The 72,089-nt window shown below is 42.3% G+C and overlaps 2 protein-coding genes across 5 annotated transcripts in view; both read right to left on the bottom strand.

Moving 5' to 3' along the window:
- Positions 1-10,787, bottom strand: part of arhgap32a (Rho GTPase activating protein 32a) — a 25,193-nt gene extending 14,406 nt beyond the window's left edge. For all 4 annotated transcript variants that reach the window (XM_068584939.1, XM_068584942.1, XM_068584941.1 and 1 more), the window contains exons 1-5: positions 10,661-10,787; positions 3,999-4,112; positions 2,953-3,058; positions 1,739-1,830; positions 1,408-1,492 (exon numbers count right to left, since the gene is read on the bottom strand). In XM_068584939.1, the coding sequence (XP_068441040.1) occupies positions 1,408-1,492; positions 1,739-1,830; positions 2,953-3,058; positions 3,999-4,087 (372 nt within the window). In that variant the 5' untranslated portion in view covers positions 4,088-4,112; positions 10,661-10,787. The remainder of the gene's footprint in view (positions 1-1,407; positions 1,493-1,738; positions 1,831-2,952; positions 3,059-3,998; positions 4,113-10,660) is intronic.
- A 7,161-nt stretch (positions 10,788-17,948) lies between these two features.
- Positions 17,949-67,049, bottom strand: LOC137790338 (protein turtle homolog B-like). The gene is given in 21 exon segments (XM_068584484.1): positions 17,949-18,017; positions 18,822-18,864; positions 20,414-22,027; positions 23,665-23,710; positions 23,905-24,066; positions 24,190-24,274; positions 24,610-24,836; positions 26,881-27,056; positions 28,232-28,355; positions 29,638-29,788; positions 29,909-30,028; positions 30,126-30,266; positions 31,374-31,516; positions 32,288-32,433; positions 34,004-34,060; positions 34,062-34,143; positions 38,250-38,367; positions 41,729-41,880; positions 47,449-47,595; positions 53,773-53,970; positions 66,773-67,049. Coding segments are annotated over 20 exon segments (3,996 nt in total). The 5' UTR covers positions 66,837-67,049; the 3' UTR covers positions 17,949-18,017.
- Between the last annotated feature and the right edge of the window lie 5,040 nt (positions 67,050-72,089).

The raw sequence follows: 72,089 nt of genomic DNA, 5'->3' as shown, positions 1-72,089 counted from the left end.
AAAACTAAAGCCTCCAGCCATTCGATCTGCACTGTGGGTCTACATGTGGCTCAGAAATGCTTCGGGTTAGATTAGTCAGTGTGTTACACTGTGACTTTGTTGCAGTGCAACTTTGTTGCAGTGCAACTTTGTTACAGTGCAACCTGTTGGAGAAAAATAAGTCACATGTGTATTCTTAAGGAAAATATATAGCTTAGAACCTGATATGTGCCAGATGTGAAATGGATATCAGTGTCCAGTTAGGGTCAACAGTCCGAGAGGAATGAGGAGACAGGATGTTTACTTTCATGTGACCTTTGCTCCTTTCAAAGTAGACTGTTCGGTGTCTCTATCTTGGGGTCCATCAATGACAGATGACAGAGAAGGGGGGCTTCTTTGGAGGATATAAGTTGACTATTCACAGAGTACGAGGCCAGAATCTTCTGTCTCTTCACTGGAGGAGGAAGAACGTTCTGAACCATTCAGCTGAATGTACTGTGACTCCTGTCTGTATTACAGCTCATGTGCGATTGACATGTAACCTTGTTTTATTCTTTTATATCTTATCTGAATTAAATTGTTAAAGGACTAACTTGCTCAAAGTACTGTTGATTCTCACGAGGAAACTCTTAATTTCCACCACATAACCGTGTATGACAATAACAATATCTTGAATCTTGACATGCTCACAAGGACGATGCCAACATGCTGATGTTAAGCAGGTCAAACATCTACCATGTTCACCTTCTGTGTTTGCATGCTAGCAGTTGCTAATGAGCACTAAAAATAGTACAGCTGAGGCTAATGGTCATTATTTTTTAATTCAAACTAAATGCAATTCATCTATGCATAGCTAATAGTTAGCTTAGCATAGTTCACAACTTAGCATTTACCTCCAGCTACATTTAACTGTAGCCATATATTCTTCACATCCTTTTGTTTTGTCGGAACAGGTTTTGACTTTCGAAATGAGTCATCTCTTAAAAATCCTGGATGGACTTAAATCAAACTGGTAAGTCTGGATCCAGGTTTAAAGCTCATAGTATTCTGACATTGATATACTGCACAGGATTAACAAGCTGCTGGATTCGGCTCATGGCTTCAAATGGGAATAAAATCTGCAATTGTGAAGAGACAATGAATTATGCAAAGTGGAGTAACATTTTGGACAAATGTATATGTTATAGCTCCCCTGAAAACACTAACAACTGTGATGCAACCTTTCCGGAAAACAATAAGGACAATGCAATAAAGAGTGTCCAGAAAAGAGAAACTAGGATATTGATTCGACTGCCACACCGCATTTCAAGAAGGATGCATTTCTGGAGCAATTGGACAAAATGGCCGGTGAACTTGTGCCAAAGACACCCTTACCAAACTGAGTAACTCTTGGCTGTAGAAGTCCCTTTACGTAATTTCAGGACTCACCTGTACATTGCCAAAGTCGACAGTGTCATAGTGGAAATGGGCGCATTCTGCCAACCGGGGGAAGTGACCTTTAGGAAACGTCAGCCTTAAAAAAAAAAAAAAAAAAAAAGAAATGTAAAAAAGCACAGCACAAGAGCCCCTCATCAGTATTCAACACACTGAGACGGTGATGGAGAGAAAAGCAAAAGAGGGAAGAGGTCTATGTGGGGCTGTGTGTGAGGGAACAGGGTCAGAGACCCAGCTGACAGAGCTCCTCATTTTACTGGCCTAAATAAGAGCCCAGTTTTATACAGCCCATAATAGCACCAAAGCTGTCACCGGGAGCACCTACTTCTTCACGTTCTTGACCTTCATGCTAGCCGTGCTGACGCAGGAGCGCAGGAGGGGCTCGGCTGGGAGCTCTGTGATGTCATCGCTCCTCACCTGCCCAACAGAGAACGCACACGTCGGTCAGTCACGGGGCAACAGAGAGGCGATCAAACTTAAGATTGATTATGTTGATCAGCATGAAAGTCTGTCCCGCGAAAGATGCATAAACTTAATCGCCTGGTATGAGCATAAAGTAGTATGTTATTAAGTTTGTAGTATGATGCATTATAACAATCTTATGTAAATGTTTTATTATATCTATTGGTCTTATTCTATGCAAATGCTATGCTAATATTACAAAATGCTTTGCTATATTAATCTAGTATAACTGTATGTTATGTGTTAAATCAGACCAGTCAGTCAATTGTTTTTAAGATACTTTTACATTTTCAACACATCTAGTGTTTATTTTCCTCATTATATTTGCCTAAAGTCCTGAAATGTTTTAATCATGGATCAGTGTAAAGCCTTGTGACTTCATAAGGTAAGTTTTATGATCATTATTATTTTGGGCTTATCTGAAGCTCAATTTGTCTTTGCGTATCTGAGGTCATGTCATTGTTTAAGACACGTCTGTCTCTGTGTTTGTCAATGAAGTATTGCTATCTATATTTTATTGGCGCCGTCGGGTTTACGTTGTGTTGTGTTGTGTTGTCCAGTTTTTATTGGGTGTGTTTGTTTGTGGATGTGGAGAGTGTGCAGGATGATCCATCACTTGAAAAGCTAAATGAAAACATATATGCATGATAAATAAATCAGTTGTATTTTAAGTACAATTGAAAAACTGCAATGTTTTGTCACACATCATAGCGACTTCAATTCTTAAACCAGAAGGGTTATGATGGCATCACAACATTGTCATACCACCTTTACCTCATCACTCCTCAGATACGCCACCTCCCTCTCATCCGGGAATCCACCTGTTTGACTCTCACGTCAGTGCTACAGGACTTTAGTGACATCATGTTTTGAATCACACACACACACACACACACACAACCAATGCAGGCTCATAAAGTATGAAGGGTGACATGTCCGTTTGTGTGCGTCCATGCATTTGTTTTGTACGGATGGTGAGTCAGAGTTGTGTGTGTGTGTGTGTGTGTGTGTGGGCGTGTGGGCGTGTGGGTGTGTGTGTGTGTGTGTGGGCGTGTGGGCGTGTGGGTGTGCGTGTACCATGGCAGTGGATGTCTCCTGTGGCTGTTTCTCTTCCGGAGGATTATTGTTGGTGGTTTGAGGTAAGGCATTGTCTTTGTCCAGGTCAATAGAGGGTAAGACATCTCTGCGGAAACAGACGTGCAATCACATGCAAGGATTTTAAAAACAAGAAAGGTGGCGTGACAAAAAGCTGGCTGTGGAGTCTGGGGTTTTCAAATGTGATTTGTAGGTGTTTTTTAATACACCAGGGGAAGCAAGTGAGAGCAACGGACTGAAAGCATGACGTTGCACCAGCGCGGCGCAAAAAGTAATCTTGTATTAGTGGTTTAAATCTCTAAAATTCAAAGAGAAATACATTAATGAAACAAACGCAAATAACCATCTTTTCCAAGCAGATCTTGAAGGGAACAAATCCTCTGTACAGACGAAACATGGTAGCATCTCTCTGACAACATCAGGGTCAACAGAAAGCCACGTCTTTTGTGTGCGCTCAGGAAAGCAAAGCTCGTCTATTCAAAGCTCCATAAAGGCAGTCCACCCACGAGGGAGTGCTTCACAAAACCTTCACTTGAAATGTGACTCGGTGTATTCGGGAGTGGAGGGTGAGGTTCATTCAGCGCAACTTTTATGGGCAACAAAGAGAGCAGACAGACAGACCTTGGATTTGTCACAGCGATTTTGAGCGTGAGGAAACCCGGACAGGAGACAAAGAACACGGACACACAGAGGCTGCATTCATGTGATCCAGAGTGACAACTAATTACAGACATGGAATGCAAAAACACGGGACGTACAGTGAGCTTTGGACCTAATGGAGCGCGACAACGTTTTTCTGTATCTGCCCTACTCTGAAAACAGGGTCATCATGTCTAAGCCTGGCCATTACACTTCTCCTGCTTTTATTCACCTCATTCAAAAGGCAAATACACACATTATGGTATTTTATTATTAATATATATACATACATACATACATACATACATACATACATACATACATACATACATACATACATACAATTCTCTTTCGCTTACGTGGAACACAGAAAAATAGGAGTTACTCACCCCTCAAGGACGTCACCACTTCCTGGTTGACGATGGGGTCCTGAGGCAGCATTCTCAATCACCGCGGCAACCACACATCCAGCATCCATGATGCTGCCTGACTGCAACAGCCCGCTGTAGAGACACGTGAGGGGAAGGGAAGAGAGAGCGTGAGGGCGGGCGATTAGAAGAATGTGGGAGGATGGGAAGAAGAGTCCAACGCGCCGCCAGATGAAAACCCCCTGGAGACTGCAGCGAGCGTGACTCTCAAGGCAACGACCCACAAAGCTCAGACTGTAATCTGCAATGACATCATGCTACACGGCCGGGGGAGCTGCTTCAGTGTAAACTGCATGTCAAGCTGAACATTCATAAAATGGTTTCATGAGAACATCAGCTGCTTATGAAAACATACTCATATCTTGCTCAAGGAAATGTCAAGATTGTCATAGCAGCTTCCGTACATGTCACTGAATGACGTTTGCAGGATTAGGATCATTTTGTTATATTGTTTTCTGATTAGATTAATGATGAATTAAAACTTGGGACTTTTTCCAGATAAATACATAAGTCTGCATACATACATGTGTCCATGCATGCGTACAAGTTTGTGAGTCAATTCTTAAATATTTAATCAAGGTGATTTTTTTTACTGATGCAAATGCCTCCATAGAAATGAAATAATCTCAAAATGAGAGTTGTGAGTCAAAAGCATTTGGATTTAAATATGATGACGAGGCCCCAAAAACCCAGGTTCACTGTGTCGACTGGTTTTACATAAACTGATCAGGCCCAACTGCAAATCTGCACAACTTCAATATATTATTGTTGGAAGAAAAAAAATATTCACGCTTAATCATTTACTATTTCACTGTTATATTCAGACTTTTCATCTTACAGTCTGTGTTTAGTCTTACACACAAACTCAACATGAAAGAACGTGCAGTTCCTTTGTCAACATATGACCATTTCTTACAAACCGCTCTATGGGACGAGGGGAAAGGTTCCCGATTAGGCCGAAGACGTCATGAGGGTTTCTGTTAGTGGGTCATGATGAGTATTTCAGAGGTGGTTCTTTAAATGTTCTTTGAGCAGTCTTGGATATGCAATTTGTCTTTCACCTTGTACTTCTGACTCTGCTCCTTCCTTGCAACGAATAAATGTTCCTGTTTTAATGATTTTACTCCGAGGGGTCGAGTGAATTTTTCTAACAATTATCAACTAAGGAGGCTCATGCATTATTATCTAATCTTTTGGACCCCTCCTTTAATTAATAAGTTAGATCAGGGGGGTTAAACTCATTTTAGTGAAGGAGCCACACAAGTGGGCCGGACCAGTAAAATCACAGCATAATGACGCATAAACGACGACACTACTTCTCTATGTTTAAATCATTGGTGAAGGTTTTTAGATAATAATTTCTATTTTAAGGTCTTATAACAAGTAACTTGAAACATAAGGACCCAAAATTCAGACATCAGCCTACTGCTTTGTGACACGTTTGTGACGCAGCTTTCATGACGTGATCCATGTTTCACGACTTCCAACACAATAATATCAGTGCTCACATCAATCGCAACTGTGGGTCAATGGTTTGCATGTCCGTCTTATAAGCAGAGGATCAGAGGTTTGAATCCCAGCTCTGCTAACTTTGATATTTTTCTTCTTTTGGACTGGACACCCTGGGGGGCAAGATCCGGCCCACAGGCCGTATGTTTGACCCTCCTGAGTTAGTTAATATAAGACTTGAAGCTTGAATGGTGCCCATCCATCCATCTATCCATCCATCCATCCATCCATCCATCCATCCATCCATCCATGGTTATTCATCCTGGGGAATGGATCCAGTCCCGGCTCTCATTGGTCAGCGAGCACCCCGGACATGTCGCCGGTCTGTCACAGGGCTAACACACAGATTTGCTGACCAATAAGCCTGACTTGCTTCCCACAGTCTTTGAACTGTGGGAAGAAACTGGAAGCGCCCACAGGAAGAGCGAGCGTGCTTACCAATCACAGAAAAGCTCAGCCAGCTGGCAGGTTTTCACGGCGCATTTAACTGACAAGCTTGCCATAATACCAGATCCCTTGATATACGCCAAAGGAAAACCGTCCGACCTATCACGTCGACAAAATAGGTGTCTCTAAGTTTGCCTATGTTTGTTTAACCAATGAGACGGCTAGGAGAGCCCCTATCCTCTTAATGTTACCACACTGCTGAACTACTACTCCTGTCTTTATGTACAGTAAACAAACTGAAAGACCTGATGTTCCTCTATAGTCTTCCTACAACTATTTCCACAACTTCCCACACCAAATGGGGGTGCTTAGCGTTAAACAATGAGTTCAGAGAACACGCCTCTTCTTACCTCAGAAGTGCTGGCACATCATTAAAAAAAAAAAAGCTCCCCAATCAAAAAGGTGGTTGTTTTACCTGCTCATCGACGTAGACGTGATTGAAGTACCGAATAGATTCATCAGCGCGGGCCGCTGCTGCAGTAGCAGTTTCCCACCAGCCCCTGTGGCCCGTATAGTCTCACTGAGTTGCTGTTGAATGACTTCCATAAAACCTACCGACTCAGCAGAATGTGAGCGGGCAGGAATACAGGCCGGACGGGACGCTACTCTCTCCACATCTTGGGTTGTGTCTCTTCTCTACACAACATAACCTCGCCAGAGGTGAGCCAACGTGTTACACAGACGGAAAATAATTACATTTTTGAGAAGTGACATTAAAAAAAGTATGCAGACCCCAAACAAACAAAGCGGTCCTGTGCTGCCTTCAACATAGTTGTCTTCTATATTTTAGCTATGTGATGCTAAATAGGCAGAGACTCCCTGCGGCTTCATGCATTGACCTTGCTGATTGCGAGTGTTTTCAGGTTAAGGGACATGGTGTATGTCACCTAGCAGAGGAGCTAGCTGCCTGCCTGGTAAAGAAAGTCATGGGCTATTGTTTACATCTGGAAGAGCTGAAGACGGCAGAGCGCAACACCTTAACAAGTTCTTATAGCAAGCACCACAATACATGACATGACTATTTTGGATATGCCCCAAATAGAGGGAGCTATAAAAAGACAACGCTGTGACAACTGCAATTTTCAAGAGGACACCTTGATCTGTATGTGTCACTGTCCACTGTCCACTGTCGTGCTTTATAGGTGAGACATGTAGGATCCACATAATCTCCCACACAGGTTTATTGTTAGATAATTTGAAATAAACTGCTGTAAACCAGTCTCACCCCCACGTCTCTATTAGTCATACCAAAAAGTATGATGCCAAACTAGGTCTGTATACAACAACAAAGAAGCCCTCTCTACTCGTCAAACTCACAGAGAGACATGCTCTGACGGCAGGAGACCGGAGCAGCACAGATGGATGTTGCCCTGCTATCCGATGGCCTACATGGCATTTTTTTTTAAGAAAAATAGGGCAGCCTACACAATCTTGCACACAGTTTATGAAACCAGTAGCAGCAAGCGTGTCGACATGAAGAATGGCTGCCCACATATTAGCAGCTACGAACCCGCAGCAGATGCGTCTAAGTGAGTCACAGCTACTTCTTCACATACGAGAAGACGGAGGAAGTGAAGCAAGGGATAAAGAGAAACTGCTATTTCACCTTTTTTTTGTACAGCAGACTCAACACAAACACATTACATCGGATGTATGAATATTAGAGAGGACTGTCGTCGGCCCAACCGGAGATCAAGGACGCCTCTGGGATGTTGAGTAAGATGGGCTGTAATTGACACACATAAAAAAGAAACAATGTCATAATAGACAGATTAGCAAGCTAATTAGGGCGGGCCTTTTGGTAACGTCTGATGAAGATAGGGCCGATATGTCATTATCTCTGTTGGCTGTCCTTTAATGGTTGCACAGGTGGAAATTCATGTAAAAGCTACAGGCCACAGGTTTCTCTAACTTAAACTTTTGGAAACCATGCGCGAAAATCCTCCCGTGCCCATTTTTTCCATTTTGAAACTGAACAACGTAAAAAAAAATTAAATTTTTTGGGGGGAAATCTGGCTCATATGCTGGGTGTTCAAAGTTGCGCTCAAAATATCTAAAAGTGATATTTTTTTTGCAGATATGCATTTTTTTCCCAAAACTTTGCTTAACAAATACATACACTAAACACAAGAATTGTAAATAATTTGGGGTTCCTACGACAACTCAAACTCAGGGAAAAAGAGGTCTGGAGCCAAAATTGGTTCCACAGTTTTCAACGGGTCAAAGTGTTCAATCGTATTTTAACCCGAGCAAGCAACTTGCAATGTTTTTAATGCTACAATACACTAAACAGAATATTCAAACCTGAAATAACTGAGTTTGTGGCCACTTGTTCGAAGAGGCGATACGTTGTAAACATTTGTTAGCAAAGTGCTCATTTACACATCCAGCAGTTAAAGAAACGTAATAATCTGTTTGAAGTCTTAATGGTGTTGAAATGATGACTGTATGTCCAATATTCACGTCCTCTTAGCTGCCAATGCAGATGAGCGCTGCCAGGGTGAACCCAGACAGTGAAGTTGTGGGCTGGAAAACCCAAAACAATGAGCTGAAAGACCTTATAAAGCTCCACAGAGCGGAGGGGAAGTGCAGAATCAGCTTGTAGTTCTCACAACCCCCAAATGCTTTCAATTACACCAGGCCACGTATGGAAGCCCATTTCCGCCCCGAAAAATAGAAAAAAAGTCATAATTATGACCCAAAACAAGAAAAATAATGACGACTTATTTTTCTCGTGGCGAAAGTGGGCTTCCATCGTCATGTGATCAACAGGAATTAAAATAAAAACAGCAGTAGCATCCTCAGCCTCGATTATGATGTGGATTTAAAAGAACAAAAACAAACACAGTACAAACGTCAGCTCCCTCAGAGGATGCGACCCGTGTAAAGTTGGTTTCACGCTCTCATTCTGGGATGCAACACAGGCAAAGAGAGACGCGGCGGAATAAGGCCCGCAGTTGCCATGGTAACCTGCCTCTCGTCCCAGCCATCGTGACTTGAAGCTTCTCCAGAATGGGGATGAGTTAGCACGAGGAGGCAAAATGAAGCCTACAAGCAACCGTGGAGGCACAAGCTTTAACACATCATCGTCATCTTCATCATCATCGTCACCATCAGACAACCTGCCTTAAGCAATGACATCATCGCTCGCTCCAGTCTTGCAGGAATCAGACAGCTGGTGTGCTGCTGCTCTCTCAGTTAGCCACAACGCAGGACATTTTGGTTTTTAATTCAACCGTCTTCCTTGGAGCTTTGTTACTCATGTCACTTTTTTCGGGAGGAGGATGAAGAGGAGGAGGAGGAGGAGGAGGAGTCATATGATCCGATAATCTTCTTGAAATCTAGAGTGAGATTAACTTTAGTTCATCTCACACTGAGCGGTGTCATGGTTCAATCATCGCGCTGCAACCATCAGCGTCCCAGATGAAGGCTCAAGAGCGATTAGGTTAGAGGCAACAAAGACTATTATATTAAATATTTAATCAACAAGTCCATCCATCACCTCAGCCTAACAGTGCAAGTCTTCTCTGTTTAAGCTCACCAGTGCTTCCTCTTTAACAGACTACTGACAGTAAAAAAATAAAGAGCGAGAGGACATTTTGGCTTGCTTATGCAAGTATTTGTAAGACAAACTCCCACGTTGTAATCACAGACACCTTTAATGCAATACAACACATCCCTGCACCAATTTCTAAGCTTTTAGAAGCTCATGTTCAACCATGTGCTCGTACAGTTTGAGGCTGTGAATGCATCGCAGGATTTTATTGCATAATATCATAAAATACCAAACTATATGTTGTCCCTGCACGCGCCTACACACATACTGAACACCCATGACAATATATTGAATATGATGTCATTAAATAGCTTGTTTGATTGCAAAAACGCTCCAAAAACAAGTATAACTCATTTTACTGTCACACGTGACAAAGAAAAGCAGCAAACCATAAAAAGAATGTATGTTTTAAGAATGACTGACATCAGCACTCTGTCAATCCCGATCAGCTAATTACTTCAGCTCAATATAAAATAACACAACACACAAATACGTTTGTGTGCTGTGGTTAAATTCCTCTGTAGATTATTATTATTATCTATAAAAATGGTACAACTATTTCTGGAGTACAAAGAATGGCCTTGTTTAGTCTGACAAACATTGCAAAAAATATTCAGGGATATTTGCTTGGACAATTATTGAAATTGATATCCAGTAGTCGCAGATTGATTTTTCTTTGCTACTAAATCATATGAATAGATTATTTTGGGTGCAGACTTCACGGTCGGGCTCCAACATGTTAACTATTTACTTTAATGATTAATAATTACCAAACATAGACCTATTATGCTCTCTCTCTTTCTCTCTCCCTCTCTCTCTCTCACACACACGCACGCACGCAACATAGAAACACAGCAATGTGGGGAAAGTTAACCACCGGTGTACTCTGACCTGTTGGGCCTGACCGATCACCGGTCAGCCTCGTGCAGCAAGGACACACGTAAGCTACACTCTATCTCATACACACTCCCACACAAACACACACACGCACGCACACGCACACACACACACACACACACGATCCTTTTTTTTTTTTAAATCAACTTAATGTTGATTGTCTCCTCGATAGCAGCAGCCTGCATGGCGGTGAGGTCGCTGTGCATCCGCCTACCTGTGCCCGCGCACGCCGCTCCTCCGCGCCGCCTCCTCCTCTATGCCGCACAGCGCCGCTGAGCTTCTCGACGAGGGAACATGTTGTCAGCATCGCACTGCAGACGCGCTTCCCCCCCCCCCGCCGACCCCCCCTCGCGGCCGACAATCTGAGGTCGACGTTATGTCAGGATGCAAGCTGCGGTGCTCGGGCGTGACATCGCTGGGGCAGTGTGGGAGTCGCTCGCGGGGAGCCGCGGCCGCGCTGCTGTGCTGTGCTGTGCTGTGCGACTGGGCTGACTGCTGTTGAATCCGATTCTGCGCTCGCCACCGGGAGCGCGCGCCACTGGTCTCGTGCCCGCGCCTCGGATATTTTAGCCTCAGGGGTTCCCAGACCTTTTCCAATGTCAAGCACCTGCATGTAAAGCAGCCGGGAGAGCACATGCGCGAAGCCCACCACCCCCTCGTTGTGATCATATTCAACCAGCCCGAAGAGCCCCATCTGGCAGGTCGTGTGCTGTTAGGTAATGAATTACATAACCATGGTGTAGGTGGGGTGGTAATATTGAGAGGAGTGGAACCTTGTGTGCAAATCTCTTCCTCCTAATACATCGTCTTTTAGTGGACGTCCACTGAAGGAGGTAATGGGAGAGTTAGCTTTTCCCCACTGGGATCCCTCGAGCTTGTGCTGACATTGTTGGGCCCTTTTTAATGAAAAAGATTTTTAATTAGGCCCAGTCATCGCCAACGCATGTCTTTTGCAAACACCAAACATCATCGGTTGCAGCTTCACAAAGTTCAATTCTACAGATGTATGCAGCCTTTGTGAAACGAGGCTGTTTGTGTGTTTGACCAGTGGATCAACTGCACTTCTCAGGTGTGTGCAGATGGCTGCTCATGTTTGTTTCAGCCAGCAGAGGGAATTTGAACCAAAGCACAAAGGTCATTCTGACCGACCTCATCCTCTTTCAAGTTATTTGTTCTCCTTGTTCGGGCTCTGCATGCGTACACACACTTCATTCCTTCACCTTTGGGTGGAGACGGCAGAGCAGGGGTCAAAATATGAATCATTGAACAACAAGTAAACTCAACCTTTGCTCTTTGCTTTGCTCTAAATTAAGACGCATTTGTCACATTTAAGACTAAATTCAAAGGATCGTTGTGATTTTTTTGGAGTAAAAACAGAGTTTGAAAACTAGCACTTCTCACTATCTCACGGGCTGACGTTAGTGTGTCCCATAATAACCCCACCCACACAGAAACGCCATCTCTCTGCACAACACCTACACCCTGTGTCCTGCATATGAACTACACCTTCCACAGAGAGGATCAGAGGAGCTTCAAGAAAACAACGGCAACAAGAAAAAATGAAATCTCTTTTGATTTTTTTATTATATCAAAATACAAAAATTTTGAGAGGAAAATTTCGTATGGGACTAAGCATTTGAAATGATATGGTTACATGAGTACAACACTGCTTTCATATTCTCATAGACATGCCATATACAGGAGCGTAGATCACGTGCCAGGCCCGTGTCTGCGTCACGGTGAGCCGCCAGGAGTGAGCCTGTGCAGTTTTCCCTAGAAAGGCTTTTGATGGCGACTGTCCCGACGGATCCAGGCCAGTTCCTCACAGGCCAGGATGCTTTTACATTAAAGTTCGTTCAGGTTTCTGTTTACTCAATAAAGCAACGAGATCCATGGCAGTTGAACATGAAGAGTGAGTAAGACGTGATCTCAGACGATACAGAATTCACTGGACAGCAGTGGCAAACGAGAGAGAAAGTAATACAAATATTATACATAAGGCTTTGGTACAGCACCATACAGTATGAGTTAATTGCTTACAAAAAGGTAAGTGAAGCGTAACACCTGATGCAGTGACAGAACAGAATGACAAGTCTGAAAATTGACAGGAAAAAAAAACACACCAGGTTATCACTTTAAAACAGAGTAAAAAGTTTAAAAAAAAAAAAATGTTTTGAAATATTTACATATGAACATTGTAAACAAATTAAAGAACACTATGGAGACAAATCATGTAGAAAAAACAACATATGGTACAGAATGTAAACATGTGATGTACAGCACAGAGTTCAGTGGATGAAAATGAAAGGAAATGTAGTAAATTTTCTTCCTTTTTAAGCACTACTTGGTTTGCTTGAGTATGAGCATTAGCTAAAAACAGTCAACGATGTAGTGCTTATTGTAGCCTACGATAATAATACATTCTAGTTTCTCAGTGCTGGTACACATGAAAAAACAGAGAACATAGAAAATACTACATATTTCTATTTTCCGTCCAAAAACAACCAGCTCGGATGTCCATGAATGATTGCTAAATAGGCATTTTTCTTTCTTTTTTTTTTGTTTGTATTGTCACTACATGCAAGATTAATACAATAAAAAATCAAATCAGTTCTAAGTATCATCCTACCAGCACCTACTGATGCGTTAAAAGCTGTAATCAGAAAAATTGAAAAAAAAAAATCAAATCAAATCAAAATGTAACTAACAGTACGTCCAAAGCAGCCCTCTTAAACACTGTACATGTTTCTGTTGAATATGCAAAAAAGAGCCCCGGAAGACGACATCCATTCGTTCAAACTCACGGAGAGGATGCATGAGCGTTCGTGATACCTTCCTACCAGGAGAATCAGCAATAAATACAAATGTGGTCTGATGACTACTCATGGCCAGACTGTACAGTACTTGGAGGAATCACACCGTCGAAACGGTGGTGAGATGACATGAGACGGTCGCGCCCCTGCAATAGTGTGCTTGAAAAATAGTGGCGTTAACCAAAGATGGTAGACCTACAGGAAGTGTGTAGAAAAATTCCCCTCGTGACCTGACGATGCTCTTAGATTCCCTCCCACGCGTCTTGTGTACTAATCTAAACCAGGTTATGTTTCTCCTTTTAGGCTGGGTTAATATTCTTAATATCATCACACATATGCTTTAGAGAGGGTACCTTGGAAGCACAGACAGACATTGCAAACACACTATAGAAAACAGGTCATCTTGAGTTCATTTTGAAGGTCACAAGTCTCTATTATTTGAGGTTATACTATTTTTCCAGTATTTTCTATCACTGTCATCACACCATGATACTGTTATGATAAGGACCTCTAGTGTCTACCGGAGCGAGTTGCTCAAACACACCGGGCCGAAAGAGTTGCTCATGGGAACAGAAAACAAAAGAAAATCTTTAGACCTCTATTCTACAGCACCACAAAGTTAAACATAGCACCAAGTCGTAATGTTGAAAGCAACTATGCCCTAACACACTGTTCTTTATCAAACTAATGTAAACACAACTTCCTCCACAGCACGAATTGTATACTGACTATAGCATGTCTGTGACTCATAGAAAAAGTTTCCTTCAGTGTATTTGCTTTGGACACCTGAAGGCGAACGATCTGGAGCGAATCTACATGTGTGCTCATGAGCGGGCAAAATACAGTATTACTTTGTTCCAGGAATATTATTATAGAGGGCAACACACTTCTGCTTCTAAAGCTTTTTCCAATGGGCATTCACGTACTATACATCAGAGAAAATACTACTTAACTTGTGCAGCCAGCGGGCTATGGCAATAATACATATTGTACGGTAATATTAAGGTTTCTTTTCTTTTCAGATAAAATAACGTCTGCTAAAGTATGACAAATGAGGCACCTTAAAATGTTTTAGAAACATTATCCACTTAAAACCGTACTGTAAGCAAATACTTTTATATATAATCTAATTTATTTTTCCTCGGGATCCTCACCCGTCTTTTTACACATCCTCATACAAGAACGTCTTCCTGTAAAACATGGTTGGATTTATCTTTACAAATACAATACATACCATGTACAGTACATAACAAATATAGATTATTTTTTTTAACTCGTATTTTACATGAAACCATGTTTCTACAGTAGAATATGCACTTTGACGCTCTCACTTTCAGGCAATCATCACTCTCTCACTTGTCAAAAGAGATTTCAGTAAGCAGACATTGAGTCGATTCATTCATTTGGATATTTGCCGAAGAAACCTTTGATTTGTTAGAAGCAGATGGAAACGTATCTGATTTGTCTTTGAGTGATTGAATTAGCATTAGCAGAAAAGGGGAGTCGGTGACTTTTGGGAGCTCGGCTCAGAACCTGCGCCGGTTTCCTTGTTACCGCATACAGGGATAGAAGTTAAAGAATTTGGACTTAATGTGCCAACTGGTCAGCGCACCAATCGCAGCCGCACTATAAACAACGTAAGGGGTCATTCAATGTACTGCGACATCGGGACATTCATTTCCTGTACAGCAAAACATACATTCATTATCGGTTAGTGTCGAAAAAATTAACAAACATACAGAGAAGTAGCTAGCACGTAATATACAGTTGTTAAAGATAAACAGTCAGGGTGGCCGTTGGTTGGATATGTCCCATCGCTTGTGGATAGCTTTATGAAGCATTCTCCTCGAACATCTGTTGTTAAACATTAACATCTTTACTCTACTGGTTTCTTCGTTCCGCATGAAGACTCATGCATAGTACTTCTGTACTTTTCCACTGAAGTGATATTCATTGGATTTATTTGCCTTTTTTTTTTTTTAAATCTGAACTTCTCTATTTCTTTGTCTGTATGGGTATTCTGGTTCTGTTGTAATACTTGGATGTACACAGTTGTCGCAAGTAGCAATTTCAAATATAAATGAAAATAAAAACAAGAGTAATGCATCCTCTGTATAGCATTTTCTCTCTTGTGTCCTTGGCAGAGAAAGTAAAAACACATAATATTGGAGTCCTCCTGACCCGACCAGCCAGGAGAGACAAATATGAGAAGGCGAAGAAAAAGGCAGTTTATGTTCGTAAAAACAAGAGAGAAAAAGGCAAAAAAAGGCACCTCGAGACGTGCCACGTTTCACAAATGATTCCTTAATAATGAAATACATACAACAGTACACTTCACAATTCATCACCCTGTTTTTCTAACTCTACACGCTCGACCTCTGGTGATCGTGGAAGTCCCAAATGATTTTGGGAGCGCTCATAAAGGATCTTAATCTTGATTCGGTGCTATAATGAGAAGCGTAAACACACTCAGCCGTCAAGGTCTACAATTAAGACAGTTCTCTAATGGTTGGCATTGGATCGTAGGTGAAAAAATAAACACAAAATGCCAGCTACTACTGGGAGTAAAAAGCTTCTTAAATCAGATAAAGGCAGGCCATATTATCCGTTTGAATGAGTGCGGAGTGATAAAAACCTTTTTGTTCATACGTTTTATGTGTAAAAAGGTCAAGTACGTACAATATACCACAAGAACTACAGCAACTCTGCGTTTACTCTGAGGTATATTTTGTGGTAGAACCCTGTGTTTAATTACTGACACTATTTGTATTGTAGGAAAGGTAGACTCATGTCCATGTCCGAGGACGCACCAGGCTTCACAGTACACTATATCACTGAAAAACCTAAAGATATGGACCCCTCAATGACCAGTGAGTGAAAAATCTTTAACGTGTTGTTACATACTCAACCAACACATTATTATTACTTCAGGAGGAAGCTTAATTCCCTTGTTTTTACTATTTATGTACATTATATATTTTCAGAGCATTTTCAAGTGAAATTCTTCCGCGACAAGAAGGGTGGTGGACGACTCAGAAAAGCCATTGTTCTTGTCTTGAAATATGATTTCCAACCCCCAGAGGATTCAGGAGGATGTTTCCCGCTCCCCCAAAAACGCCGATGCACTTTTGGAGATTCGGAGAAGATGCATTAGCTGGAGACCAAGGTGGAGAAGGGAGGGGCTGAGGTGGGATCAGTATAGTCAAGTCCAATGGCTTGGTGTGCCCGCGGGTCAACGGAGAGTCCCATAATTCGGGCCCTCTGCGTCTGCACTGGCCAGTATGCCTGTCTGGTCCTCCTCGGACTGCCTGCGGTGCAGTAAGGAGGTCAAATAGATATAGGGGTTCTTCTTGTTTTGCCTTTTCCTCTTTGTGTGGAGATCCTGTCCCTCTTGGGGTGTCTGAGATTGCTGCTGGGTCTGAGAGGGACACGCACCTGAAAAGGGGAGGCAGAGAGAGCAGCACAGGAGTAACACACCGCCCCACATATTTTAAGATCGATCGCTTATCCGACAGTCAGACGAACCTGTTCTCCTTCCGGAGGTCGTGTTGTTATTGTTGTTGGCAGCCACTCCCTTGGCTTTTGTAATACAGTGGTGTAGCAGTGCTGGTAAGCTCTCAGACCCGGCAGGATCACTAGACGCACCTAAAGGCTCCCTGAGAAGAAGAGAGACAGCACAGCATAGGTTGCTCTGCATTAATCCGACCGTCGTGTTTGGTCCCGCCTCAGACGTGAAAAGACAGAATGTCAGTTTGCATTTTCAGTATTGTACTGTGTGATGTAATGAGCTTCATGGACTTCTACTGAGAGCCCTTTCACTAAGATGATGAGTTTCTACTTTCTATCTGCAGTGATGGATGATTAAAAAAAAAAAGTTAGACTCAAAGGAAACAGGAAGTGAGAGAAAGAAAGAATAGTTGACATAAAGTGGATTTGGTGAAATTATTTAGCTTTTTTTTAGTTTCTTCTGAAACAGTCATTACGTTAAAGACCCAGTGCAGGATTTGTAGTAAACTATACGATGGAGGGTAAAGTGTGAGATAAAAGTACAATTTTAGGTCCCATGATTGTAATTCAAAATCAGGGCATTTTGTAGGAAACGTTTCAGGTTAACACAATTATTTCAATTACTGTGCTCACTTAAGTTTGCATCTTTAAATAGTGACTGCTTCAGAAATGCTCTTTGCTGTATAAAACTCATCAAATGAAAATAATTTGTGGTCCTTCCCGTAACAATTAAATCTTGGATTGTCCTTTAAATGTCTCCCAATACCACTATTCCCACTGAGCAGACAGTAGAGCATTTCTCTAACAGTTAAATAAGTGTTTGTTTGTTTTTTACGATGAAGTGTGTGTTTTATAACTGAAGATAAACGTTTTAAACCCTGAATAACTATTTTCATTTCATGAGTAATACATGCTAAGTGTAATGACAAAGAATCAATGTATATAATTAAAGGTAAAGTAGTTTCGTTGTCATAGTATGCAGTTTTACCTCATACCGAATACTCGGTTTTGTTGTCCATCTCTCATAGAAAGATGCAATAAAATCAAATTGAATCAACCTCACAAACTCTGAACATTTAAGTTCTTGAGCCTCACTGTTGGCTCAACATCTCTTCCTTTGAAATAACGGAGTATAAACAGCTTCAAAACTTGACTCAATGTTGCATTAAGTCAAGTTGTTGTGCCAAACATGTAATGTTTCAAAAGGCATAGGAACACAAAGCTTTAGAGACGCTTGTCCATCACTTGTCGCTGTGGAGAGAGAGATTGAGAGCCGTTAGCAGAGAGGGGGAGGAGGCAAATGTAAGAAACAGTCCCGGACAGATAGAGAATATTTCCATCGTCACATGAACTGTGTGCAAATGCCACAGTGTGTTAAATAGAGTACATTTCCATAGACATGAACACTGTACAGCACACTTTCATAAACATGAACACTGCGTACAGAGGCTTCACCATGCTGACGGGAGGAGATGGCAGGAAGAGGGAATGGCCGTTAAAGAACAAGTCACATGACAGGAAGAGGAAATGGCCATTAAAAAACAGTCACATGACAGAAAAAACGAAAGCACTAAGGACAACAAATGTGACGAAGAATTTAGTTTGAGAATCGTTGTTATTTGTTGGGTCGTAGAGAGAAGTTTAGAGAATGCATGCATGGCATTTTGCACATGAAACAAAACTTTAAAGGGGAATACTCCAGTCTATCATTCATGTGCGTCCTCTATTGATTCAAGGCTTTTTTTTTTTTTTGAGCAGGGAAACATGTCTGTATTCAAAAGACAATCCAAAGACAAAAATGCTTCCTCCACGGTCCAAAACTGCTCCTCGTGCTTGCTCACAAGCCTAATGACTGCGGCCTACGCCACAGCAGGCGTACTGTGCCTGGGGACAGTATTGACAAATGTGTCCTGCGGTCATTATTACCATTAGTTATACTTCACTTGAATCCAGCACAGAGGCACAACCCAAAGCAATTCCCCTTTAAAGGAGAGAGTGATTAGAGCCCCTCCCCCTGCTGACCCCTCCCCTCTCAGACATGGGTCCGACCCTTACCTATTGCGGCGTAGGGGACCGGGTCACAACGCTGCCCAGATAGCTGAGATCAATCAAAAACAAATCACATAAGACCCTTACCCTCTATAAAGCAGCAGCCCTATAAGCTACCTTCCCTTTAAGGCCAGTGATGGTGCAGGAGCGAGTCTCTGCTGCTGCAAGGCTTTAGCTACTGTATGTTGTAGCTCGTAGGGGCGTGAGGTGGGTGTGAGGGGGCGCAGGAATGTGTGCAGTAGAGAAATAACTGCAGGGGCGTAAAAGTATATGAGTCTCAGCTTAGTTTTTTTTATCTAGGTGTAGGATTGTGAATCCTCCTGCGTAATGTCTGACTGTCAATCTGTGTACGGGGGAACTGATCCATCAGATTATTGCAGGAAATAATCCCTCCTTTCTTTGTGAGTTTTTAACCTGATACAGTTGGTACCAATTTCTAATAAGACACACTTTATAAAGGCTTTTTTAATGGTTAATAAATCACTCACATGATAAGTTATAAGCTTTAATTTCTACCCGTACATCCTCCTCCAGCATGACACTTGATTTGTCTTCTAATTGTTTTATATATTTTCTTATATTCATCAGATTGTCCTTTGATCCTCTGCAGAGCATTCATACTAAAATGTATTTATCAACAATTAACAATGCAGAGAAGTAACGAAGTTATCAATATTCAATATTGATAACTTAGCATTTTGAATCCAGGACTTTTAAGTATTTCTACACTGCGGTACTGTTACTTTGAATCATTTACAACTGCAGACTTGAATGATTGATTTATCAAAATGTTTTACTTTTGTGCAGATGACTATTTCTGTCTGTTCATTGCTTGGTGAGAAATTCCTGGGACTTTATTAAATAATGATTAATGATGATTCGGCAGATCTGTTGGATTCTTTCCTTTTTCATTAATCATGTCTTTATGAATACACAGTCAATTAACTATTACTACATATATTAGTTGCAGCATATATATGCTTAATAAAGAGTAGATTGTCAGAAAGTGGTACCTTTGTTTTCTATAAAATAGAGTGTACTAGCAATTATGTAAATGTTCATCAAATACACAGTTAATAGTTCATGTTGGGCATGAAAACAACTTTTGCTTGTGATGCACACTAATTTACGTCACATAACTTAAACATTTGTTTGTAACTTTCATAGTTCTTTTAATAATTGATCTGATTAATTGATTGAAACAGTAAACTTGTGGGTTTCTTTATCCTGAAGCTAAATGTTGCTCAAGTCATTATTTTAACTTCAATTTGTATTGGGATGAATATTTTATTGGGATAAAATATGAGCTATATCGTGATGAAGACAATAATACATCATCTTAAAATCAAATTGAGTTTTCACATGCTATCAAGTTTAGTTAAATGTCATTTTTATGAACTGATACAGTGTGTGCTAAATGCAAATACATGCCTTCTGCATATTAAAGTACAATATGCGTCAGAATTTGTCCTAAATGGAAACATCAATGTATAACTGAGGGTAAAATTTTAGGATATTTGGAATAGGGAGCAGACGAGGAGAAGAATCTCCCCTTTAAATAAATATGTGACTATTCTCTACTGGAATGGATCACCTACCCTGAGGCTGATATCTGGAGCTGAGAGGGCTCTGAGGGTAGCATCTCCTCCTCTGTCCTTCTCTGGGATGGCCTCTGCCCGAAAACATCCCTGCACTCCAGAGGGGGAGAGGGGGACTGGGAGGGGTAACTGGCTGCAGTGGAGGCATAGGACATGTGGGCGTGGTAACTGGGGCTGGGTTGCCTGCCGCCCTGGCTCTGAGTGGGAGAGGCGGACAGGGAGGACCGCCGGGAGAAACTGACCGAGGGCTGCATGGTGATTTCGTGCATCTCCAGAGACCGAGAGGTGCGGAGGATGCTGGGGCGCGGAGGGGGCCGCACTAGAATATCCGGGGAACCCGGCTGGGTGCTAAGGGGGCTTTGGGAGAGCGGAGAGAGGCGAGAGGGCTGGAGCACTAGCGGGGGGAGGCTGGGTTCCGCCCGGCGCCGCGCCCTCGGACTGAGCCAGGACTGAGGGCTACTACTGGGGGCTGTGCTTGGGCTCCCTGCACGGGCTGCCGGGTCAGGGTAAGGCAACACTGGTACGCCCACACCGTGGGCCGTGTGTCTGAGCTGGCCGAGACTCTGGGCCTGTTGCATAGCTAAACGCCTAACTGGAGGCCCCATGGACCTGTCTCTGCCTGGGGGAGCCATAGGGACCTCCAGCTGCAGGAGTCCGGGGCATGTTGGATCCTTTAGGGAAGGGAGGTGCAGGCGACTGGGGGGGAGAGAGTGAGGAGGGTATGGGGGCGGATCGGGGAGATCCTGCAGGGGATGTAAGGGATGGTGAGGTGGGTATATGAATCGTGGACCCTCTAGACCCAGGAAGGGTAACTCATGAGGCTGCCAGCTTTCAGGAGAGCGAGGAGGGCTGTGTGAGTGAGACAGAGAATGGCCCGAGGCAGTGTACTGATGGTGCTCCATCTCTCCGCTCTCCTCGGGGATGGAGGGGTAACCAAAGGGCCCCTCGGCGGTGCCTGGTGGGGAGGACAGAGCGGAGCTACGCGGGCTGATGTCAGGCATGTAGAATGGTGGTGGAATCCCTGATTCAATGCGGCTGCCTAGGTACCCATAAAATGGGCCCTGGGGAAAGCCCCTGTAGCGGGAGGCCGGGGCCTGCCCTGAGGCGTGAAGTGCACTGCCCTCTGCAAAGCTCATACCTTCCATGGCCCTGTGGAGGCGGGGGCTGTAGTTGGGGGGCTGCGTTGACTCCAGGCTGGAGGACGTTGGGGAGAGCTGGGGCCGCAGCGTGGGCATGATTGGCGGCAGAGGCCCGGGGTCAAAATCATTCTCCTCATCCGATTGCTGGAACTCGGGGTACATGTCAGACTCTTCCGCGAAGGGGAAGCCATGGATGCGGCGGGGCGGCGGGCTCTCCATGATGAAGCGGCCGTCGGGGCCGCGGCTTATCAGCTCAATGGGCGTGGTGACCTCTGCCTCATACTTGGACACGCTGTACTTCTTGCTGGCTATGGCACGCTTGGTTTTCTTGTAGAAGGAGAGCTCTTTGTCTCGTTCTCTCAGAGGACTCGGCAGCTTCCTGACATAGAGGCCTGGGCCGTGGGAACCGTCTGAAGAAAGAGAGCGGGGCCGAGATGGCGGAGAGCTCTCTGGACTTATCTTCCCCGATGACAACCTAATGAAAGAAACGCAGACACGAGTTACTCGCTTAGTTTGACGAAACCCAAATGGAACGTGTGTGACTTAAAAAAACAAACAAAAATAAAACGGATTCTGTAAACCAAGAGGCATGATTGTGTGTTCATTCTTCAGCTGAACAGATGACACAACACAAAGCCGAAGCACTCCATCAAGACTGCCATAATGACCTGCATTATGATAATGATGTTCATGGTGGCGGCAGCATTCTGATAGGACAGCGTCTAATGAACCAAGCCGGGATGACAGGATGAGAGGAGAACCAACAACGCAACCATGAGAACCGTTTCACAGATCTATTGAATCTACTACTTGAACAGACGTGAGACCAATGTCCATATGCTGCACCAAATTGTGATGTGAGGGAAGCGGATGATATCTAACCAGGCCTCATTTGCCCACACCAGGAGCAGCATAGTCAACACTTACTGGGTTCAGTGAATGCATCAGGTAGACATACATCATTACGAGTGCATATACACAGTACTTAACTGTACATGCAGCTGAGCTAATGCATTTTAAAATTCTTGTATGGTGCATGGAAGTCTGTGCATGCAAATAGACCAATGGTAGGCCTCACTACAACAACTTGTCATTGTCAGTTGATCATTTCTATGCAATGCATTAACCATGCAGCCGAGCCAGTGCAGTGCAGCACACTCTGTATTTTAGTGCAGGCAGGCACTCACAGGGGGCTGGCGGGCGGGGGCAAGAAACTGCTCCTGGCAGGCTCGTCCCAGCAGGGCTCTACCCCTGGCAAGGGGGTGAGAGGAGGCCTGCGTTGAGAGACAAACGACATGGGCCTGGTTCAGACTTGACTATGCCACTTGCAGGAAGGACTACGTGCGAGCTCCCTGACCTGCCTGGACCATTTCATAAAGCATAAACAAAGGTATCTGATGCTGACGGTTTACCTAAAGTCTCAGGCAACAACAAACATTTATTCCGGAATGGGATTCACACAGATTATTGTCACAAATGAGCGTCTTTTGAGATTGAATGCAGTCATACACGTACACAAGATTTACAGACAGACAGACAAATACACACATGTAGCGGATACTGTACATTAAATGTGCAGCTAAACAAAAGATTGGCATTATTACACACTTGGAATCATGCAGAAAGCAGACAGCGTTTGAGGTTAAAGAACACAGATGGATCAAAAATCAATAGACATACTGCAGCTTGGGCACTCTGGGTAATGTGCTTAAAATGCTGACTCGGCTGCTTTGAATTTTCTTTAATCTGCCCATAATCCGCTAGAGGCTGCTACTGTACATGTTCTTGCACACCCTTCAAGGAGCTCGAAAATAGAAACCCATTCTGTTTTTAATCATCCACCTGCGCTTTGAACGTCTTAGCAAATGTACCATCTCTTTGCCCTGTTAAGTCTCATCCGAATGCACAGGAGGAAGCATGCTGTGTGTGATAATCAGCGCTACTAACAAGACTTTACAAAATATTCTGTATTTCCAGTTGTGTTACTGTAAAAACGAATGCCTTCTCACTGCATGCACGGGAAGGGAGATCATGTGAAGGGTGCATTAGAAGATGCACAGTAGTCGCCCCCTCTGGCAGACTGCAGACCGCTCCGGCATCGACTTTACTTACGGTGACTCAATGCTTTTCCTGAAGTGTGTCACCGACAAGGGAGGATCTGAGAGGACAAAGACATTTAAATTTAGCGTTTCCTCTGGCTTCTGCTCGCAGTATTCAACAGACTCAGGGATGGATTATGAGACAACAGGACCACAGGAGCAAGACTTATTCCATTGACTTTCTAAAAGGAAACATACAGTAATCAATCCACGGTCAGACATGAAATTATGACACGTTTCATATAACACCGACCTGGTTTACGCTTGATTTTGCGGCGGTGTTGCTTATTGACGAAGCAAGCAGCTAGAGTGCTGAACAGGACCGCCGCTGCCAGGAAACAGATCGTCGCCACGACCCCCGCCACCACGGGCCGCGCCAGCCCCTCATCAGGCAACTCTGCAGGGGGGAAGGGATCTGATGGGGCAAACAAGTGGGTGAAGGGGAGATGTTACACACACAAAACTCACATAAATATCCCTTACAGGTGCAAGCAGCTCCGTGTGTAGTTTCTAATGTGTGTTTTTTTTTTAAACTGACCCGTGCTGGACACTCCCACTACGTTGCTGCTCTCACTGATCAGGTCATCCATGACAGCCATCACTCGAAATTCGTACCAGGACTCCTGTGGGAGAGACACGGCAGATTTGAAAAAATGCACCCATTTATCATAATGATATATATGATAGTTTTTCTATTTGTTATTACTTGCATCCAGATAAGAACATTATAATTTGCAGATCTTATTTTAGTTATCCAACTAGCACACACAAACTTTTTTTGTAATTTCCTCTTATAATGGTTATTAAAATGCACTAAAATACAAAAAAGGCACAATATATTTATGTTTAGAAATGGAATATTGATTGAAAGTGATGTCTTTTTTTTATGATGCTTGGTTTTGATCGTTAACAAGTCGATGTAAATGTAACGTATCGACGACACGTGTCCGTAACTGACCTGAACCAGGTCTCTGGCTATGAGCTCGGTCTCAGTGGATGGGATTAGGTCATCCAGAACCTCCCACCTCTCCCCGAGGCGGAACTCCATGATGTATCGGTCGATGCGTGAGGAGTGGTTAGCTGGAGGGAGCCATGTGAGGAGGACACCGTGCTGCGTGCGGTTGGCTGTGAGGCACCGTGGTGGAGTAAGAAGCACCAGTGGTTCTGGAGTACCCAGAGGAGAGCCTGTGGATGGATGGATGGATGGATGGATGGATGGATGGATACTTTATTAATCCCCAAGGGGAAATTTCTTGTCAGAGTAGCACCCAACACTTTACAGACACCAAATGGAATAAATTAAATAAACCTAACACACAAAATAAAATAAAAGAACAGGGATGAGAGATATATCCAAAATAATAATGATATATCTATATGTTCACACAATATAATACCAATAACTGTGCAGTGTGTGTATTAAGGACATTCAATTAAATGAAATGTAAACGGAGTGTTCAAAATGTGCAAAATATGTAAAATATATACACACAATAAAATACAAATAACTGTGCAGTGTGTATTTAAGGAAAACAATTGAACACACACTGCACAGCTATTTGTACATCCAGAGCGAGAGTGTAAGTGTAAACAAATGTTGATTTGGAGCTAAAACATCGGCCTCGAAATGTTTTTGTGATGAACCAGTTTGCGATATTAGACTACGTAGGTCGTGAAAAAATATGGTACAAACTCAAAACAGGCTTTTTGTCTGCTGCCATGCATCTACTGTATTAGCTTCTATCTGAGTGTGTGAACTAGGTCATCATTTTTCAAGCCTCATTTAGCCTTTGTTGAATGAAGGTACGCTTTCCAACGCAGCGAGGAGCAGAATCCGGGTTTACTGTCAGGAACAAAGCCAGTATTGTGATGACGTTACTGTCATCAAGTCTTTGAGGGTCAAACACAGAGGGTGGTTCAAACTAATGCAGCTTCATACTTGAGTTATTCACAGTTCAGGGTTGGATTGGTAAATAGAAAAGCCTGACTCAGCAGAGCTACGTGAGTTTGTAAAACCGTGGTGTTTCTCTCTTAATAGTCGGATGTGTGCGTACCTTTATTCAACACTAGCACTTAAAATCCAGCACTGCATCTTTCTTCCATCATGTCTTTTCTCCTATTTTTTTTTTTTTTACTGCTATTGATTTTAAATTGCATACACATTTAATTCAGTTTGAGTTCAGGCAGCAGCACACAAAGACTGGATACTGTGGCAGCATGCAATTGAGGCACGAGTTGGATTTTAAGAAAAAAAGAAGTAAAAAAAAAAGACGTAAATCTGCTTAAAAATTGCCTTCAAAACATGAATTTCTGAACAGCAGCTACATCCTCCAACCAACAGCTCATTAATACAGATTTTTCACATCAAACACATTGACTTGTCTAACAGGTGGAACCAACAACCTGTATAATAACTCACACCATCAGTCCCGTCATTAGTTACACCTCTGACTTTACTGCTTTGCAAATTAAATATGCTTACTCTGTACATTACATTATCACGTACATTACCGGTACTCAGGGCATTAAAACATATCCTCTACTTAAGGAATCTCAGGCCGCCCCAGCTCCTTGCATGTGCACCATTTCTTTGTTTTTTTTTAAGTACAGGACATGTTATTGTTTTTCCGAATCATACAATCTTGTTTGTTTAATCATAGCATCATGAATATTGTTTCATGGTTGGGGGTTTCTTCTTAGGTTTGGTCTTGCATTTATAGACTAGATTAAATCAATCTACTTCATCTGCATGCTTTTATGAAAGCCCATTTTCGCCACAAAAAAAATTAAAAGAAAACTTCATTTATAACAAAATCAAAATTATGAGATTAAAAGTCCTAATTATGAGATAATATGTCGAAATTATGGGATTTTCTTTTTTTTGGGAGGTGGGGGCGGAAATGAGCTTCCATAGTTGATGAAAATGGTTATTGGGCTTTACATAATCATAACATGTGCATGTTTACCACATGGAGCTCTGTGCTTTACTGTCTTACTTTTGACTGATGTTCTAATTCTCATATTTTTAGGAGAACTCCAAACATGGCAAAGTAAAATGTAAATGAAATGATCATTGTTATATATATTCTCATCAACGTGAACATCACTAGATGCCTGTGCGGTGACATTTTTAAAATAGTAATAATAGTGTCTCGGTGCAATTCTGTAGATTTATTCTGGAGTGAAAAAGCAGCAGAAGTGGATGGAGCAACCTTTGAATCAGACCCACCTGCAGTGTTGACTGTCACAACTTCGCTGAATGGGCCCGTGCCCAGTTTGTTTTGTGCCAGCACACTGAACTGGTACTCTGTCCCGGGCTCCAGCCCTGGCACCACCAGCCAGGTCTGAGCACCAGAGACTGGCATCGAATGCCAGTCGTGAGGACCGAAGTCTGTTCTCTTTGACCTGAGAAATGAGACAGAGAAACAAGGACATGATGGATGATCTATTTCATAAACAATGTAATAACTGACACAAGACAGTATTGGCCAGTTGGTGAAAGCACCAAAAAGATTTCAATTGATTTTCTTTTTTTTTTACTTTTATCATGTCTTCATTTGTAGTTATGTTCTAAAAAAGCTTTGCTGCCGATTATACATTTGTGTATGTATTTCTTTTGTGCACTACCTTACTGCTTACATTTGTTCTCTCTTATAAAGAGCTTTGAAGCACTTTGAATTGTACTGATTAAGTCAGCTCAAACTGCCAGAACCATAACCAGAAATGCAATGCCTTTAAATGCATACCAATCTTTATCTTTCAACACTGATTATGAAAGTTTTAACTGACTTTTGTGTGTAAGCATGGACAGACCAAATCAAATTATTGTCTCTATTGAGATAGAAATGTGCACAACATGTCTAATAACCATGTGAAATAGATAGAATTGATCAAACAACTTTCAATGCAACCGGTCTTCCCATTGAAAGGGAAGATATTGTTCTTTTTGGAGGTTTGCCTGAATTAGCGTTACAAAAAATAACTGAATTCCGAGCGGATAATGATTTTTATGACAAGACTATAATTATTCACCGGGGAAATAAGGCCACTTTAGCAAGAAAATGAAACCTAGTTATTTGGTGCATTCGACCTCATTAGAGCTGTTACATTCGGTCAGTGTTTATCACTGTTATTGTATTGTGTTACATCAACAATACTTTACTCCACTTGGCTACATTGTGTTTGGCTCTACAAGGTAATTACAGGGATTTGAAATAAATGCAGTTGTAATAAAAAGTACAATATTTGCCTGGGTATAAAGTTGCAAAAAAACAGACACACAGTACCCAAGTAAAGTACCTGCTACTGAAGTTCTATCAAGTGCATGTACCTCATGTACTTCATGTGAGTGAGTGAGATGTTACTTTCTCAATACGCACCATGAATAATGCAACATGCACATTGACATTTTTTTCTAACACCCTGAGAAAGACGCTGTCGAAACACAATTCTGCTTCGCATTGAATTTCGGACATATTTTATCATCACTAGTCAAACTATGGGCTCATAACCTCCAGCTCGTGTTTCCACATCTGCAGACTGCTGCCATTGATTTGAAGTTAAATAGGAGGAGCACTCACACTGGACCATACCACACAGAGAACGTCTGTTCGAAGCCGCCGTCGTATCCTGGTTCCCAGGACACATTAGCAGTGGTTATTGAGGGCAATACATGGATACTACCAGGAGCATGTGGGCTGGTGCCTGGGGAGACCGAGACACAGAGTATTAGACATCTAACTGCTGACAATTGGCATGTATCACTTGCAGTAACTATGGATATCATTTTAACACAGGGTGCTATTGCACTTTATTCACACAACTGGTCTTTTAACGTCGATCCTGATTGAATTCAATATAATGCACGTCAAGTTAATCGAGGAGCCTTTTGTTGCTGAAGCACATTAGCAAAAACTCTTGCTGTGATAATGCGATGCCGGCCGAGGTGGTGACCAGTGTGAGGTCAAGTTCAAGAGCGGCAGTGTCGTCTGCAGTGTCGTCTGCAGCGCCGCGCATTCCACCCACGTAACAGCTGTGCCACGTGGCCTGAAGCCAGTGACTTCTGCCTGCGATGAAAGAAGACCCGAGCACGTTCTGAGGGGCACAGCTGTCTGCCACACCTGTCGGCTGAGAGCCGGTGGCACGTAAGTATAGGATGGAGCTGCCTCTATCGCATCTGAAACCTATACTAAATAATATATCCATCTTTCTAGCCTGCAGGTGTCAAATGTTCTATACTTAACATAGGGCTTTTTCGGTACGAGTATTTATTTTCAGAAAGGTCTGGACTAGTGTCTGAAAGAGAAAAATGAACAAAATCAAATAAATATGTCTTCAGGGAAGAGCGGTTGTGTGTATATTTAGTGCAAAGAATGCAGCACAAACAGAACACACAGAAACTGTTGTGGCTCTCAAGTATATTCTACATGATTAATTCCCACCATGACTACCTCTGAACCTTGCAATTTTCACAATGGGTAATAGAGGAAACTTTCCGCAATGCTCAGTTTAAGGGCTTGCTGCACCGAAACGTTTATACACACAGATGATTTCGAGTGAATAACAATGCAATCTGTGTGCATCGGGACCTTCGCGGCCCGGTTTGAACGTCATAACCCTGCCTCCCTTTGTCGACACTTCAGTCAATTTATCCCAGAGTGAAAAGATGTCCTTGGTCCATTGACTCAACGGACAAAGACTGTAGTGAGGGTGTTTTAGCAGATGGCTGGATACCACACTGTGCTTACAGATTCAGGAATTTTGAATTAACAGTATAAAGCTACTGCAGATAAGATCTAACGGAATTTGAATGATGCCCAAGGGGAGATTGGACAGAGGTGTGTGAGGGATGAGGGTCTTATCGTGCAAAAACACTCAATACACACGCGGCAAAGTGTGATCACAATGAACTCAAAACCACTTTGACAGGTCAGTCGGTTGAGGAAATTGAGCGAACTCTGGTGAGCTGAGTGCAGATTGTTTGTACCGATGACTAGGATACGCGTGCTGGCAGTGATGCTCGTGACCACATTGGTGGCGACACACTCCCATTCTCCGTGGTCCTCCTTGCTGAGAGACAGAAACTGTAAGCTGCCACTGGGTAGGATGTTGTGCTTACTCTTGCTTGGCTTCCCCACCTTCAATAGACACGGAAATTACAGCGACACGGTTAAGTGGAAACAAACAATTTCAGCTCATACAAACAAGAGCGCAGCAGACGATTTACGAGTTGGTTACGGTGTGTGTTTCTACTGAACCTTTCTCCAGGTGATGGCTGGTATGTCGGGGTCTCCAGAAGCAGCACAGGGGATAACGAGCTCTCTCCCAGCCTCCTGACGATACTCCCCCCCAGGTCTCACGTTAAAGTAAGGGGGATCCTACAGGAAACACACAAGCACCCGGCCCGTCACAAGGACGTCTTGGCACAGCAGCGTATGCTTAAACTTGCAGCGGATACGAGCAGCAGCGATGTACCTTTAGCACCAAATTGGCAGGGGAGGACATGCCCATGGTACCCAGGGCGTTGTAAGGCACGCAGGTGTAGGTGCCCAGGGAGTCTTCTGTGGCCTCTGCCACCCGGATACTTCCATCCGGCATCAGGCTCCAACCAGGGTACTGCAACACAAGGTCCCATCTGAAATGCTTGATGTCAGGTCGCTTCATTTTCTTTTTACTGAAGTTGATGCTTATGTAATGAAGCCTTCAACAGCAGCGCGGCGTGTTGTGTGAACTCAACGACAGTAGATTAGATAGTAGATATAAAGAGTGACTCATAGAACGCTCTGTGCAGATACTTTATCGACTGGGCACTTTAAAACAGTTTGAAAATGACACAAACCTGATAATAGTTGCAAGTCATGTTGTATATTCAGGATGCCAAAGTGTTCGCTGAGCGACTCAGAAGCTCTTTTGTCCCGGAAGCAGTTCCATTTTTTATTGAACACCCTTAGTTGTGTTTTTTATATTCAGATGTAGCCTCTTTCTCTGTCGGTTATGTGTCTTGTTGTCTTGTTTCATATGGGATTTTCCGCTGTTTGTTCTTTTAATGTGTTTTTTGTCTGTTGTGCATCTGTGTGAGTATGTTGTTGTCTGTGATGACAAATGAGTTTCCCCACTGAGGATTAATAAAGTTTTCTATCTATCTATCTATCTATCTATCTATCTATCTATCTATCTATCTATCTATCTATCTATCTATCTATCTATCTATCTATCTATCTATCTATCAATCAATCTATCTATCTATCTATCTATCATATAATGTAGTAAATAAGTCTTTATTAACATATCTGTCAACAAGTGGCACTTATGACAGTACAATAATGCAGTTGTAATAATAAAACATGTCTTCATAGATGAAGTACAATACTGTCCATTAACAAGCTCTCATATTGTTATTCAAACCCTTCATTAAATGTTTTAAAAACTGCTATGAATGTTAATGCGACTTGAATGTTCATAATCCTACCAACTGAAACTTCTCCTGTGTAGGAGAACTAAAATAAACATGAATCTGGAGCCAGTGTTCGGTCTGTCCTGTCTGGGCTACTGAAACAACATGAAGAGGACCCGCTCTGTATTTACGTGTAAAAACACAAGGATTACTAATATTACATTCCATGTCAGCCAATAGATTCCTCTAAATCCTACATACAGACGGCAACTTAAGTGTAAAAATATCCCAGTTAGTGTGCAGGACTGAACGCCGGCCTGAGCACTGACCTTCTCCACTCTGAGGGGATAGCCGTCTTTCTCCCACTTCACTGATGTCACAGGTGGGTTGGCGTCCACCGGGCAGCGGATGATGCCTGGCAGTTTGCGGGGGACATAGATGATCGGGGGCATGTTGATCACTCGGGCCGGATCTGGAGGAAAGAACGGGAGGATCCGCGTCAGGGATGCTCGACAGTTTTACTTGATGTAATCCAAAAAATGGACATTTGGTGTTTAAGATCAGGGCCTGGATTTACTAATCATCTCTCTCTCTCTCTCTCTCTCTCTCTCTCTCTCTCTCTCTCTCTCTCTCTCTCTCTCTCTCTTTTGTAGTGTAGCACAGTTATCAATGTGCACCAGAAACTTGGTAGCAAACTAACTCAATACGCAAGGGCTCGACAATGAGAACGTCAGATGGATAGGAACGGCGTTTCTCTCTCTCTCTCTCTCTCTCTCTCTCTCTCTCTCTCTCTCTCTCTCTCTCTCTCTCTCTCTCTCTCTCTCTCTCTCTTTCATCGGTCAGTGCTACTGAAACCAGGAAGGTTTCATTTTTCCAGGAGCTAGATTCAAAAAGAGACGAGGAAAAATGGAGTCTGAGGACGAGCCACGTCTCCGTCTTCGTGCACAGGAACGAGACTGGAGTCGGAACAGATACAAATGGTGTCAATATGACCCACTGAGAATATAAAAAAATGGTGAAAGGGGCTCGGTCAAAACCAACTGTGTGGCGCTCTGTCACACAGTCTGACCTTGAAATGCAAGAAGGTTACTTTGCATTACACATTACAGCGGTCGAGCAGCGCTGCCGAATAGCACAGCAGCCTCCATGCTGCTGCTGCTGTTCCCTTCTCCTCCTCGCTCAGCCTGCCAAACCGTCTGCCCGCCCCTCCCCCCATCCACTTTGTTGCCACGGTAACACTCACACTGAACAGTCAGGTAGGCCGACGCCGAGGGCGAGATGCCAAGACTGTTGCTCGGGCTGCAGGTGTATTTCCCAGCATCCTCCGGCTTGACCCGGAAGATGATGAGGGTGCCGTCGATGAGAATGCGTACTCGAAGCTTCAGATCACTGCAAGAAGACACACACACACACACACACACACACACACACACACGTTTTGGCACGCACTGTGTTACAGACAGAGAACAACACACATCTCATTTTCGTTGCTGAGTTACATTGAGGTGCCATAAGAGGGCAGCAGAGAGTCAAACAGCGTCCGGCTCTGAGGAGGAACACAAAGTACAGAGCAAGAAATTCAAATAAATCTTCTCATTACCATAATAGCCAAATGGAACATGCACAGACTTTTTCATTTTCCCCCATAACACGATCTGAAATTGATGATAAAGCACATATTCTGTTTTTTTTAACGGAGCTGCAATTTCATCATGCAACAGAATTGGAGCTCAAACTGAATGTCATGAAATAAAAGTGTACAACTTTTTATTAAGACCCCCTTTTATTAAGAAAAGGTTTATGCTTTACAGATCAGTCACAGGCCATTCATAAAACTATTGATATTTTAAGTCTTTTGATAGTTTGAACCATATAAATGGATAACAGTTCATTCATAAGCAACTTCTTAACTTATTTATTAATGGTTTACTGCAATAATAACAAATATATGTTACGACTTGGAAACTCAACTTATGTTCCTATGAATGGCTTAATAATTGATGTGTAAAGTGTTAGTTAATTATATATATATATATATATATATATATATATATATATATATATATATATATATATATATATATATATATATATATATATATATATATGTATATATATATATAACATTGACCATTAATAAAGTTAGCAGTCACAACATAAAATAAGAGCTAAATTTAGCCATATGGAGGAGCGTATTATTGTATATGCATATATAAAAAATGAATTATTGTTATTATTAATATAAGATATAGATTTTATTCTCTTATGTTTATTTCCATTACTTTGGAAATGTCATTTTCCTCTTGTTCAGCCGTCTCTCTGCTTGTCAACTTCTTAAACTATATCCTATAGTTATATCTTATAAACTTTCTTATGTAAACTTTCTTATGTTATCCATCCTGCAAAAATGTTTTTAAAAATCAAGCTTGACGCCACAAAGCTGTTTAAATGTAGATGGGACACATCAGTGCCCTTCCTCTGTGGAAGTCCTTTAGACACTTGTTTTCACTGCCACTCAAACTCCCGTTCGCTTGTTCCTCCTTCCCACTTGTTCAGTCTGTCACTTCTTCTTCTGTGAAACCCTCTCAGACTCTGAAGCCCGGCTCCGGGGAGCCGCGGAGGTTCTGGCTCCGCTTCAGAGCCCGTGATGACACGAGGCCTGAGTCATGTGATATTGTCATCAGAGCACACTAACTCGCCTGGCGCTGTCCAGACAGACCCCACCGCGGCCCCAGAGGACAAGACACCGGCCCCCACACACACACACACACACACACTCAAAGTACAGCACAGGGACACACAATGTCACTTTCACGTCGTTAAAGCTTTGGGATGAATGCAAATGTGGTGGCGGTTTAAATGTCCCAATGAGCAAGAGGCCATTAAGTCTTAACTTAATGCTTCACTGAGATGTTTCCCTGCAGTTACAGCACAGAGCAGAACTTGATCATAACTTTACTTCTTGAAGTAGACGTTATCCTCTTCCCAGAACCAGGTGTAGGTCAGGTTGCCAGGAAGCCTCTGCTTGGCAGGTGAAGAGGGCATTCTGGGATATGTTTACTGTGACGTTTTCTGGTGGAGAGACGATGTATGGAGGCCCTAGGAGAAGCAGAAACAAGTGTTTTAGTTGTTGTTGTTGTCGTCGATTGGTTTAATCATTGAAAGCTGCAATAACAGATTATTTTTTATGGACTATGATGCATATTTAAACAAAAAGCGCCATTAGCAAACATTCAGATTCTTGTTTCTGGTCACATACTGAATAAAAATCCAATATTCACTCTACTCTATGAACTCCTGAAGGAAATATCTATCTGTTTAGCTTCTACATGCTCCTCTAAGTTCACCAGCTTGTTGCTAACTGACTCTGTCTGCCGTTTGAGTGATGAGCAGTTAGCGTGCAGTTAGTTAGCTCAAGCTTTTACCGTGGATAGACCCTTGCTTATTCCACCCCGGTCTGTACATCTTTTCCTCGTGTTCAAGTAGCTGTATGAACCCCAAATAAGTTACTAATACTTGTGTTATTTCGTATCTTTTTAAAAAAAAAAAATGTATATAATTATTTTATTTTTTAATTTTTATAACATATTCTATAACATCCAGCATGATTCTGAGCAACATTTGCTAAAAATCCGTTCTTGAGCGGTCCCCAAGTTTTCCATGGGTCAGGGCCTTAACAACATCCCAAATACTAATAACACACCTTTTTGGAAAGGTTAGGACCTGAGGAATCTGAATCCGCAACAATAAGCACTGCAAAACGAAGCTTTGACATTTTGGGAAGTTGTTTAAGTAAAAAAATAATATGTCGTTCGGTTCAAAAATAGAAAAGTTACTTGTTCTATGAGAAAACATTGTTGGATTTTTGGCGCTGTGGCTTTAAATCAGGAGCTTCTGCTGGTGCTCTACGACCCGGATGCAGAAACATCCGTCCCTTCAGGGAAGCCTCTGCCTTCAAAATAGTCCACCGGGTGAAAAAAAGAAGAAACTGCAGCTGTTTAGTGACTTTACAGGTACTAACCTGAGGTTCTTAAGGACATGGGGTTATTTTGTAAGATCCCAACAAGCCTCAAGGTTACGTGGATGTGTTTGTAAGTGAAATCTGACTTTGTTAAGGGGAACTTATCATGAGTTTAGTGAAACGTTACAGTAGCTGCAGCAAGTTAGGTAAGTACTTAAATTGAACTTTTTACTTAATTTTTTTAAAACATAGTTATATTCTCACAAGGGTTACAGTATTGTAGCTCTTGTTGCGGAGAAAATTAAGTTTTAACACTTAATTACATTTTTTTTTAAAAGAGACTCAAGTTAGGTGACTCATAAGGGAGCTTTTACCGTAAATAGATCTTTGCTCGCCCCCAAATAAACATTAATGAGAGCAGTGACAGTGAACCAAAGCAATAAAATGTTGGGCCATGAAACTAAAACAATGGCAGAAAGATGCAAAAAGAGACATGATCCGTAAAACGATCGATATATCTGCTGTTGTTCTGTAACTGAAGTATCACCCTGGATTTACCTCGACACTGACTGTACTTTCATTTAACTGCAATAATCATGTCACTCAATACTTGATGGAATAACACGTTATTGTATTGACGGTTGAGTAGACTTTTAGAGGGAGAACCAGTACCATTAAATCCCGATGAGTCATATGCAGCCCTACTCTGTTTACACTTTGGGAGTGTGGACATTTTCTCCAAGAACAGATTGAGAAAGAGGACACTGTATGTAATATTTACAATACATCACCAGAGTCTGATGTTAAATACCGTCAGCAAGCAGTGTTGCAGTGTTGGGGCTTATGCATGTCTCACATTGTAACCTTTTCATCCCCCGAGGTGCTCCAAGTTTGCTCATAACTCTCAATAAAACAGCAGAAGCCATGAAAGGTAAGCTGTCTTTTATGAGTGGGCCCAGATACAAGCCTCCTGGTTGTGTTCCTCAGCGTGTGCACAGCTTTAATGCATCAGGTGGGTGCACTGACGACACTGTGCGGGTGTCTCACATAACAATTAAAAACAGATCACGGCAGTGAGAATCATGACTCCTCAGATATCTGCTAGTTATTGCTCTGAGTTTTAATCATACCCCGCATTTTATCCCTCATTGCTTTTCAACCCGAATATTCAACTCAATTGAACTCAACTTCAGGGACTACGTTTTGTTTTGGGAGTTTCATACCCTGAAAAGGGTTAGCTAAGGTGAAATATGACAAAACGTATATATATATATATATATATATATATATATATATATATATATATATATATATATATATATATATATATATATATATCCAGATACTGCCTGGCTGAAAAGAAAAGAAAAAGTCGCCACTTGGATGTAACTACTACTGCTTACTGTACGAGCCTTGCTATGATCTGGGGTTGCTGCAGTTGCTCAGGTCTAGGTTCAGTAACGATCTGGTTCAGCAATGACCAGGTTACTTATTTCTGATGTCTACTTGTGTTATTTTAAATGTCTACTCGTTATGTGTCAATAGTTGTTTTAAATGTTTGTCTTTGCCATGGGAGCAGCTTAAACTGTTTTTCGTTGTCTTTTGACAATGACGATAAAGTATTCAATTCAATCAAGTTATTCCATCAGTGGATTGTTTCTTCCATGACGGCACGGGCATAATCCAAGATGACAATGCCAGGATTCATCGGGCTCAGATGGTTGAACCATCAGGATTTTTTTTTTTGTGAAAGAGTGGTTCAGGGAGCATGAGGCATCATGTTCACACATGGAGTCCAGACCTGAACCCCAGTGAGAATCTTTAGGATGTGCTGGAGAAGCTTTGCGCACCGGTCAGACTCTTCCATCATCAAAACAAGATGTTGGTGAGAAATTAATGCAACATTGGATGGAAATAAATCTTGTGACATTGCAGAAGCTTTTTGAAACAATACCACAGCGAATGCTGCAGTAATCAAAGCTAAAGGCGGTCCAACAAAATATTAGTGTGTGACCTTTTTTTTGGTGGCGACTTTTTTTTTTGGCCAGGCAGTGTATATACAGTGAGAAGTCTAAAACATGTTGTGTATAATAGTTTTACTGCTGTTCTATTTTATTCAATTGTTTTTTTCTTAGATACTTCTATTTTTTTCATCACAACATAATTTCGGAATCATCAGGGTTTTTTTGTAGGAATAATAAGACTTGGCTTTAGAATTGTTTCCTTATTGGTTGTAACACTCATTACATCATACAACACATTTCTCATTGATTTACAACATTGACTACTTTGGTCCAATAAAGCAATACAAAGTATGTGAAGACAGTTTACAACTGTATCATATCATCTATGAGACGAGGTTTGATCACGTCTCAACACAATGAAGTAACGTTTCAGGTGCAGTGCTCTTGTGTGATCTGCTTTATATTGTGAGGTTTTGATACAATGAAGGCCTCCAGTGTGTTGTGGTTTAAAGGACGGGTATCGCAGTATCAGCTGCTCTACTGGAGACCTGTATACTTAATGTAGTTGCATCACACGCACCGCTGGTTACACTATCCACCGGATTACAACACAAGGATTTTTTTAATGCGTGTTTGCGGTGAATGTGCGCTTGCATTTACTATATTTAATCGAGGAGAGTAATTCCCTTGCTCTGTTTTGAACCTACAGAAGTCAAGCATGAAAATAGACCTTATGCTAAGTCGACCATAAAAGCGAGACGCCCAGCTGCTTGTTAAAGACACACTGTGAACTCGCTGCTGCATCGGGGGACTGCGAGAGAGTACTGGAGGCCGGTATCACCAGCATCTATCCACCCTGTGTCTAGCAGAGAGCCTAGTTAATGGACCGGAGACAGACAGTTGACGCTCTCACGGACAGATCCTGCTGTACACACATGGGGGTGTACAAGAGCACACACACACACACACATGGACACACGAGCCCCAGACTGAGTTATTGACTCATACAGACTCAGAAGTTATGTTACATACATCAGTACACAAGAGAGTTGCATGCACAGCTTTCAAATGGTAGTACAGTAAATGCCTTCAAGTATAAATAATAAAACTACTTTCGTGATGCAAACGCAATATATATGGCCTCAGGTAGAAACGAGGAAACATGTTTGCTCATTAACAATTCTAGCGATCCGGGCAAATACATTAGTCGACAACACGTTATTTATTTATTAAATGTAATGTAGGCCTCGCTGAGTGTGATTCATGCGCGGGTACAGTACCTTGAACCAGCAAACGGGTAGTGTGGAGCACCTCTCCCTGGTCACTGTAGGCTCGGCATGTGTACGCCCCTCTGTCATCCCGAGTGATGCCGAGGATGGTTAGACTGCCGTCATGCACCTGTGATTACATGGTGGTACAAAAGGTTTAAAATAATGTGACGAACAGCAAGTATTAGGCTGTCAGATACAGAGACGGTGGACATATACGGGCTAATCCAAGACCCCCCCAACTCTTCAAGTAAGTTCATGGTGAGAGTCCACTCCAAAGAAAATACATCAAACACTTTAAAAGTCATGAATGTGCCATCTTTAATTTACTCCTGCATGTTGTAACCTTGGGAAATGTCCAACTCCATGTTGCTGTGTGTCCCTGTGTGCAGCCTCTGATGAGAAGCAATAAGTGGTGAAGAAACACATTAACCAAACCTAATAGAAAAAAAACAACCTTATAAATTATGCAACAGGTTGCGAGAGGCTCTGTCCATTCAAGTCACACACAGCTGTAGTCTATCCATTCATGCAGCTGAGGGGGGAATCTGCTACGCCTGCAGAATCTTTCCTATTCATCTGTCTTTCAAATGTTTTATGGCCCAGAGATGCTGCGAGCGGATCAACGCGACAAACATTTAACTTGTGTCAGTCTGTTGGCAAACCGTAGCATCGCCATCACAAGATAACACTTTGTTCGTCACTGCTGTGTAACACGCAACGCGTGTGGCATGCCGGGCGCTACGGGTGTTAACCAAACACTGGTGTGTTGGGAAGCGTCGGTTTAAGACTCGGAAAAGAGAAGAAAAAAATTATTCAAATTGTCTATTTTAATGTGATTACTGTCTGGCTGATTTGGCAATGTTGAACCATCATAACAGTAACTCTGACTGAGCTTGACTTTCCTTTGACTCTTTTACGCATTTCATAAATGTGGGGTTGTAAAGGTAAACTGTAAAAGGTGTGTTCCAGAAGAAGGTGAAAGACCCACCAGAAAAGGAACAATGTATGTTGATCACAAGGTAACAACAAGCAGTTTGCTTACTAGCAAACATTTTCTCAATAAGCAACCTGCACTGTTACCGACAATGTGTGTGATGTGCCATGTGGTACTTATATTTTTGTTTGTTCTGCGTCCGACTGTCAGGCTAATTCTTGAGGTCAAAGAGCCCAAAAAAGCACAATAATGATCTTTCGCTGTTGAAGAAAAATAATTTCCAATTCTGTGTCTGGTTCAGATGAGTTTTATTCACTGCGCAGTGCAGACAGAAGTTCACAACTAAACTGGAGAATTTTCTCCTGGACCCCGCTTTTTTTGTTGCTAGTTTGTGGTAAAATCCCACGGCGGCAGGCAAATTGAGCCCACAGTTCTACATTGTTGGACATTCCCAGGCGTAACTGTATAAAGAGGCACATCTTTTGTGCAAATTTGACCACTTGAGTGTTTGTACAGTACATGTTGAGTTGCCGCAAACATTGAACGTACCAAGTGTACATACGTTAGCTGTAAGCCAGCTAGCAGTTCTTTGTTATTCCCTCTCCAGTCACAACTTCTCATCAGGCTGCGAGCCCCGGACAGATTACGTAAAAACAGCACTTTCCCATTCACTTTGTGCGGTCAGGCATCCTTCCAAATTCCCCATGCCTTCCACAGTTACACTTCTTATTTTTTCATCCCGTGATTTTATCTTGCACTGAATCGATCAAAATCAAATCATCACGCTGCTACAGTACAGACAGCATGTGCAGCAGTGATTGCAGCAGACCTCCACAGACAGGACACTTAACCGGAGCTGATGATATGCAACGGCCGTGAGCCCACTCCAATACGCTCTCTGCCCAGATGTACTCGATTCAAGGTGAAGGGGACAAGATTAAAGAAAAGGTGAGGCTTGAGATGAAGGTTGTGTCACGCTTCACCGACACATCCGTAGAGACAGCAGGAGGGTTGCTGTTGTTTTTCTGCTCGCTTGTCATTTGAGTGCACTTTGGGGAAGAGTCTTATAATCCACCCGAGGTCTCTATCCTCTCCTGCACTTCTGTTTTGTTTAGTGTCTTTGTTTTGGGGCCCTTTTCTGTCCCCGCAAATAAATAAAGCAATAAAGTAAAAGGTGAAAGAGGAGGAGGAGAAGGACTCCTCCTCCTCCTCTCTGCCTGTTGCATTCCTGCCTTTCTCCATGACGTCTCCATGGATCCGATCATGTGGGTGAGCAAATTTACCCTGACAGGCATAAACACACTCGCTCGTAAAGGAGATTTCCCGAGTTTGAGAACATAAACTCTGAGCAGCCAAATGTAGACGACAGCTGATAAGTGCTCTGCTTTGTATGTCTTCTTAGTGTATAACGGGGGAACTGGTGAAGTGTGGCATTAGGCTCTCACTAGCTATTTTAATTTTACGGGTAACATTCATATTAGGACTAATGTAATATTGATGCAGGAAAAGGAGATTAATAATGCATCAATCAGGTTGTCTCATCATTTAGTGAGAGGATTGTGTTAAAAAGAGGCGACTGTTGGGGAGAGCAAAAGAGAAAATGCTCGAGTAAGGAGGACGAGGCCCTTAACAGACACTCCTCTCCGCTCCTGACACTTCCTGTATCACACAGGCGGCCGTGAAGCAGCAGACTGCAACATCAGTGTCATATGAGACTGTGAAGGCATGCAGAAAAAACAAAGGAGGCCTCCACCTTTCAAAAAGTTTCCGAGTCCAATTCCAAGCCGTGTGACAAACGCCCTTCAATGCTCTTGTCCCTGTTATACACATTCAACAACATGTTTGTTGCACCTCCGCACCTTTTATTCATGATGCGATGACTCATCGTCCTCTGACGCTTTTGGTGTTTCTGAGTCACCTGTATTGAAGCGCTGTGTTAAGTGTCTTTGATTCTGTGCGACTCAGGCCACCTGATGTTTATTGTTGATGCTTTATGCAGTTTGAGGCATTTTGCTTCCATTAAAACCGCATTGAGGCCGGGCCAGAAATATCATGTCACGACATCAGACTCTGCTTTTGGGAGTTTTAGCCACAGGAATAACAAACCATGCATCACCAACCAACAAAGAGGCTCTCTTGAATGTAAAGTGCAATCTTAACATTGTTGACATGATTCAAAGTGTAGTTGTACAGCAAGGAGAGCCTGACTGACAGCCCCGCTGCAGTCCTTCACCTTCATCTGTCAAAGGTTCAAACTCTTGGCAACAGAAAAATATATAGAAAGCAGTATGTTGCATGTGATCGAGAATGTCTGTGTCTCCTGCAAAATATCATGAACTAAAGCCTCTGCAATCACAAACTTCAAACCCTGAGGCATTTATTGAGGTTTCATCGCAAAGCAACGGGAAACAGAACAAGCTGATATGAGTGAATGAGACATAGTCCATAACATACTTCCAGTACAGATGGACACAGCGACTGACACCATCTGTGCACAAACCCTGCATCTATATGTGTGCTAATAATAATGCTCATTACTCATCATTATTCTTACTGAATATTTTGCGTTGGTTGCAAGCTCCTCCCCCTCCCTCAGCCAGCTGATTGTTGGTTTTGGATTGCCCTGGGCCGAGCAGCTAAGCAGAGTGCTTCCCCCTTCTTTCGCCTCCACATACTGAGGCGGCGTCGCTGTAAATGAAGGCGGGGCTGTGGAGAGAGTGAGAGCAGGAATCATTAGAAAAGTAACAACAATACAACAAGAATCTTGAGAAGTTCAGTGTCTTGTCTGGTGTTGCCATTAGAGACAGTTTTTCTGGACCTTTGCGTATATTATCCATACTCGTAGCTCCATGGATGGCCGTGAAATGTCTCAACAACTATTGAATGGATCGCTATGAAACTATGAACAGGCACGCCGTACACCGTTAGCGCCTGTTTTATAACGAGAGGATGAATGCCGATGACTTTGAACCCACTGAAAACTGTGGAACCTCTTAACCTCTTTTTCTTCTGTGTTTGAGTTGTCGTAGGAACCCCAAATTAATTACAATACTTGTTGTATTTGTTCAGCAAAGTCTTGGGAAAAAAATGTATATCTGCAAAAAAATCACTTTTTAAAGATAGTTTGATCATAACTACGAACATTCAGCATGATATGAGCCAAATTCCCCAAAATGCCTCCTGGAGCGTTAATAAGACACCTTTATGGAAAGATTAGGACCTAAAGAATCAGAATCTGCAACAGAAATCACAATAAAACAAAGTCTTGGCCTGTTAGGAAGGAGTTTCAGTCAAAAAACTGTCATTGGGTTCAAAAATGAAAGAATTACATATGTTATGCCAAAAGATTGACTGAATGGGGCATGCTGGGACTTAAAATGGGAGCGGGAGGATTTTAATGCACGGATTCTGAAAGGTTAAGATTCATTGACGGACAGCTTCATCAGGTCTTTATTGTGCAGAATAGTTTCTGACCAAATGCCTCCAAACCAGTGACTTTCCCTAACAGTGTAGTTTTCTCCGCTTGCTGCTCTCAGTATTTTCACCACAACATTTTGATTAGAAATAGTGGCAGAGTGTTTAGTTAAAGAGGGGAAAAAAAGGCGTCGCTATACAAGTGGGTCACCGCTTCCCGCTGGGATTGCTGCCGCGCCTCGAACTGCACACGAGCACCTGGCATGGAGCGAACAAATTGTCCAATTAGCACGTTTAGACATCTGCGCGTCCATACTGCCCTCTCACTCTCTAACACTCATTACATTGGATGGCGCAGTAGATTAATGGAGATAAAATGCACGACCGGTTTATGGATCGCTCGCTTGTGGAGTTGACGAGTCAACAGCAACAATAAACGGATCACGATGCATCGGTACAGTTGTCAACGGGCGGAATGGTTCACCACCGGTTTGTGCTTTTACCTGGAGACACTTCGTTCATTCTCATTGGACCGATCCGTATGATGCAACTAGTGCACTTTTAGACACATTTACTAAAACAACTTTATCAGTTACTTTCAATTTAAAATTGTATCTAAAAACCTTTGATACGCTTATAAACTACACTGCACTGCACAGATTTAACAAGTGGTTCCCCACCTTTTTTGGCTCATGACCACTTGCTGAGTCGGGGATTCTCGTCACATTTCAGATGTCTTTGAAGTTGTTCGCAAGAAGAGATTGTCTACTCTAAACCATGAATACCTTAGAGATGAGGGATATTTCTTCAATGTTCAAGTTTGTTTCTAAAATATTTACGACTAATTGTCCTGTTTGTTTTATTTGAGAGGCGTACATGGAGGTGACAGCAGCAGGTATGCTGGTCAACCGTCAACCTGGGAGTTTACACCATCAGCTGCAGCGCGTCACAGAGGAAGCGTGACCGTGGCTCTGAAACCTGGAAGTTGCTCTGCAAAAAAAGTATCCCATTCTTTCCCTACTTACTGCAACTCTCGATCCTCTAGACACATTAAAAGATACTCAGACCTCCTGCACTGCTCTTGTTTGTCGACTACACAGCACATCAGCACGTAGCCCGGGTGCTACGGTTAAGACACAGAGCCGGGACGTTTTTTAAAGGCTTGAATTAGCAAGTTATTCCTTTACAAACTCAAAAGTGCCTCTGTCATTCACATGCTTGGTCTTTCTTTTCTTGTTTCTTGCTTTTACGAGAATGCGAGTAGTACATATGTTGTATTTGTGTCATATCCTAAGCCTCAAACGTGTATTTCATTGTAACCTGTTGCAGAGAGAAAGAAGAGGCGTTCCTCTCTCTCTTTTAATCAATAAAGTATTAACCTATTTTTAGGTGCATCTCTGCAACCACTGGGGCTTTTTGAATAATTTGGGTTATAATAAAAGGCTACACACGTGAGATTTTGTTCCGACGTGTAAATACCTGTCTGTATGTTATTGGTTAAGAAGATGAAGGTGAAATGAAGATGACGGAAAAATCATGTGATTAATCGGTTAAATCTTTTAAACTTGACTTTTGCCCTAATATATAGATATATATAGATTAGGGCTGGGCTGACCCGTCTCAGCAATTTTGGGACAAATGTCCATAAGTCTGCGTCTTTGGGGCCCACGTGGGCCTGAGGGTGATTGTTCACATGGGCTCCATTCGTAGCCACAACGGGCCCATTAGTGACTGACAAGGGCCGACACACACATGAGGGACACGTGAAGCTGCTGGGCAAATGAGGTCCAAACGGCTCCTAAATGCCAGTCCATCACTAACACAATGACACAGCGGCAGGGGCTAAGTTTTATTATGTTTGAGTGTAGATGGTTCACTTTAAATAATGTTTAGAGGCTGGTGTATTTCCCATTCCTGGAAAGCTCACTGATGCTTGAAAGAGAAGGGAAGGACAGGCCGAGAGACAAGAGCAGGGAGAGGAGAGGAGGGAGTGCAGAGAATGGAGAGTGGCCGTAGTGTCTTTTTCGGGCACAAGGCCTTGCCATCTGACACCTGCCACTGAGTGGGCACGAATTCCCTGTCCGCTTGGCAGGAAGTTAAGGCCAGCAGACAGGAACTCAAAGGAGGAGTGTATGCTAATACCAACAGCCAAAGGAAATGGGTGCCTTTAGTGTCTGTGTGGAGGCCAGACAAAAATGGCACCTGCTTCCCTCACAGGCGCCCTTTTAGAGGAAAACAGGAGCATAAAGTCTTCATATGATTTCCCTTATTTGTTATCCACACTCTGGAACAAATGCTGCTTTTGGTGTTCCCATGAATGTCTTGTTCAAGTTAAAACACATACCAGTTAAACACATCTCCCCTAAGACATATATACGTGTGTGTCGTGCATCTTTACAGTTAGACACATTACACACACAAGGTCATGTAAAATGTCAACACTGAATATGACAAATATAATATAAGATGACATTCAGGGATATTATTAGTTCTGCTACAAGCCAGAGAGCTCAGTTCCTGTTGAAAGGCCTGACAGGAGGAGAGAGCAGCAGAAGAGGGAGGGAGCAGTGGAAGTTAAGAGTGAATACTGATGAGGAAAGCTACAGAGATGCAGTATGCCTACACAACAAGACATTGATGCACACACACACACACACAAACACACACAAGTTCCCAAACTCCAACATCACCAGAGTTTGCAGGTCACAGCAGAGTACGACCTATAAACTCTTCAACTACAGCGATCGTACACGACGAGACGCTCTCTTGTCGACGTTGATGTCACGCGCTGCACACAGACACAATATACAGCGTGCATGTCAAACACACAGACGCGCACAAAAGAAAACATTATGTTGTGCGTCGATAATAACAATTTATATACACGTCAGCGTTTTTCATTCCAAAGTGATTATGCCGTGCAGCGGACCTTATAAATGGTTCTTTATGCAGTATTTCACAGACAGCGCGTTGTAATCATTATTTAAATACCAGAATTGCATCCGGTGTAAAACATATGCATGATCAAATCGAATATGCATGAGTTTCACCCGGCGCCAAAAATATACATGTGAATGAGTCTGACGGTCTCTCTCTCGGGGAACGCAGAGGATTACAGCTGTCTGAAGTTAGAGACCTGTTCAGCTTTAACTCAAAAAAATCTCCACTTTTGGTTTGATCTGTTCTGTTTAGGAAATATTCATATATAATTTGCTGCGTTGACTTGGTTACGGCTCCTGCAAAACATATGAAGCTTAATATAATATCTGTTCGTCACGTGAAACAGATACAGTTTACAAAAAATGAAACACAAAGTAGTCTCTGGTGCTTTGCAACAACGTGGAGACACACCTCACAGAGGGTTCTCTGAGCCACCGGGGCGTTCCTGGGAAATGCAAAGGTGCAGATTTTTCTTTCCACCTGGTCATCAGTTTGATAGCTCTCAGACGATCACAGACGATCCCTGCCGGAACCGTCTTGAACAGGCCGCAATCAATTGTCTTCTAAACTCGCATCCCATTTTTTACACCAGGACTTTTTGAAAAGGAGCCTCAGGAATGATCTTTAACAGTGGCTAATGGTCATTTGTTCAAATGTGACTGTGACCAGCAGATAACTGGACCAGTGAGGCAAGAACCAGGGTGACTTGTAGGGCTGCAAATAACTCAGAGTTTAAAAAATAGAAAAAGTGAAAGTAAAAACACCAAAGACGAGGGGCGTGTTAGGATTCATGTCGCCAGAGTATGCACTTTTAAACTTGAGTCTTTCTCTTTTGTGTCTCTGTGTCGCCCACAGGGGAGTATTATTTGAAACATCTGTCAATTTTAAAATCTAAAGCAGAGGAGGGTCAAATAATAAAATGAATGCATTTTCATATGTCTATAAAATGCTCTGAAAATACTGAAAATGGCCATCGGATTTTCCACAATGAATGAATAGAGTTTGAAACATATTGTATGTTAAAAAAAACTAAACATCATTACCAACTCAACCTGAAAACTACATTTCAATACATTAAAATGTACAATATTGACCTTGAGAGGACTCTGGCCAAACTTTCCTCTATAATACTAGGTTATTGTATTTTTCTTTTTGTACGGAGCTTAAAGAGATGGATCTGTCAACTTACTTGTACTTATCTTTTACTTATCCGTTAACAATGTGTTACCTAGAGACGACAGTTTGTAGAAGAAGACCAGAGTTACCAATCTGGAAAGCAAAACAAGGAATTGCTGTCGACCAGAGCAGCAGCACAACTGATTTTAGCCACTTAAAAGAATCAAAATAAGTTGATTTTTAGAATATTTCTGCAGTGGAACTGACGCCGCTACATCTGCCTTTGCTCTACTCAAAGCCACCGTTGACAAAAGCAGTAGTTTCACCTCACAGAATATGGGAGTTGCTCGTGTACTGATCAGTTACCTGTTTGAGTTCATGTGTGATCCTATGAAGGGTTCATAGTGACAAAAGAAAAAGCTTTTGTCCAAGAAGCCTTGTGGTTTAGAAGAGATTAGAAATAATGGCTTTCGCGGTTATTCATCGTAAAAGGCTGCCTGACGAGAAGGTAAAGAGGTAAAAGTATCCAAGATTTAGCGAACACACAATTTTCTCAGGAGGCAAACATACATGTTGCTGCTGCCTCCATCCCCAACGGCATGTTGCTTAGTGCCTTGGCCCATGCTCTTGTCTGCTTCTTCAAGCTGGGCCGTGACGCAGACAATCTACTGTGGGTGCATACTGACTGTGGATAAGTACCTCATTCATCCCCACTTAAAAAATGTATATGACGCAGGTTTCCCATTTCTTTCCCCTTCACGCCCACAAAAACACATGCTCTCAAGATGTGAGCAGGTGACTCACCATTGACCGTGAGGTGCACCCAGCTGCCGTTGTGGAAGGTGTCGTACTGTTGCTCCAGCATCAGGACCCGGCACTCATACCAGCCTTGGTCATCGGAGCGCACTGGGTCAATCTGGAGGGAAGCCTTACCGTGCAGAGAGGCTCTACCTGGAGACAGAGGAGGAGACAAAAAAAAACACAGCTTAATTTGTCTTTTTCTACTTTTTGAAAGCACCTGCATGCGGTTTTTCCAGCGATGGCCGTCTTCTTCATTTAAACTCCCACCTAGTAGCTTCGCTGGTCACCACGGAGATCCATCATAGTCGCTGGATGTTAAGTGCTTCACGTCAACCTTTTTTTTGCTTCTTGCAGCATGAAGAAAAACCGATTCATGATGCACTGGCTTTGCATCAAAAGTATAGCCACCAAGCTATGGTGTAAAATAATGCTATTGTTTGTCTTTTAAAGAGATTAAAACAACAAATAACATATAGTATTGAGTATTGAATGTCATTAGGATTAGGTGCAACATTTTATGAATCTCTGCTTTTCCCATTTACATTTTCTTTACAGCGGCTCCATAAATTAAGACTTTGAACTACTACTTATAAAAATTAACATATGCTCAAGCCTATTTGAATGCACAAAGTCGAGTGTGACAAACCAATTTGTTCTCATTCCTATTAAGGGGGTGCGGTGGTCTGGAGTCTGTCCAAGCACTGCAAGGCAGGAAAACACCGTGGACAGGTCGCCAGCCTCTCGTAGAGATAACAGACAACACAAACACTGTACTTCATACCTATTGGGAAATATAGAGCCTACAAATCGGCTGGATTTCAGTTTTTAGGGACTGAACAAGGAAAGACAAAACGGATGTGAAGACCATGCATACCACCAAAACTCTACGTATTATTGCCATAATAATTCTGTTTGTAGATTTGAAATTACTTTGACATTTAAGGAAATGTTTTTTTGCTAAGATTTAGTATAGAAGATCCATACTCGCATGTCTACAATAAGGATATAGCGACAACCAGGAGATGGTTAGCTCGACATAAAAGTTGGAAACAAGGGGAAACAGCAGGCCTCTCTGTCCAAATAAATCAAAATATGATGTAAGCTTAGCAGAACCTGGAGGGGAAGCAGTTGCCCTGGATGAAATAACCAGTTTGTTGGTTTAATCTGTATTAAACTAACTACTAAAATGACATGTTTTTGTTTTCTGGGGGATTATGTGCAGGATTTAGTCTTCACTTTTCTGTAACAAGATAGAAATATTAATTAGTGAGCATGCTAGATATTTCCAACCTGGAAGCAGGGGGAAATCTTCTGGCTGTATAGCGTCATATCCAACGTGCAGACATGAGAGCGATATTGATCTTTTCATTTATTTCTCGGCAAGAACGAATAAGCATATTCCTCAAAATGTTTGAACTGTAACAGATTAAACTTCACATTATTAAACCATAATTGTGGGCTTGGAAGAAAAAAAAAGCGCAGCTACATTCCAGTATTGGAATTCATGCATGAAACTACCTAGGAGCCATACCTTCAGCGGAATTAAAATAAAGTATTTGATGTCACTGTGGGAAAAGACCAGCCTTCCACCTCAAAGAAATCATCTATTTCTCATAAAACTTCTCCATCCCCGGCACTTTTTTTTTTTTTTCTTCCAGGGCTGAGGATAAATTGGAGTTCTAAAAAAGAGGAAATCACAAGGGATGAGAGAAGTTGAGGAAACCAGGCATGGGGAAATCTTCAGCTGCTAAGCTGTCTGTCTTCAAGCCTCCAGCACGCTGCTCACATGGCCGCCTCTGACAGCCCAACAGACTGAAACACTCGCTTCTGCTGGCTGACGAGTGTTCGGAGATGGATCGTTTTCCCGAACTTTGATGTGTAGATGTTCTGTAAGCACTGTTACATCAAACTGTCAGGCAAATATATTGATGTGGAGGGTGTCTCTCCCGTTAATGTATATGAACGCAATAGAGAGATACCCCGACCCAGGGATGGCTGCTGATGTTGGCGGTGGCGTGAAGGGTGGGGATCAACCTCCCATTTGACAAAGAGTGAGAGGGTGTTGCTTATAGGTCTGCGGCAGTGTAGGGGAATCTACATATATGATTTATAAACCAATAAATATTTGCATAATGATTATATATATAGGTATATACATATTAAAGCGAAAGTTTGTAATGTTTTTGAAGTCATATACACAGTCCAATTAGAAACTTGAGGAGTTGGAGTTGTGAGACGAACGGTTTGCTCCACAAGGAGCCAAATTACGGGCTCATTTCAAACCAACGACATCTAAATTACTGTAGAGCCTCTTTTGCTCAACACATACAATGTACCTGCACGCCGCCACAGCCGCTCAAACGTGATTGGTCAATATTACGAAGACAACACATGGAAAGCAGAACACTTCTGACACCAACATCTTGTCTCATTGCCTACAGATACAAGTATATAGATATGAGTAGACATATGAAGCTACAGCCAGAACATAGCTACCTAATAAGCGTATTTATTTTGGGGTAGCAAACCGACAAAGCTTTTTTTCTAGTTTGGAAGCAGAAAATCGATGCAACAAAGAGGGAAGACAGAAGAGTCTACAGTCTGTAGAAAAGGTAACCTGTCTTTAAAAAGTCTATTTTTGCCTGGGCATTGAAGTGCTGAGTGTGTGTGTGTGTGTGTAGGGGAGCGGGGGGGGGGTGAAGGGTGGGGATCAACCTCAGCTCCCATTTGTCAAAGAGTGCGAGGGCGCTGCTGGAGACAGAGTTAACAGCACTGTATCCACGTCGGGGACGGCCCCCTGGGCACGCTGCAACACAGCACAGCGTTCTGTCTGCTGTGGAAACAGATGAGCTGAAACCTTGTTTAGATCACATCACAAGCTTTGTCAGATAGGAAAGCTTTGGAGAGGAAACACTAAAGATCTGAACAGACAACGTTGGCAGTTTAAGTCCAAACGAGCTCCGATTAAAAGGAGGAAGATATACAACTTGGTAAAGTTAATTTAGCACTTTCATAAATACAGTTAATTATGCACACCTGTAAGTCTTATTTTTTCATCCTTTGTTATTAAAGTCTTTACCAACCTAATGTACCTTTTTACAAAGCTGACATCTCAGCAAAACAGATCCCTGCTCACTCATTCCTGTACATTACATTAGAGTACTCTGGTGTCACCCATCATCACAAGAAAACCTCTCATTATTCCAACATGGGAACATGCATCATTCTAAGATGGTGAACACATAGCTAGCCTTGTGGTCCCAACACATCAACAGCCTTTGTATTTCATCTTGTGAAGTATTATTAGCAGTTTGTGGTCTAAAGTATCTTTTTAATCAGCTAAACTGCGTGAATTACAATAAATATCAGATTTCTTTTAGATACTGTGGAGTGATTGAGTGTTATTTTCAATATCTCTGACGTAGAATTAGAACTAAAGGCTATTTTTTTCACCTATATATATATATATATATATATATATATATATATATATATATATATATATATATATATATATATAGGTGATCATGAGGGCCATTAAAGTACATCAATTTCTTTGTCTATGAAATCCAGCCCTCTGTAGATTGAAACTTGTATTTCCATCAAAAGATGTGACATCCTTTCTTTCATATATATATATATATATATATATATATATATATATATCCAGACCAACTGATTGACCCGTTGATGGATTTAATGTCACTAAAAGTGATGTGATAATATTTGGATTTGTACAAACTGTAGGTGCAGCATTGATGGACAGTCTAGTCTATTGTGATAGCAACTGTGTGATAATATCACATTTAGTCTATTCACCAGTTTGATTCAGTGATAACGATCCATGGGAAGAGCCCAGATGAGCTGAGACTTCACAGACCCAATGAGCATCTCATCAGCTGTTGTCCGGCGTCATGATCACGCCGTTCGAGGGATTGCATGTCAACAACGACAAACTATAATCTATGAATTAAGACTGGCCATATTCATGTTGCATCTGTTCCCTGGTAATTCCTCAGCAGCGGACGTGACGCCACATGGCAGAGGCCAACTAGAGCGTGAGTGAACGACGCTAAGCGCGATGCTGTTTTAACCGTGGAAACCGTGAGCGAAAATCCTCATGCGCACATTTTAAGTCCCAGCATGCCCCATTCCACCGGTGGATCATACCCGGCTGCCGGTCAGGAGGCTAAAGTAAACAATATAGCGACTGCAGGTTCTACAGCAGCCACTACAAAACCAAAACAAAGAGGGTTTCCCCGACAGTGAGTCACTGCCATTAGTCTTCTTTGTAGTAATGACCCTGCTTGAAAAAGCCCACGGGGAATTACAATGAAGTTAAAACTATTCACACCCTTTTAACTGGAAAAAAAAACCCCAGAAGAATCTGTTGTGTCTCCATATAGGACACTTAAACTATAAGGATAGCTATTAGCAGGTCAGGCAGGGGTTTTGTTCTTGCTAAAGAGGTGGGAACAGGAAGTGATCTTTCTGACCCCGTTTTGACAGCTCGCCATCTCGTCACAAACGCTGAAGCATCATCAGAGGAGCCGATATCCTGCTGCAAGTAGTCTGGGTGAAGGCGAAGCCAGGAGGAGATGTTTAAGTCACCCTTATTCTAAAGTTATAGAGAAATAAAAGGGATTGATTGTTGTGACAAATCTAAAAAGAATTACCACTGATGCAGATCCCATGAGCTCTTTCAGCTTTGTAGCATCTTTCAGTTCATCGTTATGGTTTTATGAGTTCAGGCTCACCAATCTCATAACAACGCTTTTGACAATAACAGGCAGCGCTTTTCAACGTAAAAACTCAATGTAGAGAAACACTGTTGGTACCGAGCTGGTGAATTAATGGAGCGTTCAGCAGCTGAAGAGTCTAATATGTGTTGGTTGAGACCAAAGACAGAGCTAAAAGGTAGTGAATAATGGAATATTGGATTTTTGTTGAAACAGTTTTAGGGAATTTTCCTTTTGGAGGCTGCTCTTGATGGTGCATTTGAATGATATTGTATTTATACGAACATGTTCCTAATATTTTATGCACCCCATGTATATCAATGAGGGTAGGCTGACTATATCATGTTATCCGTATTCTGACGCTCAATCCATAGCATTTTTTTCAATTAAATGCCAGTGATTTGTTAGCCTGATGAATACAAAGATGTTCATGCTTTATTATATACCGCTGTTCAATAAATAACTTCCTACCCCACTGTATAGACTCTACACTATATGCTCTGTGCTGCATTGTCATTTGAGTGTGTAGGTAAGAATACATCTACAATGCAGTTGTAAATTGCTGAGACAGTTATTTCTCACTATGCACTCAGAGGCAGCAGACGGCCCATGCACAGCCCCAAACGCCAAGGCCTCAGTGAACTGCACTATGCCTTATACTTTAAAGTCCAAACAGCTGGAAAACAGACTGAATCACACTGGAAGTGCAGGACACTCTTCTCAATGCAATAGGATTGGGAGGTGCATGTAAACAGCTCATTTAGCCTGTTATATATTTAACTGGTTGTCAGAAGTTTCTCAGCCAGAAACTTATAATTAGGTCTGCGGCAGTGTAGGGACATCTACATATATGATGCAAAATCAAAGACATATTTGCATAATGATTATATATTAAAGCGAAAGTTTGTAATGTTTTTGAAGTCATATACACAGTCCAATTAGAAACTTGAGCAGTTGGAGTTGTGAGACGAACGGTTTGCTCCACAAGGAGCCAAATTACGGGCTCATTTCAAACCAATGGCATCTAAATTATTGTGGAGCCTCTTTTGCTCAACACATACAATGTACCTGCACGCCGCCACAGCCGCTCAAACGTGATTGGTCAATATTACTATGACAACACATGGAAAGCAGAACACTTCTGACACCAACATCTTGTCTCATTGCCTACAGATACAAGTATATAGATATGAGTAGACATATGAAGCTACGGCCAGAACATAGCTACCTAATAAGCTTATTTTCCAAAATGTGAAACTATTCAATCCAAGGAGTTGTTATTGTCTTTAACATTTTGATAACATAGAGTTCAAGAGGTCACGCTGTCCTATCTTTGTTGATCAGAGCATACAGTTTGACTCTCGTTCTCAACTTTGTATCTGCTGCATTGTCAACGCGATCAAGTCCCGTGGATTTACTCTGCTGAGCAACTAGACGGCCCTTTTATCCTGATTTATTCCATCCAAATGCTCATTAACTCAAAGGCTTTAAACTAGATGAGCTCGATAAAACTTCTCACAGTGTCTCTGTTGATGTGGCGAAAGATAAAGCAAAGAAATCCAGGTCTGAAAGAACACAGACGTCTTACCAGTGTACTCTGGATCCACATGAGGAGGGTAGAAGCGGAAGTTGATAAAGAAGGGAATAGGCACTCCAAACTTGAACCACTCCACCACATAGGGGGGCTGCTGGCCGTCCAGGGGAGGGGACACGTCACACCCCAGGATCACGCTCTCACCGGCGCGCGCCGTCACAAACCGGGGCTCCTCTCTCACTCCGTGGGCACCTGAGAGGTAGATGCAGAAGCGGCGTTTACCACAAACAATGTTTGACGACGTTTAGCTCAACGGCGCTGGAGTTTGACATGCAAGACGCAAAATGGCCGCGGAGCAGACAAGTCTCAGTGCATCCAAGATTCATTTTACAGCAATAAGCGGGCGTCAATTATAGCCAATCACGTAAAGTACTGCACACAATGGAGTAAAACAACATGCAGCCGTGTCCTGCACAGAGTTTCTGAATGGTCACAATGCACGTGGGTAATTCCTATTGTCATCTGTCACCTGCATCTGTTGCTGAGTGCTCTGTGGCTGTGCCATACTGTACCATAAATGAGCTGCCAAAGGGGTTCCATTGATCATAGCTGGCTGCTGCTCAGATAAGCTTTACTATGAGCACCGCCAGGCCCTGGCGTTTAGCCACGAAAGTCCAGGCACGCCGCCGAGCGATGACCTATCAGATGACTGAAAGGTCGGCATACCTGGCTCAGCAGAACGCTCACTCTGGGAATGGATTTTCTCCAGCTGCCACCCCCGCTTTCATTGAACCGGCTGTATCTCCACCGTCAGAGCGAGCATGACTACCCGCCCTCGCCCAGGGGGGGAAATCACTTCAGGGATCAGGAGACATGCTGACGTATCACTCCGGAGAGACAGCAGCTGAATAACTTAACGCTCTCATTAGCAGCGTCATTTGCATTAGCGGGGCTAATTTTTTTTCACAAGGAGAGCAAATATGTTGGGACTCTGAGGTATTAGGGGCTCCGGCATCACTGGTGTTGCTGTGACGCGTCCCTGCGCTGCGGTTCGCCACAGTCAGCATAGAATGAAATGGAAATGTTGATCTGTGCCTTTTCAGCTGTGCATATGTTCATTTAGTTCTCCTGTCTGAAAACATGAAGCTTGGACTCCCCCCTACAGGCCTTATGCATCACTTAGTGATTGTGTTTACCAGTTTAATCTGCATTATCCTGTGACGGAGTTAATCCACTTTATTTGTTTCAGCCAGCACTGATTCTGGACTGAAACTGGGCAGATTGAACCACAATTACACTTTCACTTTTTTTTTTAAAGTGGAGATGTGATCTGCCTGTTATTGGCCTCTCATCTCGTGGAATCTGTTACTGTTGTACCCATCTGTTGAGAAGGGAAACAACAGCTATGCTATGCTATGCTATGCTACCCTGAGCTCTAAAGAGCGGCAAAAACCAAATGAGACGCATGTTTGTGACTCAATGAACAGCAATTGAACATTTAGAGCTCTGTCAGACCAACACGAGGGTGCAAAAATCAGCGCGAGCCTGAAAACTAACCTGAAACAGATGTAATGCCCAATAAAATACAATGTAAATGTCACGAGTGAGACTTCAGACTTCTGATTGGGGAGCTGATTGACAACCACAAGCCGCAGATGCTGCTTATCACAGAAAGAACCAAAACTTCATGTACTAAGTTGGAGCATCTGAATTATGCCGGTAATAAAAAAAAAGCAGCATTTTTCATGAAGATGAAACTGTTGGTTGGTGTTAGATGAAGCGGGGGGGGGGGAAGCGTGTCGACATGCGTGACGTTTGGCGAGACTGAACGAGAGGAGAGTTGATCGTTGCAGAGATCTTCTTTGGGACGACCCTCCGCCCTGCAACCTGAACGACACGTGACCTTTAATGCACTTCAGAGAAAACCTGTCCCATCCAGTTATGTGTGAAAACATAATCAGAAATTTGCTAAACTAATCCTTTCAGGCTTGTCAAAATCCTGGAATTCACACCTGAGCACGCTCCACTGCAGCCGCATTTATAACACCTTTAAAAACGATTACAATAATCACTTTCAACACCCCATGCAGGGCCACCGCTCAGACATACGTTCCGAATTGTCTCGATGAACGCTCTTTAGTGAATTATAGGTCAGTGAGCTCCGGCAATGCTGCACTGCAATCAGAAACAACTGTTTCAGGGATTTTCAGGAAACAAAGACGCGTGGTCCTCCAATGTGTGGTTAATAACACATTCTAGGGAGACTTTGAATGTCTTTTGTCTTTACTTATGGGCCCTGCTCCATGGCTTCCAGAACAAAACAGAGATGCAGATCCCTTCCATAATGAAACACACTGGTCACATTGTTTGGTTTGAGTAAGTAGAGTCACTTGACATGAAGCCCGGGCTCAAACCCATGTGGCACAACTGCGCATGCTGCTGCTGCTGCTGCTGCTGACGTCTATTGTTTTCGCAGCAGACTGCAGTTCAGGTTTCAGATTCAGAGGTTTCTCTGGCTGGCATTATTTTTGGATCCCAGTGGCGGTGGGAGCACGTCTCGGACAGAGGACAGACTTTAAAGACTTGAGATAATATATTGGAGGTGCTAATAATTTTCCAAGTCCTTTATGGGATCCTCATGACGTGACAATCAGCAGAGGTTTGGTCACCGCTCTTGTCTTTTTCATTTCCTTAATGGAGACTCGGTGACCCGATCAAGTTTATGGGGCTTATTCAGGAGGAAATATTGACGCTCTCACTGACACATGAATGCGATGCAAGCGCCCATGTTTAAGGACTTCCAAACAAACAGCACTGTAGATATAAAGGGATCAATACAGTTAAGAGATGATGGCAATTCATGATTGCTTTGGCTCTGTAAATGTCAACTGATGCTGAAGCCCTCCGTAAACACACACACATGCGCTCACACACACACACACACACACACACACACACACACACACACACACACACACACACACACACACACACACACAGGTAAAATCTGTTGAGTAAGATCTGCATCAATCAGAGAGCTAATAAATCCAGGAGACCAATATGTGTTATGTATCCATACTTGGCATAGTGGATTTACTGCTATGATCAAATTCCTGAAGGATAACAATTCAGTCAGCTGTCACATAAATCCTGTGTGGCAGGAAGCGCATGTACAAAAGCAACATACATCCCTCAATTGTTTAATAGGTTAAACGGGCAGTATAACAGTTTGATTAATAAGTTATTATTTTCTTGACTAACCATTTGGTCTAATTCTTGTCTATATATATATATATATATATATATATATATATATATATATATATATATATATATATATATATATATATATATATATATATATATAAATATATATATATATATATATTTAATGGTTTGATTCTGCAAACTGTCTTTTAACTTTGATTTTCTTGAGCTATATATATATATATATATATATTGTTTTTATTGTGTTTTGCATATAACTAAGCCAACAGCCAGCAAGATACCATAAATTCAGGAAGAGAGAACAACAAAGAAAGTCCAACAATATTGAAGCAACTTCAGCATTTCTCTCAATTGAAATCAGACATCAGAATAAATACTAATTGAATCATCTGTCTCAACTTATTGTCAAGGCTTTTGAGACAAAGTTCACAAAGTTAAGAGTTATACATTTTAGGGTTTGGTCATGAGGCATTTCATGAAACCTTAACTCTCTTGAGTCATCGTCATTTGTACAAAAGAAAATAGGACTGATTTCCACTCAGATCACACGACTCACATAGATTCTCCTCCTGAATATTCCTGAAGGGATCAACTTCGATGGTGAGTACTTTCTTATCACACCTTGCTCTCTAAAAAATTGTGTTTTGCTTTGATTCTTTTGCAACAACATAATAAGCTCTAGTGAGAGCTTTGCTTTTACAACAGCTTACTTATCCCCGAGTTTTTTTTCTTCATGAGATACATAAGAAATATTAGCAAAGCACACAGGTGAACAAAAACATTAACTCGGTGAAAACCGTGGAACCAATTTTGGCTCCAGACCTCTTTTTCCCTGTGTTTGAGTCATCGTAGGAACCCCAAATTCCAATTCTTGTGTTTATTGTATGTATCTGTTCAGCAAAGTCTCGGGGAAAGAAATGTATATCTGCAAAAAAAAAAATCACTTTTAAAAGATATTTTGATCGTAACTATGAACATCCAGCATGATGTGAGCCAGATTCTCTAAAAATGCCTCCTGGAGCATCAATAAGACACTTTTTGAAAAGATTAGGACCTAAAGAATCAGAATCTGCAACAACGAACAGAGACTTGACTTGTGACGAAGGAGTTTCAGTCAAAAAAACGGTGTAAAAAAAAAGACATATTTTATGCCAAAAGATTGTCTGAATGGGGCATGATGGGACTTAAAATGGACGCAGGAAGGTTTTGGCGCACGGTTTCCAAAAGGTTGAGAGCCGAGGTAAGCAGTCGGAGCTAAACGTCGACTGATCCACACGCTGTGACGTAACTACATCGACTGTTCGAGGTCAATCAACAGCTGCACATGAATCATCGCAGCAAAACAGCGGAGGGGCAAGCGGGTTAAAGCCAAGAGATTTCATTTGGAGCGCTTTTCAAGTGGCGCCGCACTGTCATTTCAGTGATGATCACAAATTTGTACAGTAAACAGACTCTCAGGGGCATTTTGGGGGGGGGCAACAAGCAGAGAGCAGATCCTGCGAAATGTTTTGACGGTAATGACGTGCAATAACACACTGGACAATATTGTGGAAATATGAAAATTGAGGAGAGTTCAAGACGATTTTAGAAAAGCAGTGCTTGAATTCTCTGGTCGACGATGTTTTTTTGTTGTTGTTTTTTTACTCCGGCCAACTGTAATTTAGCCTGTGCTCTGATTGAGTGTGCGCACGCGAGAGTGCGTCGCTCGCTGCAGTCGGAGCTGCTGTGAAGGACCCATCAAGCTGCGTGTGTGTGCCTTCAGTGATGAGGACGTGAGGGCTGCACACCGGACAGAGCTCCCGATGTGGAGGATGTAATGGAATATAGACTGGACGGAGGCTGGAGAGACTCTCAAGGACGTGCAGCCACCGGGCTGGACGGGCCACTGACAGGGCGGTAATTGAATGCCAGCCTGCATGTGCTGAAGGTCACATCAGAGAATGGCCTGTGTGTGTGTGTGTGTGTGTGTGTGTGTGGTGCTGAGGATATGCCTGTTTGCAGTATTGGAAGAACTTTTCAGATCCTTTACTTCACTTGTTTTTGTTTAAGTTTAATTAACAGAATCAATCAACACCACACAAAGAAAATACTTTGAATACAGTTCTGCATTGAAAACATTCAACGTTGATTTAAAGCATCCAGTAGTAGTAAATGCATTCTTTATTTAAGGAACTGATCGCTGTCAGTGTTTTACTTTGACACATTATGAGCGCTGGAGGGATGACACGTGTTGTTTGATCGCACTGGTTTTCTCAACAAAAGGCCGATGGGATTTTTTTTTATGATTGCATTTTGGATAATTGCAGAAAAGAAGCTCTTTGGCAAAAAAACATTCATGATACTGCCACGTTTTGTCCAGCAAGATCATCTTCACAAATGAACACCACTTGCACCATGCAATCAACTCCAAAAACACAATACAAAACACTGTTGACTTCAAGGGAAACACAAGTGATCCCTTATATCAGAGTTTAGGAACAAATTCCTGCAGAACCCAAATGACTTCCGGGCAAAATGTTATTTTTGTAAATGACATTACCCACTGGATACCAACAGGGTATATTCCGGTATTCGGAAAACAACCTCAGTGTTTCTACTTCTACTTTTGTACGCGGACAATCCGAGATGGATTTCCTCTCTTCTTCATTCTTTAGCTCTCCATCATGACAAAGTTCCCCCTTCACACAAGCAATGCTCTGTCAGGGATGCAAAGGATGTGCTGACACCTGCTCAAGCACACAGCGAGGAGCGACGTGTGAAATGGGCTTGACTTGCCAAACACACAAAAGGGCGAACCAACATCGCTGGGCACTGCACCGCCAGAGGTGCACACAATGGAGCATCTTTGGCAGCAGCTGTAAGTCCCATAAACTCTCCAGTCACTTTTTAGAGGAGATATAATGAGTAATATAAAGAATGACACATGGAGACGTGTAGCTGCAGACAGCTCTTATTAGTGCTGTTTGTGTCTACGTGCAGCTGGTTATGAGATTGCGTTTATTCAGCATCACTAAATGACGTGTGAAAGTGTGAATGAAAAGATTGAAAGCAACGCAGAGCTCCTATTCTCCGTGTACGCGGCTCAGATCTCCACAGCTCCACATGTCTCCCAATCAACGTATCCACTTCCATTTAATTCCCATTTTGCCCTTTCCCTCTCTCTCACGCTCACTTCCTCTTTCTGTGGCTCTCACACAAACACTCGAGCTGCAGTTCAGAGCCACAGAAGTGCGCTCAGTGGAAACTCAACACTTATGGCTGGAAAGAAGTGCTTCTCAGCAGATGCATGTATGTATTTCCCCCCAAAAGATGCACGACACGACCTATGCAGCGTTCCTTTCAGAGGCATTAAATGTGTTCGTGATTGAAGATGGAGTCTGTCGAGCAAGTGCAACGTCATTTTTAAGAATAGAACTAGCATGAACATTATAAATACTGTAATATATCGGTTTATTGTGATTTGGACGTTTTTTTTGTTGTTTTTTTGCAACATGAAGGATCTCTGTATGTAACTACTCATTATGTTGAATTGGTTTGAACAAGTGTATTGTTTGGTCTATTTCATTCATGTTTAAGCACTTTGTTACATATTTGAAAGAAACACACTTTCTAAAAATAATGTGGATGAAGATAAAAATCAAAATACCAGTCAAAAAAATGTTATTTCCCTTTCAATAATCAATACACACTTCTACACAATTATTACATTATTAATTAACATAATACTGTATAAATGTTGGTCTCATTGACTATTGTTTTTTTTTCTCCAGGTTTAAATCATTAGAATTCCCTCTTAAGTCATTTGTAATTTATTGGTTGACTGGCTGATTAAACGCAGGTCTACATATTATGTTTTTCCAGCTGCATGATAAGACAGATATGCTAGAACTGGACCTGCAGTGACATCAACACAATGATCATATTTGACTGCTATTCTCATACATGCTCTCAGAGAGATGATCATGTAGCGGCTGGCAGAGCGGTCCATCCCACCAGAACCACATGATCCGGAAAAAAAAAAAAAACTGGCTTTCCCAGAATGCTGCAGGCTTTGTTTAAAACGAGACTCCGCTGGGACCGGACTGGCTGAGGGAGGAGGGGGAGGGGCAGCGCTGGCACATGCCCAGTACGGAGCGTCTGCCATCCACAGCTTGAGCACAGGCCCTTTCCTAAGCTCATCATGCTGTACTCTTATGATTGGGAGCGAAAAAGTACAGCTTGGAAAAAATATGAAGAAGAGATTTGTTGGGAACAGTTTGGACCAGGAGGAAATCATTTCAGAAGGGGAAATATGTTAACCACACATACTTATGGTTAACAATACAGGATGTTGTTTTAAAAAAATACTTTAACTGTTACCTTGAACCTTGAATACAAAGATGATACTTTCTATTCATGAAATTACACATAGCAAGGTATAAAGTAGTTTGAATTGGCTCCAACCCGACCAATTGAAACAGCAATGTAAAATGTATTTAATGTCAAAATGTCAAGGATGTTGTTCCACACAATGACTAGCTTTAGTCAAAGAGCTTTTTTTTTGCTCTCTTTAATGGAAAAAAATCCTCCTTCAGACAAGCAATGCACTTTTACTTGAGTATTTCTAAACTGAGGTATTACTACATTTACTTAGCTGAAGGAGGGTAACACAATGCTGATTAAACCAGGACCCGCTGATGAAAGTATCACAATATTCAAATATTTGCAGTATTACAAACTGGGTGTCTGTGGCAAAATTACTGGCAAAACATACGCAGTATTATATTATAGTTTTTCTCCATTGTACAAAGACTTAAGAAATGGAGAAAAAAAAGCACATTATGGATTTTCGAATGCAGTTTACACAACAAAATATTTACAATCAACCAGAAGTGAAATCTTAAGGATTGCCACTTTACGTAAAGGGTAAGAAAGCTTCCTCCGTTACTGCAATGTGTCCCAGCCTTGTTACTATATTACTGCTATGTACTATAGCAGTAATGTCAGCTGCAGGGTACTCAGCAGTTTGACTTTTTATTCTGCTGCATGTGTTTTCATGAACTCTCGTTCTATAAATGTACCGTCGAACCTCATCTACAATCTAAAAAAGAATATAAAGTTGCAACACATCAAATGAAATGAATACCAACTGCATAATTCAAGTGTTATTTTTGCTTGTATTCATTGATATATGTATTATATAAGTATTGATTGCTTTTTATAGAACTGACCCTGTGGCACTGTGGCATTTAGTGCCCGTCACCAACCACACTAGAGACACTGCAGAGCCTGCGAGAGCGCTCAGAGTTCAAGTGTTCAAGTGGCCTTTGATTATTATAGATGTTGAGAGCCAAACAACTTGACAGGAACTGGAAAATGTCTTTTATTGACATGTATTGTTAAGAAAAATAAACTTTAGATTGTTCTATTTGGTTTTGTATGTTACATTGAGGCAGTTTCAGTTTCATTTGGATTAAGATTTTTTAAACAAGTACAGAAAAGCAGTCGCAACGTTAAACATCCCTTAATTGCACTGAGACCGGCAAATTAGAACACTGCTGTCAAAACATTTCCTCAACCATCTCATGGAAAGCAGCCTCACACAACGTCCCAGACTGCTGCCACATGCAGACAGCACGTGAAGACAGCCCCGACGACCTGAACCGCAATCTAGAGGAGAAGAGCTTTCAGGCACGGCATCGGCGCTACTGGGAGACCTTCAGGTACGCGAGTGGCAGTTCCGACACCTCTGTCTGCGTCTGTATCATGCTGTCTTTGAACGAGTGCGCCTTCAGAAGAAACCCAGCGACAAGAACAAGTGTGCCAAGCCACAGCTCACGAGGGAGCTCCTGTAAGAACATCAAGGAGCTGGGCTCACGAGAAGGGAATTACAGATGAATACCATATGGCCAAAAGCCAGTTCAACAAATGCTTAAAACACATCAAGTCCCAGCTCAGGACCTGAGAGGAGAGCCAGTCTGCCGTCAGTGACTCGGGCTGAAAATAGTTCAACTATAACACTCCCAGACACTTGCCAACGACATGTAATTGCCTCTGCATTGCCACCAGCATCCCTCCTGCATCACTTTAGATAGATAGATAGATAGATAGATAGATAGGTAGATAGATAGATAGATAGATAGATAGATAGATAGATAGATAGATAGATAGATAGATAGATAGATAGATAGATAGATAGATAGATAACTGTATTAACTCATAGACAACAACAGACTCATACAGACAACAACAGACGAGGTTCACAGTGCACAACAGACAAAAAGCACATGGCAAGAATGAACAGCAGAAAATGCCATATGCAACAAGACAACAAGACACATAACAAACATAGAAAGATGCTACATTTGAATCTAAGAACCAAAACTAAAGGTGTTCATTAAAAAATGGATTGGTTGGTTGTCAAGTCCTCGTGGACTTTTTTGAACTAACTGAATATGTGAAGTTGTACGAATACTTTAATCAAATGTAATATTCCTTAAATGTATATTTGAATGCAACAGCAAATCCACCGGCTAATGCAACAGCTCGCTAGCAAAGCTGAAGACTTCAAACACTTGCCAAGAAGAAGAAAACCACCAAATTCATGATATTGTTGACGCGGTGAAGGTGAAGCTGATGAACCACGTAAAACCGGGCCGTGCTTAAAAACCCCGACAAGGTAGATTTGAAATGATGACACGCAATCCAGAAAAGCCAGTTTTAGGTCCATGAATTGGAAGGCACATCAGACACCACAGCACTGCACTGCTATTTATATTACTGTGAGGAAGGTTTTATCGACCCTTGACAATGTTTTACCTTTTTAAATAATCATTCAGGAATGTGTGGCTGTTGGTATTTGATAGGATGAGGCAACACCTATCCAGTGGGACTTTTATTATGAAGGGATGTTGTCTCTAAGACCATTGCCAAACTTTGTTTTTTTGCAGACGGTAGCAATCACAGCCAAATATGGCGTTTCCTTCATGTGCAAATCGGCATTTTTGCCAAGAATGCGCAAGCAGCAAAACAATAGAGAGCGTCTGAGTTTCAGCCATTTTTTTTTTATTTCTTCCAGGCATCAGCCTCCCTTACGTCTGATGGAAAGTCACACTTCAGTGATTGTGTGTTGCGCTCCAAATGCTGCCAAAACGCAGGTGACCTACACTCAACGCCGTGCCTGAACGCATCATGTGTAGACACAGACGGAGCAGACACAGACGGAGCTGCTGCTGCTGCTCACACCACAGACACGGTGTAGCACACATTCAAATGAGCATATCTTACTTTTAATACGACGTACCCACTGCTTGACCCCTGCCCAAGTTCCCTTTAGCGGGCAAACGTGTCCATGAGGGAAAACAATCAAAACAGATGACACTGTCTCTTAAAATCTTGACACTTGCTTTTAAGTCAGGATTCTGTTCACTGACTTCACCTTCCACTTTTAACACCGTCCTGCCAGCCATGAATAATTCCAGCTAAACTTGACCCATTTACACTTTCAGTTTCCCTTAAAGATGAAAACATTTCATGCTTCTGGGACTCTCTGCTCGTCAGACAGCCTTTTTCATTAACACAACTCAGCATAGAGCTGTAAGTATGCAACTATGATCTCTACTGATTAAAAGAAGAGAAGAAGAAGAAATGCTTGTGAATAATTCTTAAAAATGCGCATCATATTTTACAGTACCAAGCCAAAACCAATTCTGTTTTAGCCCGTACAGATCTAATCCATTCACAGTGACAAACTGGACAAAGAGAAGTAAATCCTCATATTTGACAATACAGTTTACTCTCTCACTATTTCAATATATTCCAATTAAATTGGCCAACTCACATTTTCAAAACACCTTTGTTTGCAGATGACGACACGTTTATGACCACCGTGCCTTTGTGGGAAGAACACGACCTGCATTTCACGAGCAGAATCATAAAGATGTCAGCTTATTCAGTGACCAATAATTCAAGCAACAGTAATAGCAGTAACAAAAAAAAATGAGCCGATTCACTTTTCACTCTTGAGAGTCAGATGAGAGAATTGATACCAAGCTGGTGTCCGTACTGTAAGTTACAGCCAGCAGCTGGCTAGCTTAGCTTCGCACAAAAGGTGAAAACAGAGGAAACAGTTGCTTTGGCTCTGTCACAAAGTAACAAAGATGTAATATTTCTCCAAAAAAAAATTGTTTTTACATTCCGGTGTTTGTCTGTGTAAACAAACCTGTTAATTAGTGAAGGAAAGAGGTTTCAGTCGTGGGACAGAGCTAAGCTGTTTCCTGTATTTATGCTAAGCTAATCTTCTGCTTGTTGTCACTTCCTGTTGAACTGAGAGCAGAATCAATCTTCTCACAAAAGAAAACTAACCGGCCTATTCCCCCCAGAAATATCAAACTATTCCCTTAATAAATGCTCGATGATGCAAAGCAAACTCCTTCAATAGTTCATCTCAATGCTTTTAAACACTTCTCTTTTAGCTTTACTCATTCGCTATCTTTCTCAAACAACATCCTGCCAAAAGAATAATGTATTTAACTTTGCATTCATGACATCAAAGCTGCATAATTATTGTCTAGCCTTTCATTGATGACAGGTTGGTTTGTGGTCTTCATTGTCAGGAAAAGGTGATGAACATGCAGTTCAGTGCTCAGACACTATAGAAGTTACTACCACTGGTGGACTACGTTGTGATTTGTGAGTCCCTGGTGCAGCCAGCTATACGACTGCAGTGCAGTGCCCACAGCAGACAACGTCTTTGAGTTGATATTATTAGGCCTCATCAAGGCCTTCGAAAAATGGAGAGCCTGAGCGAGGTTCCCTTTTCCTAAAAATGTTTTACGAGAGGAGGTTTTCACATTGTGCCGGGCTTGGACCTCGCTGTCATCACAGGAGGAGCCAGACATGTGAGCAGACCAGTTTTGACTGGGTATGTGGGGTCAATGGGATCAGTTACCAGGCGTCAGCTTGGAACATGTCTCCCTCATCTGGACACGAGTGGAAGAGCAAGGTTAAGTAAGTACATGGGTCAATACAGAGTGCTCAGATGAAAAATATGAACAAAAGGGATATTGTGCAGTTTGTTGCTACAGGAATGACTGGTTTACGAGCCACTTCGATCAGCACCATGGGTCGAGCCTTGCAGCCTGTATGTGCTCAGTGCATTACACACAGCACTGTCACCGTGTCCATGTGCAGTGTGGGATTCAGCATGTGTGTCACATGCATGCAGCAGCGAGCTCTATCAATTCAAGAGTGCATTTTATCTGACACTAATGCATTATTTAGTTACTTTCCCGTCTTGAAGGCTGAGACGGTCACACCCCTCTCTAAAGAGCTCAAATGGGACTGCTTGCTATGATACAATGCACACATCCCCCCCCCCCTCCTCCTCTCCCTCTCTCCCCCCTCTCTCAGATGCAGGGACGTTATTTCCGACTCGCTCGTGGTTTTATCACACGAACTGAGCCTCGTGGATATCACAATACAGACCAAAAGCCCTCGCAGCCATGCCAATCAAGCCATCTTTGTCAGTCATTCTGGAGCATACGCATCACTGGCATGTGATCCCACCTCACACATATCATGCACATGGGCCAAGCCATTTCCAGACAATTGTTGTTTTTTCTCCTGATACGATCCAACCAGGGCTGAACTTTCACGTGACATATGAGATATGCAGCCATTTGTTGGGATGAATTACCCCCACAGTTCATATCGCTTCACGTACAATGAAAAAAAAGGTTTAAAAAAAAATGTCAAGCGACTGCAAAAAAAAAAAAGCAGCAGCAAGCACACACGGAGGCAGCAGAAATCATATGTGCGGCACAATATATATTGCACTTCAACTCACCTTGAGCGGCCGTTCCTCTGGTGCTGAATACACTTGCTATCAGAGTGGCCACATACCAAATCATAGTACTATTGCCGACCAGCTATTACCACGCAAAGTGCCCCGTTCAACCAATCTCTCATATTCGACCTTGCACCTTACGGTCTCCCAGCAAAAGCCCCTTTTTCATATCCTATTTTCTTTCCTCGTGGCGTTTCCCTTCATCCCTTCCCTCCCCCGTCCTTCCATCCGCATCCTCTCCCGAAGAGACAGAGCACCTGCACCGCCGCGTTTGTAGTAGACGGAGCCGTTTTACGAGCGCATAGTGAAACCAAGTGTGAGAATGCAGCCACAGGTCCGCCTCTTCTGTCATCGGATTGGCTGCTGATTGAGGCTTTGGGGCGTGTATTGGCTCTCCGTACGCCCCGCACCCGAATGACAGGAGAGACGGCCGTGCGCCGATTCAAGGTGAGTTGGAGCGTGCCATAGTAGTGGAACCGCAGTATCATGCGCATTGACAGAGAGAGACGTGTCCACATCTTTAAATACCTCTCCGTTAACTGGCACCACGTGCACCATCACCGCCCATCATCCACGCAGCCTTTTTTTTTTTTTATTGCTTTTTTTGTTGCATGCATTATTCGCCACATCATTGTTGGCACCATTCAGTTGTTCATGGCGCAGGTTTAATGCATCTGCAATGAGAAAGAGCGGACGCCGGTGGATGTGTGTGTTTGTGTGCGTGTGTGTGTGTGTGTGTGTGTGTGTGTGTGTGTGTGTGTGTGTGTGTGTGCGTGCGTGCGTGTGCGCGCGTGTGTGCGTGACTCATCTGTCGTTCACCCATAGCCCTCGGCTGTTGTCATGTCGCTGTCACCGACATGAAACGCTCTTTTTTTGTCCCCTCGCGTGTCTGGCTTTATGTGATGGGTGTGGCGACAGATACAATACCGTTTGGCTACGGTGCTTTTTTTTTTTTTTCTTCCTTAATGGCCGCGAGCGAGCGCGAGGATGCAGCTCCATCACGTTGCCCACTGCGCACACATGGTTAGCACTGATAAGCTTGCCTCCCTTTCACTCCCCCCTTCGGTTTCTACATGCAGAGGGACCGTAACGCCTGTGCGCCTCTGGCTGCTCGACGTCGGCTCAGATCGCACCAGAATAACGCGCGCACCGGCTGCTGTGTTGCTACTGGAAAATAAGCAGACGCGTCTTTGTCGTGTGAGAGCAATCCTTGCAAACTGATAGCCTTTCAGCCGAATTTGTCACAGTTTTGTCTCGGCATCTCGATCTGTCTGACTCCCCCCCCCCTCCCTTCTGGGGTTTTTTTTTTTTTTTTTTTTTTTGGAGACTGTCATATTGCTGTCTGAAATCAAGGAAAATCTAAAAAAAAAAAAGGTGCCGAAATATCAAAGACATTCTCCATTTTGTTTGCAGACCTTGATAGTCCTGCAGTAACATCCTGCCGAGTAGTATTTCCACCACACACTTGCACATTTGTATCACTAGTTTATAACCAGATTTGACTGGATACATGAGCAGTCCCTCTGAGATATACACGTTGAAAACAAATGTAATCAAATAGATAATGAGTGGTATTGGGCACCATGAGCTGCTAGATCAGCTTCAGTCCTCCTCGGCATATTATCTCCAAGTCTCTGAAACTCTGAGCACAATGTTCCTCCCAAAGTTACTCTCGCTCATTGGCTGACGTCGCTCTCATGGGACATGACAGGTTGCGATCTGGTGACTGCAAAAGCGGTAATATGTGATTCACATCATTTTCATACCCATCAAACCAGTCTGTGACCCCCCCCCCCCCCCCCGCGAAAACTGTGTGGAAGCATTTGCATCTGTAATGTTTCTTTACTCATTTATTCAAGATTGTTCCCTTTACTTTGTGTTGCTATTTCTCTAAAACAGGTCAGACCCCCCCCCAAGGAGGCGCTGGTTCAATCTGAGGGTTTGTCAGGTGATTAACAAGCTCGAGAATAAGAAAAACAAACAAACATCAGACTTTTGGTTAAACTCTGGATAGTTTCTGCTCAAATGAATACATCTAAAGGGAACATTACCATTCGGCTGAACTGCTCGCTGCTCATAGACGTGTTCAATCTGTGAAAAAGGGGATGCATGCGTTTCAAGCCAAAAAAGGTTGGGACGGACGACAGTGAAAACAGCATAGGCTCCTCACAGAAGAGATTAATGACGAGTAGCATCTGAGCGATGCTCTCTAAACTCCTCCCTCTCAGCTGGCTCCAGCACTGCACATGTGTCAGTGTGAGCAGCTGTATAGGTGTTGGAAGCTAAAGAAAACTAGCCTCCTCTATCGCAGGTGATACGCCTGTAAGAAAACAGCACGACTACTGCTGGAGGGGAAGCTTCACTCAACGGCATGTACAACTGAAGCTGAGTCATGAGTTATGGATCCTAATTATCAACAGCGGTGGCAGGGAGTCTTTGTTTAAATCGAAGCTGTGTGACTAAACAGGAGGAATGGAGGGTTTCAAATGAACCCCACCGAGGGGGCTGCACGGTGGAATTGTTACCGTCAATGACCAAGCCATTTGGAAGGTGGCGCATCCGTCAGATTCTCACAATTACCGTCAGGGGAGAGTGTGCGAGAGTGTGCTGTGGCTGCTGCATGGCTAAACAAGGTCACATCATCCGCTCGGCCCCCTCCAGCCCTCACCTAAAGTTACAGAAGTGCTGACACCACACCTGGACACACTCGGCCTTTACCCTGAGAAGTATAAAGCCGGTGTCGACAGTGACACACACATGACATAATAGCATTTGCTGCACAAAGCCATGGAAGAGATTGTTTCTTCTTTTTTTCCCTCCTCTGGATGATATAATTTGATTGCCTACAAGGCAGAGCAGAGAAAAGATAAGAGCAGTTGAAATAATCTCTTATGCAACAGAACGAGTAGTTTCCCAGCTCTGTTGTATGGAAACTAGCTGGCTGTGTTACCAAAGGGCAGCGAGGGAATATACAATGTTTCTACATTTTGAATGCAGCGCAGAATAGAAGTACTGCCCAGAAGAACAACTTTGGGAATATTTTCTGCAAAAGAGAAAAGAAAACGTTCATTTGCCATGCATGATTCATCAGATTCCTCATTTATTGATTTCCATGCGGATGTTTATGCATGTTTGCTGCCTGGAACTAGGATCTGAAACTAAAGAAATGAGAAGTTCTCTGAATTGGTTCATCTTTTATTTATTCTTTACAGTTTAGTCTTCTTTTGAACAGCGACCAGTTAAGAAAACAATATAGTATTTTTACTTTCCTTCTCACAGATGCTGCAAGATAATATCTGAGTCTCTGTTTCTGTAGTCTGTCAAGTGCCCCGCCAAAAATAATGGCATGAAAAATTAATAGACATTTGTCTTCAAGATGAGCATGTTCAGTATATTTTTAGGGTCGTTGTCCGGTGGGATCTTCTCAGTCTGTCACTTCTGTGAGCGTGTTGTCCACGTTGGTGAAGGCCGTGTTTATACGTCCAAAAAAGCAGAGGTGTGTTTAATCAAAACCAAAAGCAACTTCTGCTCCTTATTGTCATGTACTGTACATCCGTACACATGGAGGTGTAAGCATAGACCCAACAGCTCCCACAGATGCTTCAGTGACAGAGACATATGGATGTGTACACTGAGGGCCTCGTGCAGCATCAGTCAGTCAGCCTGCAGCCGACGAACCTGCCCAACAGATGTTCTGCTGCATGTCTGTTTATGGTGTTTTATAAGCGCGACGTGTCCTTTTAGTCTCTCTCTCTGTCTCACACACACACACACACACACACACACACACACACACACACACACACACACACACACACAGAATAATTCATGATTTGGTCCAGTAGTGGTTAGCAGTGTCTTACACAAAGTACCAACCTCACTTTTTATTTGTGGGTATATTTGAATTATTTGTTTTGAAAATCTAAATGCAATTCAGGACTAGAATAATTTAAAAATGTAACATTTATTTTCAACTTGACAGTCCTCAGACAAACAAGTCTATTAATCCTGATAAGAATAACCAAGTCGTTATGTCAGAAAAATTACCGGCATGCATAAACATTTCAGCAATAAAATGCTTCTTGAGTTGTAGTCAAGACTTTTTTTGCAATTAATTTTGGAATAGAGAGAAGCTTTTAATGATGATGTTGTAGAGGAAGAGGCTTCACAATGTAAGGATCACATTCTGGAAAATTCTGAGTCTGACAGTGACTTTGAAGAAGAGGAGATTGAGCATGATCGTTCATGTGATCTAACAAAGGTAAAGGGCCAATACCAACCATATATGCTGTTGTATTGCTTGTAATTGTGATAAAGTAAACATATGTTGAGTATTTTAACGTAGAATTGTGTGATTGTGTTGAATTAAAAACCACAAAATGCAGCGGGTCCACCAGACCCACGAACACTGGCTGAATAACAACAATATGAACACCACACAAGGGTTAACAGCGCTGACACTTAGCCTTCAGTGTCATTGTTAAACACATTCAAGCATGTTGTTGAACCCACTTCAGTTGGAGGGGATACAGTCTGCATGATGAGGCGGCCTCCTGTCAGAGATGGAGCTCTTTATCAGTCAGATGCATTTCACATATAGCTTATTTGCACAAGCCACTTTAATTTGATCACATACAAAAGTGAGAGTTTTGCATCCTCCCAACCCCTTTTTATGAGTCAACTAATTAACTAAATGAACTAGCATGGAGCCTGACATAATAATACATAATAATAACAATACACCCAGTTAAAAAACACACCAATCAAACAATACAGTTAGTGCTGAAATGAAGCAACACATCTTAATTTAAAGATGAAAACTTTTACCCTCCCTGCCTGTGCATCATGCCGTCTTTCAGCTCACTCGTGAAATCTATTAATACCAGGGTGCTAATTGAGCTGTGGATGCGGTGCCTGCTAATGTCTGACTCTTCACACGCCATGCAGCCTCTGAATGTGATGACATTCACTGTGGGCCAACAACAACATCTCTGCAAGAAAGAACAAGGAGTTCAATTTCTGTGGCTGAGCTGAGACTCTGTGTATTGTCTGTGTATTGTGTTATTGTTTTTCGACATGTGATAACTTTCAGAGAGTTAATCTCATTGCGGCCAATAAAAAAACTTTCCGCAGTGCAACACAAACTGTTTCAGCTGGCTAGCACTATCTGTAAAGGCTATTTCCAAATGATTAATATACTGTGAGGTCACACTGTTTCTTTCTTTCTTAAATTAAAACTATCACTAAAGTGTCCGCTCACTGGTTACATTTACTTATTTAAATTTAGAGACAACACTATCGGCATGGTTGAAACAGA

Source organism: Clinocottus analis, unplaced genomic scaffold, assembly GCF_023055335.1.
Source record: "Clinocottus analis isolate CAN_PGR_092001 unplaced genomic scaffold, fCliAna1.0.p SCAF_2, whole genome shotgun sequence".
Classification (NCBI taxonomy): Eukaryota; Metazoa; Chordata; class Actinopteri; order Perciformes; family Cottidae; genus Clinocottus; species Clinocottus analis.
Note: the sequence above shows the minus strand (reverse complement) of the source record. Positions and strands in the feature narration are given on the sequence as shown.